The 68,358-nt window shown below is 44.4% G+C and overlaps 2 protein-coding genes and 1 long non-coding RNA gene across 6 annotated transcripts; 2 read left to right on the forward strand and 1 right to left on the reverse strand.

Annotated features, from left to right (window-relative positions):
• The first annotated feature begins 2,577 nt into the window (after nt 1–2,577).
• On the forward strand, nt 2,578–20,075 carry RNF14 (ring finger protein 14). Of its 2 annotated transcripts, none has more exons than XM_045551085.1 (9): nt 2,578–2,732; nt 5,318–5,488; nt 6,701–6,870; nt 8,274–8,425; nt 11,186–11,713; nt 12,642–12,870; nt 15,448–15,620; nt 16,571–16,701; nt 18,467–20,075. In XM_045551085.1, exons 3-9 carry the CDS (start codon nt 6,717–6,719, stop codon nt 18,522–18,524), a joined length of 1,425 nt encoding a protein of 474 aa, XP_045407041.1. In that variant the 5' UTR covers nt 2,578–2,732; nt 5,318–5,488; nt 6,701–6,716; the 3' UTR covers nt 18,525–20,075. The 2 variants fall into 2 exon arrangements, with proteins under 2 accessions (XP_045407041.1, XP_045407042.1); XM_045551086.1 differs by lacking the exon at nt 2,578–2,732 and adding an exon at nt 2,758–3,121.
• Nucleotides 20,076–25,358: 5,283 nt separating this feature from the next.
• GNPDA1 (glucosamine-6-phosphate deaminase 1) lies at nt 25,359–38,665 on the reverse strand. Of its 3 annotated transcripts, XM_045551087.1 has the most exons (8): nt 36,667–36,717; nt 35,631–35,760; nt 32,340–32,441; nt 30,555–30,737; nt 29,362–29,546; nt 28,070–28,244; nt 27,251–27,391; nt 25,359–27,149 (listed from the first exon to the last, which is right to left on the reverse strand). In XM_045551087.1, exons 2-7 carry the CDS (start codon nt 35,752–35,754, stop codon nt 27,291–27,293), a joined length of 870 nt encoding a protein of 289 aa, XP_045407043.1. In that variant the 5' UTR covers nt 35,755–35,760; nt 36,667–36,717; the 3' UTR covers nt 25,359–27,149; nt 27,251–27,290. The 3 variants fall into 3 exon arrangements, with proteins under 3 accessions (XP_045407043.1, XP_045407045.1, XP_045407044.1); XM_045551089.1 differs by lacking the exon at nt 36,667–36,717 and adding an exon at nt 38,647–38,665 and having other exon boundaries at nt 25,359–27,391; XM_045551088.1 differs by lacking the exon at nt 36,667–36,717 and adding an exon at nt 36,095–36,429 and having other exon boundaries at nt 25,359–27,391.
• A 5,275-nt stretch (nt 38,666–43,940) lies between these two features.
• Nucleotides 43,941–50,164, forward strand: LOC123638853. Its single transcript, XR_006735493.1, has 3 exons — nt 43,941–43,977; nt 49,550–49,611; nt 50,117–50,164. It is a non-coding gene; the product is annotated as an uncharacterized LOC123638853 (long non-coding RNA).
• Nucleotides 50,165–68,358: the final 18,194 nt, after the last annotated feature.

Genomic DNA, 68,358 nt, shown 5'->3' on the forward strand with positions numbered 1-68,358 from the left:
CAAGGGTAGTTAAGTTTCTGTTCTGCAACAATCAAGATTTATAGTACAGAAAATTAGGAGTGATTATTTGTATTTCAAGTTTTCTCTCTGTGACAGCCAGGTAAGCCCTTGGGTGCCCTGATTTACTCACTTGGTTTTTCCTCTCTCCTGGGTGTAGGACCAACTACATAATTTGCAGAGCTCAGGGCAAAATAAAAATGCAGCCTCTTGGCTGGGCACCACAGCTCACATCTGTAATCCCAGCCACTCGGGAGGCTGAGGCAGAAGGAATGCTTGAGGCCAGGAGTTTGGGGCCAGCCTAGGCAACATAGCAAAACTATCTAAAAAAAAGAAAAGAAAAGAAAAAAAATGCAGCCTTTTGTTTAAAAATTATTAAGAATTTCAAGTTGGTGACAGCACAGCATCAAAATCAACAGCAGGGCCCTTCTAAGCCTGAGGCCCTGCTAAGTGCAGGGCCCTGTGTGGCTGCACAGGTTGCTGTCCCATGAGCCAGTCCTGCCTGGGAGGCAGTGGTGGGTAAAGCTTTAGCATCCTGTAGGTTTGGGTTAGAATCCCAGCTCTACAAGTTGCTTTTTTGGGTGGAAGCAATATGTGATGAGGAGGACACAGGAGCTTATTAGATCATTAGGGGCACATTAGTTTGGTGGTTCCCAGGAACAGGAACCAACATTTCGATAGTCCACTTAAGTGCTTAGAACAGTGCTTTATACCTAAAAAAATTTTTTAATTGAGATATAATTCACATATGATAAAAGTAACCCTTTAAAAGTATACAATCCAGTGGTTTCTAGTACATTCATAAAGTTATGCAGTTATCACCACCCTAATTCCACAATATTTTCATCCCCCAAAGAAACCCCATACCCGTGAGTAGTCACTTCCTATTCCCTCCTGCCTCAGCTTCTGGCAACCACTAATCTACTTTCTGTCTCTATGGATTTGCCTATTCTGGACATTTCATATAAATGAAAAAATACTATGTGTGACCTTTTGTGTCTGACTTCTTTCACTGGCATAATGTTTTCAAGGTTCATCCATGTTGTAGCATGTATCAGTACTTCATTCCTTTTTATAGCTGAATAATATTCCATTGTATAAATGTACCACATTTTGTTTATCTGTTTTATTGATTGGCATTTTGGTTGTTTCCATTTTCGGAGCTGTTGTGAATATTGCTACTATAAACATTTGTGTACAAGTTTTTGTGTGAAAATATATTTTCAATTCTGTTGGATATATACCTAGGTATAGAATTGCTGAGTCTCGTTGTAACCATGTTTAACTTTTTGAGGACCTGCCAAACTGTTTTCCAAAGCAGCTGCACCCATCAGCAGTGTATGAAGGTTCCAATTTCTCCACATCCTTACTAACACTTATTATCTGTCTTATTTATTATAACCATCCTGATGGTGTAAAGTGGTTTCTCATGATGATTTCGATTTGCATTTCCCTGATAACTAATGATGTTGAGCATATTTTCATGTGCTTACTGACCATTTGCATATCTTCTTTAGAGAATTACTCATTCAGTTCCTTTGCCTATTTTTAAGTGAAATTATTTGTCTTTTTGTTGTTGAGTTGCAGTTCTTTATATATTTTAGATAATAGGCCTTTATCAGATATATACAATTTGCAAATATTTTCCTGTATTTTGTGAGTTGTTTTTTCACTTTCTTGATAGTGTCCTTTGAAGCACAAAAGTTTTTAATTGTGATGAATCCAATTTATCTATTTTTGCTTTTGTTGCTTGTGCTTTTGGTGTCATATGTAAGAAATTACTGCCCAATCCCAGTTAACAATGATTTACTCCTACATTTTCTTCTAAGGGTTTTATAATTTTAGTTCTTACATTTAGGTCTTGGATTCATTTTTAATCAGTTTTTATATATGATGTGAGGTAGGGGGCATATAATTTTAATTCCCACTCAGCCTTGTTTTAATCATGTGACCTTTGGTAAGTTCTTGAACCTCCTGTAAGTCTCAATTTCCTCACTTGTAAAGTGAGAATAACAAATGGTACCTAAATCATAAGGTTATAGTGAAGATAAAATGTACATAAAGCACTTAGCACAGCATTTGAAGCATCCTATCTGCTCAATAAATGTGGTCGTTATTACTGTTATTTTTTTTTCTTTTCTTTTTATCTTTAGGGCTAGTTGATTCGGCAGGTGAGTTGTTACACGCTCCTTAGCGGATTCCGACTTCCATGGCCACCGTCCTCGTTATTACTGTTATAATGTGAGCAATGAATGAATGCTTTCATAGTGAAGGTACCAGAAAGATGGGCTGCACTTCTAAGAAGGTGGTTGGAATAGGGGGAGGCAGCTTGCTTAGTCCACTTAGAGAAGCAGATATGGAATTGCTATGGGAGTTTCTGCCCCCGGTAGACCACTGCCTCACGATCACATGTAGGGATGGTAAGGATTCCGATTCCCCGGCCCCATCAGAACTACTGAAAGGACGCCCGGCGCTCAGGGCGCAGAGCTGCCCTTGGCCTGCGGAGGGCGCCCGAGAGCCCGGGGTGGTCACGGCGGCTGCGCAGAGCCCTCCCCACGCCGGCGACCGCGCCAGCCGGCTCCGCCCAGCTCAGCTGACAGCTCCCGAGAACGGAAGAGGCGGCGTGCAGGTTGAGCCGGGCGTTTCCAGGCCCAGTGGACGAGTGGCGGAGCGGGGACCCAGGGCAAGGGCGGAGAGCGGAACTTTCGGGCCCGGCACGGCGGGGCGGCCGGAAGGTACCGCGGGGACCGCGCTCTGGGCGCGCGTGCGAGGCGGAGAAGGGCGGCCGGGCCCCGAGTGCCCAGCGGGCCTCAGTTCCCCAACCCGGGACGGGGCGCCCCAGCTCTGCCCAGCCGGGACGCCCTTCAGGGCGCTCCGGAGGAAGGGGGAGGCCAGGCCCTGCTCCTTCGGGACGCCCCGGGCCGGCCCACGGCTCCCACGCCCGCCCGGCGTCTCGGCGTCCCCGCGTCCCCGGCGCCGGGGCGGACAGCGCGGCTCCGGCTGGGCCCGGGTGGTCGGTCGGTCGCACAGACGACCCGCGAGCCGCGTGTAGCGGTGGGGACGCCGGCGGCGTGATCCCGGACCCGGACCCCAAGGCGGGAGTCCGCACGGCGTGGCCCGGGGCGTGAGTAGGATTTTCCCAGGCGGAAGGGAAACACGGCGGAGGAGGGGCTTTCCTCACTGTTGCAGCAGTTTCCGGTTTGCCAAAACTAGTATTAAACGAATTCTCTCCTGGCTGGTGGCGCTGGGGTTTATTCTTGTTCCCGTGTCACAGATGAAGAAACAGGGCGATTCTGAATCCAGGTTTAGTTATAAGCTGTGTGACCTTGTGCCAGAAAGGGACCTGACCTGTCATTTTTCTCATTTGTGTAATAGAGATAGTTATCAGACTTGCTTCATGTGGTCATGGGAATCTGATACCGGTTAATGCATAAAGGGTTTAGCACAATGCCTAACAACGGGAAGAGCTCAGTAACTGTTACTGTTCTTAATGTTACTGTTACCACCCACCTAACCTGCTTCTAGTGGAATGTGGGTAGCGGTCACTGAACGCTATGCTCCTGGTGCCCCATTCCAGCACACTTTATTTCACCCCAGTTCAGCTATAATTTTTTTTCAGTGTCTAACGCAAGGCTGAGATGGATAAGACCCCATCTCCTCCCCCTTGAGGAACTAATACAGTCTGACAGGAGAGAAAGTGCAAGTTCATAAAGTACTGTAATGCAAAATGAGATGAGACAGTGTCATGGGAAAGTTAGTTTGCCTGGATTTTAAAGAAAGATGTGCTGTCTAGTTGGGAAATGCTGGGTGGAATTGGGGCTTTGGCAGTGGCCCTTGAAGTCTAAATGGATACAATCAGAAGGTAATGGAGGTTATGGACCTGAATTAAGGAACTGAGTTCAGGTGGCAGCTTCACAAGCTGAGGTCTGGTGGGGTAGGTCATGAAGAACTGTTGAAGGGAAACAGTAGTTGGAATAGAGGTTCTCAGCCCTAGCTGCATATTGGAATCACCTGGAGAGCATGGACAACTATTGAGGCCTGATTTACTTGTTCTAGTTGTGACCTCAGTATTGGGATTTAAAAAAAAGTTCCTCAGAAGATTCTTTTTTTTTTTTTTTTTTTTTTTTTTTTTGAGACAAAGGCTCGCTCTGTTGCCCGGGCTAGAGTGAGTACCGTGGCGTCAGCCTAGCTCACAGCAACCTCAAACTCCTGGGCTCAAGCGATCCTCCTGCCTCAGCCTCCCAAGTAGCTGGGACTACAGGCATGCACCATGCCCGGCTAATTTTTTCTATATATATTTTTAGTTGGCCAGATAATTTCTTTCTATTTTCAGTAGAGATGGGGGTCTCGCTCTTGCTTAGGCTGGTCTTGAACTCCTGACCTCGAGCAATCTACCTGCCTCGGCCTCCCAGAGTGCTAGGATTACAGGTGTGAGTCACCTCACCTGGCCCCTCAGAAGATTCTAATGTGCAGAATGGAGAACACTAACCTAAAATCACAAACTATAAATTCCTCTCTCATCCCATTTGTGAATGTTTCTTCCCAGGAAGAAACAAAAGCTTAAGCACCATACACTACCACCTGGTAAAACTGTTTAATATTAAATAAGGTAATGTGAAAGGGCCTATGACAGCACATAGAAAGTGATCAAAAATGTAAATTGATTCTGAATCCCATTCTTTGTTTATCTGGGAGTCACACATTTGAAAATCTAGTTTAAAAATTACGGCTTTGTATAATATTTTGCACATAATTGTAGGGTGTTCATAGGACTCCATAACCCATCTTGGACCACACTCCCTTTTCCCCTCATTCCAGTTAAGCCTAACTCTAATGCATTTAGAATAAAAGTTTGTGTGTGTATTCTTGTTTTGTTTTTAAATATTATTCTTCTATCAAACTTACCCTAACCTTGAGTTTCACTGGCAGGGTTAATTCATGAGCAGGAGAAAGGAAAAACTGGAGGGAGATGGGAAATGAAGGAATAGAAGAAGCAGAAGAGAAAAGGAGGAAAAAACAAAATTTAAGAGGGTGTTTGTTACGGCGGGTGTCCTGTCCTCTCACGTGACCTTGATGTTCTTCCTTAGCTCCTCCCAGGGCTGAGGGCAGTCAGATAAGAAAGAAGGCCTCTGTCATTGCTGGGGACATGCAAATGTCTCTTTAACCACATGACTCAGCCTGTCCTAGGAGAGTAATATGCAGTTATAGATTAGGATTAGTTATATGTTAGGATGTGTTTGACTTAAGCAGTGAGAGTGGAAATTCAGATTTTTAATTTGGAGAGAATCCTAACATGGTCTTTCCTATTTCTTTTCTGCAGATGGCAGGATTTCCATAATATATATAGTATGAGTTCCACATCTCAACCTCTTACCCAGCTTCAACAGTCTCAGATCTACCAGCTGGAAAGTAAATGGGATTTGCGGGAATTCCACGCTGAACTGAAATACAGACTGCAGTGTTAATATCCTTTTCTTCTGATTGTTAACAGGTACTAACTGATGTCAAACAGAACATGTCACTGTGTCTTAGATAGGCATGCAGCTTAAGCAGAGCCATTAACATCTGTTGGAAAAAAATTATTTTTTGAAAATTGAATTATTTTAAATGAATTTGTTTATATTTTGTAGTGTCACCTTTTACAATATGCAAAACCATGTCCTAACTTCTCGATTTTGTATATTTCAATTTTAAAAATATTTTAATTGAGAGGGAACATATTTGTAATTGTAGTCTAATATTATAATTGATAGAATGGTAATATTTTTGTTAAAGTAATTTTCACAAATTCTCATTACATATTTTTCCACATTTAAATTCTCTGAAATTGTGCTGCATCTTTTAGTTGTTACAATTAAAAACATTGATTCATTCTTTAATTGTAACCTATTTTCATTTTTAGTATAACCTCACATAATGGTAAATCTTAAAATTGATGACTTTTTAGAGTTGACAAAAATTGCTATTTCAAAAATTTAATATTTTGCTGTTTGCTCAGTTGTCTAACTTTCTCAGATAGTGCCTATGCCTGTAACATTCTCTAGCACAGGGTTTTCTTAACTGGAAGCAATTTTACCCCCACCTCCAGCCCCGGGACATCTGGCTCTATCTGGAGATACTTTCAACTCTTAAAACTCTTGAGGGTGGGAGGGGGGCACTATTGGCATATGGTGGGTAGAAGCCAAGAAATGCTGTCAAACATCCTACAATGCACAACACAGCTCCCCTAAAACCGAAAATGATTTGCTCCAAATGTTAATAGTGCTGAGGCTGAGATAACCTGCTCTAGAAATTCTTTTTTTAAAATTCACTTATTTTAAAGATCTATATCAAATATATTTTGACTGCTTTTATGAGCAAGGCACTTTGCTAGATTCAGTGGACAAGTCAAAGTCATTTGTGACTTGTCCTTTTTCAAAAAAATTTTTAAGTTGAATGTTTTCCCCTAAATTAATCATAAAATAACCTAACTGATAAAGTCAGCAACTAAAAGCACCACAACTATCTCTTTTGAAAAAGACTATTACTGTTGCAGAGCTAATGGAATTTTAGATATGTTTGTCATTTTTGGTTTAGCAGAAAAGTGAGAATATTGATCAATTCTTTGTAGTTGTTTGTGAAGAACTTGTTTTTTAAGTGCCATTAAACTGTTCCCAACTCTGTGCATTTTCTATTCTTTACTAATTTGAATGATTATCTTCAGTTCCTCAGAAAATTAAATGTCGTCAGAAGATCGAGAAGCTCAGGACGATGAATTGCTGGCCCTGGCGAGTATTTATGATGGAGATGAATTTAGAAAAGCAGAATCTGTCCAAGGTGGAGAAACCAGGATCTATTTGGATTTGCCACAAAATTTCAAGATATTTGTGAGCGGTTAGTTAATAATATGCTCTTAAACAGATTTTTCTTAATAAAGATGATTCCTGATTTCTTAGTGTACCTTAAACTATTTGTCGTTTTGCATTTTTAGGCATTAGTGATAGATGATAGCGTTGCAGATTTAATGACTGTTTCTGTTCTAAATGAAAATTGGAATGGGGGCTAAACAGTTTTCAATTTGATTCCACCTCTTTGACCACTGACGTGAACCATTATGTTGCATATTTCATACATCCTAGTCTTCTAAGTAGCAGTTTATCAGCCATGAGTCATTGGCTGTTTTTTTTTTTTTTTTTTTTTTTTTTCTTTTTTTTTTCTTTTTTGAGACAGAGTCTCCCTCTGTTGCCTGGGCTTGAGTGCTGTGGGGTCAGCCTAGCTCTCAGCAACCTCAAACTCCTGGACTCAAGCAATCCTGCCTCAGCCTCCCGAGTAGCAGGACTACAGGCACATGCCACCACGCCCAGCTAATTTTTTCTATTTTTAGTTGCCTAGCTAATTTTTTTTAGTAGAGCCAGGGTCTCCCTCTTGCTCAGGCTGGTCTCAAACTCCTGACCTCAAATGATCCTCCTGCCTTGGCCACCCAGAGTGCTAGGATTACAGGCGTGAGGCACTGTGCCCAGCCAATTGGCTATTAAATAGAGATAATCAAAGGGAAAGTGAAATATAATGTATGGGAAAACTCTAAAGTACCGTGGTGGTTGTTAAAACTATTTGGTTTCCAGAATCATTTCAACTGCCATAAACATGTAACACATGCTGTTACTCTGTGACCTTTTGCTTCAGAAAAAACAAAACTGCTTTTGATACATTCACGGAAGACCTTGATGTATGTACTTTTGCAAAATGTTTCTACTAGAAATGGATTGAGTAAAGAAAGTAAGTGTGATAATTTAAATGAAGCTTTGATTGTAAGAGTGTAGTGTGTTGTATCATGCCCTCAAGCCTGAGATCACTATGTTGGTACAGATTTTCCCAGCTATGATTCATGGATAGTTGGTGCATACTGGTCTAAGTAGGTCATGGCTGTATGGTAGAAATAAACATCCTTTTCTCTAGATTGTGTCTTTAATCATCTACTGTAAACCAAACCAACCACAGAACACAACATTATATTGTTACTTGGTCATTAGTGTTAGGAATTGTACTCAGAAATGTATTCAAAAATAAGTTGTGTATCTTCATTATACATTTCATGGTGCTTGGTAGATTTTTCACGGGTTTATAAGATTTTTTTTTTTAAGGTGGTGGCTATGAAGTTAAAATTAGGAAATAGTGCTTTATGGGAGGGTTTTTATCCCCTCAACTAAAGCATTAAGTCTTTCTTGAGCACTGCTCAACAGTAATAGACACTCAAGTGTTGACCAACTGATCCTTTCTAATCTTTGTTTTTGGTTCAGGCAATTCAAATGAGTGTCTCCAGAATAGTGGCTTTGAATACACCATTTGCTTTCTGCCTCCTCTTGTGCTGAACTTTGAACTGCCACCAGATTATCCATCCTCCTCCCCACCTTCATTCACACTTAGTGGCAAATGGCTGTCACCAACTCAGGTTAGACCCGAAACTTAATTTTTCCTATCCATTTTTAGAAACTTAAAAAATCATTTTTAATTGAAGGCTACCTTGATGATCTTAAATTCAGTGCATGAAGAGAACAAATGGCTTTGATTTTATAATTTTTTCCTCTTCATGAATCCTAATGTTGATGAATTGAAAATGTTTGGTGTTTTAAAAAGGAATGGCAGTGATAAAAACAATCATTATGAATTGCAATAGGAATAATTTTTAATGGAGTGTACTGTTTCCTTTCTTGTCTTAGTATTTTTAATTTAAACTGTATTGTAATGGAGACTATGAGGACTTCCTCATTGTCCTTACTTTTTTTCTTAGTTTCTTATCCATGCCTTAAATGAAAGATTTAATTGTAATTAGGACTACAGATTGAGTTAATGTAGTTATAATCAAATTTTCTGAGTAAATATGATTGCTTTTCTTTAAAAAAATCTGTATGTTAATAACAAATGTTGACTGGTGTCACATAGACATAAATGCACACAAAAAGAAATGTGTATAATTCCTATAGAGATCTCACTAAGGCCTGAGACCTTATATTAAGAGCTTTCATTTCCTCTGGGTTATCTATCCTTGTATAGTAACAACCTCAACTCTTGATTGAGACATAAATATGACTTGAAGCTAATCTAAAGTATTCTGGGATAGATAATAGATCAATAGCAGCTACTCTTCTAGAAATTTTGATGAAGATTGATAGGCTGATGTATATTAAGACAAAAGCTGTCAAGAGTTGCTGACCTCAGGGAATAGCTCATCAGTTTTTCCCTTTTGATCATACAGTTTTCATGCCTCCACCCACCAGTCCAGTCTAATCTTTTAGATGGGAGTGCTTTTGCAAAATTTAGCTTTTGGTTTAAAAACAAGATTAAACTTTAAAAAAGGATAATACATGTGGAATAAAAAGGAATATTACTTTGCATTCTGTTATCTGTACCAGAAGCAATAGATAGAAGACAGTTGATTATTTGCTCAGGAATATCAAGACTGTTTAACATTTAGTTGCTGATAGTTGACTGAATTATTTAGATATTTATAGTTCCATTTCTCCAGAGAACTCTTCATACTTTGCATCTCTGCACGTGCATGTGCACACATGCACAAAACACGGATAGATTAACTGGATGTATGGTCGCAGTTTCAGATTAAGGCCAACCGGCACATCTACCTAATGTTGGCTTTGGGGGAGGATGGGTAAGCTGGGGAGGAGGGTGGTTCATTTTTGTTTTACAGCTAAAATTATAGTAGAATTCTTTGTCAAATAAATTTTTATGCATATAATTGACATTTTAATTGGTCTCTTATGTTCCTTCTTGGTTTATTTCTTCACTGCTGCACCCTGATTCCTTGGCATTATGAATCTGACCTGTCGATAGTGAAATTGACACGTGGACTTGTCATTCTCTGAATTGGGGTGGGTAGATAGAGGGAAGTAGGTTTAGTTTTCTAGTATTTTCCATCATTCTTCCCTTGGTGTACATACACAGTTTCTCTCTTGCTCTTTTCCTCTATCTCCCCCACCCTTCACATTTACGTGCATCCGAGCTGCCTCTTTTGAGAAGGGACTGGAGTAAAAAGGATGGAGGAGAATGGCTTCTTCATTAGACTTGGTGGCTCACACAGCATTCACAGCTTCCCTTTTAGTATTTATCACATTTACGGATTTTAGCAGATTCCTAAAAAGCATGGTTGATCTTGTAATCATATTCATGCAAATATGAAAAAGCATTAGTTGTCCAGTCTTAATTCATCTGTAAGTATTTAAGGTTGTTCCTGTGCAGCACTGTACAGAGCAAGGAACAGAAAACGTAGTCCTCTTTCACTTGCTATTTAAATTTACAAAATTTATTAGCCATCTGGAAGGCTTATTTTTGGATGTTTACCTAAAAAAGAAAAGCTGCTTATAATTCCTGAGCTCTACTTACAAATATTTTATATTTCTAATGGAAAAATCCTCTTATATTTGCCTTTCAAATTGAACAGACCACTTTTTAAAGAGGAAAAGTCAAAATAATTTAACTTCTGTTGCTTAGCTTAGGAAGTGTGAGCTTTCTCTGTGGCAGCCAAACCATGTTGAGGGCTTGTGATTATGTCTAGAGTCAATATCATTCTGCCTTCCCTCCATTGGCCAGGATCTCATGTAAGCCCAGATTGCTTAGTTAAAAGCAGCTTGTAAATTTGAAAAACAAGGACTAAGGTTGAATTCTATTAGTAATTTTTTCAGATGAGTTGGCTTTTTGATAGGACTGAAAGTTAGAATTTAATTTTTAAACTGTTCTTTCTAACCATTATTCCATGATACCTAAAGGGCTAGGACTTGGAAAGGAAGAGAAATGGTTCATTTTAGAACTAGATCTGTTTCTCCTACATGAGATAATATAGCAATACTAAAACAAAGAACAGAAAAAGTAAAGAATAGAAAAAAGTCCTCCATTTCAGTGGCTCAAACGTAAATCTAGTTTTCCATCTTACGGAGTCTTGCTGTTTCTCTTTGTTTTCATGGCACTTCTGGCTTCTGACTGTATATTCTCCTCTGGCTCATGTTGCTCAATAGTTTAAAAAGTGCTTCAGTAACAATGTTGGTACTATTTTGTAGCACAGTGTATCACAGCAGTAAAAAATAGTGTTACGAAGTGTAAGGACCTAATGTACAAGTTAAAAAGATTTCTAGGGAAACCAGGAGTTGGCAAGAGCATCATCTTTCCAAATTCACCAGCATCCTTGTGTGTTTTCTCCTAGCTATCTGCCCTATGCAAGCACTTAGACAACCTATGGGAAGAACACCGTGGCAGCGTGGTCCTGTTTGCCTGGATGCAGTTTCTTAAGGAAGAGACCCTAGCGTACCTGAATATTGTCTCTCCTTTTGAGCTTAAGATGAGTTCTCAGAAAAAAGTGCAGAGAAGGATGGCTCAAGCCTCTCCCAACACAGAGCTAGATTTTGGAGGAGCTGCTGGATCTGATGTAGACCAAGAGGAAGTTGTGGACGAGAGAGCTGTGCAGGATGTGGAATCATTGTCAAGTCTGATCCAGGAAATCTTGGACTTTGATCAAGCTCAGCAGATAAAATGCTTTAATAGTAAATTGTTCCTGTGCAATATCTGTTTCTGTGAGAAGCTGGGTAGTGAATGCATGTACTTCTTGGAGTGCAGGCATGTGTACTGCAAAGCCTGTCTGAAGGACTACTTTGAAATCCAGATCAGAGATGGCCAGGTTCAGTGCCTCAACTGCCCAGAACCAAAGTGCCCTTCGGTGGCCACTCCTGGTCAGGTAAATATTTACCCCGCTGACAGTTGCCTCTTAGTTATCTTTCACAAAGGGAGGTATCTTCTCAGGAACTTCCCAGGGCTCCCGGAGCAGTTGAAGACCTTGAAGCCAACTCACAAGTTGTTTCCCTGTGTCCAGTAACAATGCTGTGGTCTTATTCTACCATTTCAGCAAATGTAAATGTTTCCTTTGCTGGCCTTGGAATGGGTGGTCCCAGGCAAGGATGAGTGTTTAAAAAGTAATCATGAAGTAATTCTGGTGATTTACTTTGTATATCTGCTAGGATCCCATCAACCATGGGGAATCACTGGCCTGTCTTTGTGTGAGGTTGGGCTCTGAAGGGGGCATCCCTTGGAATGCTTACCCCACTTGTTCACAGACTTAGCATAAACATAGCCTACTTGGCGTTTGGTGTTTTGGTTTTTTACTCAACTTTATTGAGGCATAATTTTACTTACAATAAACTGTACTCATTTAAATTGTACAGTTTGCTTAGTTTTGACAAATGTATGGCCCCGTGTAACCACCATCTCAGTCAAGATACGGCCTAGTGCCATACTTGGTTTGATACTGAAGTGAGATAGAGGGTTTTTTTTTGTTTTGTTTTGTTTTGTTTTTTTAGATAGGGTCTCCCTCTGTCACCCAGGTGGGAGTACAGTGGCCTCATCATAGCTCACTGCAGCCTCGAACTCCTGGGCTCAAGTGATCCTCCCGCCTCAGTCTCGTGAGTAGCTGGGACTGCAGGTGTGTGCCACCACACCCAGCTGCTTTTTCTATTTTTTATAGAAATGAGGCCTCGCTCTTGCTCAGGCTGAGGTGGATGTTTTAATCTGTATGTCCATCTGGTTTACACCAACATCCTAAGAATCTCCTCAGGGTCAGAACTGGTTGTGGAATCATCAAACCTATGGTGTTTTGTATTTTCCTCCAGGTCAAAGAGCTAGTAGAAGCAGAGTTATTTGCCCGTTACGACCGCCTTCTCCTCCAGTCCACCTTGGACCTGATGGCAGATGTGGTGTACTGCCCCCGCCCCTGCTGCCAGCTGCCCGTGATGCAGGAGCCTGGCTGCACCATGGGCATCTGCTCCAGCTGCAACTTTGCCTTCTGCACCCTGTGCAGATTGACCTACCATGGGGTGTCTCCGTGTAAGGTGACTGCAGGTATGTTGTTACTGTGTGAGCCCAAACTCCCACTGCCCACCCCATCCCCAAAGCCTTATGATTTCATTGCTTCAATTTGGAAGTATTCACTCAACAGATATTTCCATGTCAGTTACTGTCCTAGGCTCTGGGGTTGCCGTAGTGACCAGAATAGACAAAATCTCTGCCCTCATAGAATGTACATTATAGTGGCAGAGACAGGCAAACAAAATAACTAAGGATGTTAGGTGGTAGTAAGTGCTGAGGAGGAAAAAGAAATAAAGCAGGGAACAGGATATGAGATGTTCTGAAGAAGAGGGGACTTGGGATTTTAGTTAGGGAAACTGGGGGAGGGCTCACTGGCAAAATGGTTTAAGTAAAGACTTGAAAGAAGTAAGGAAAACCATACATATATTGGGAGAATATTCCAGGAAAAGGAACGGCAAGGTAAATTCTACCTATGAACATGGAAAAATGTCAACCCTGGGTGGCAAATGCAGGGAGTCTAAGCTGCCACTCTTATCTCCATGGCACATATGCCTGGTCAGTCATCAAGTGCTTTCTCATTGAGCCCAGGGAGGGCTCAGAATCTTCCTCAACATGGCACTCCGGAAAGCCACCCTCTGTTGAAGTAGGCACAGGAGGTGAAACCTGTTTGCCATTTCTGATCTAGTTAAAGGTAGGGATAGCAGGCCCTGAGTGTCGATTTCACTGGACTTTGGTGGCTTAGTCTTTCTCAAACTGGCAGAGATGATAATAGCTACTTTGGTTTTCTAAGGATTGAGAGAGCTAATATAGTGTTACTCAAAGTTGTTATATTTATTACACAGGTCTCTGATGAGATAAATATAGAAATAAAGAGGGTTAGAAACTTTATAGTGATTTCACAAAATTTTATGTCAGTCAAATCTAATAAAAATTTAGGCTTGCACTTTTTGTCTTTACTTTCGTTTTTCTAATAATTCATTTGATTGTATTTTATGAAAGTGTTGATCCTTGACAGATCGGGGAAAGAAAACTTGTCCTTCACCATAGTTTGAGAAACATAATACATGTAAAATGCGGAATGTTAACTGTTAATGCTATTATTAGTATAGTTACTAATTGCTAATGTCAGCAGAGTGTCATTATTTCCAAGAAAGTACCCTGTGAAGAAGGAGTAAGTAGACAATTCCAGTTGCCTAGGAGAAAGTTTCGTAGAAGGTAAGGGCAGAAGGGCTGGAGAACTTGCCAAAGTGTAACATAAGCCTTTACTTTAGACTTCTGTAACGTTATTGTTAGGAGGCTACAGTACATTTCAGGTATTTCACAGCATTCAGGGAAGAAACTGAAGATAGGTTTGGGGCTTCAGCAAAATGAGGAATCTCTCTCTCTCTCTTTTTCTCTTTATTTTTATATATATAAATGTATATCATATAAAATATAAAACTAACACTTTTATTATTTTGAGAACATTAGAGCAATAACTTTTGTCCTTAATATGTCTAGGAAGACAAAAAAGCTTGAATTATTAGAGGGATAGAAATGACAGGATTAAAAACATCCCTGCTACATCGAAGTAGAGGTGATGGAGCCTTGGGAATGCACAGCACAGAGAAAGGAGTCACAGGTGAAGGCCGAGAGCGCAGGTAGAATTCTGTCTCAGAAGATGTCCATTGCTTTACAAGGGAGACAGACCTCCAAATACGAGGAAAGTAAACCAATAAAATAACTGCACATTGTTGAGAGAAGTCTTTAATTAATTGTGTTGAAAAATTAAGGTAATAGAATTCTGAACAAAAGCCTTTTGTCTACAAGTAAAGCCTTTGGGAATGGTTGCCTGTTGCATTTGAGTTAGGTGAGAGAGCAGCAGAAGCTAGGTTGGACAGTATCAAGGGAAAACTTTTCAGCACTTGTAACAAAGCATAATACAGGGTGAGACTAGGGTGGTGGTTGTTTTTATATATATATATATATATATATATATATAGAATTGAACAGTTAGTCTTTGCCCTTAAGCCAATGGTGCCTTTGTGTAATTTTATAGGCCTTGTTCATTATCAAATGGTGAATGATGCTGACTTAGTGGAAAATCAGTGTCTGTTTCAACCCTTGTGTCTTTTAGATAAGTCAGTCTTTAACATATACTACTAGTTGCACAAACATATCAACATTAAGAAATCAAAATCAAAGGGAAAAATAACCTATTATTCTACCACCGTTAGCAAGTCCAGCTTTTCTAGTTGAGGGATTCCTTTCCGTTCTTTGTCATTTGTGCGTGTGTAATTTTTACCTAGTTATAACATAAGTATGCTTTTTTCTGAATTCTGTAATGAGTGTTTTAATTGGATTGTAGCAATCCTAATTATAGGTTCTAATAACTGAATATTATTATGTCATTAGTTGGCTCTTCCACACGTAAAATTTTTTTTTTGAAAGTTAATTTGTTTGCCGTTGTTATATGCATCTCCATGCACATGACTTGACTTTGGATTATTTCCTTGTGATAAAGTCCCAAGAATAGCGTTATTGAGTAGTCAAAGATTACGGCCATTTTCAGTGATTTTTAGTCAGCATTGCAAAGTTGTATAAAAGTTGATTTTCCATTTCAATTTCTAGAGAAATTAATAGACTTACGAAATGAGTACCTGCAAGCAGATGAAGCCAATAAAAGATTTTTGGAGCAGAGGTATGGTAAGAGGGTAATTCAGAAGGCACTGGAAGAGATGGAAAGTAAAGAGTGGCTGGAAAAGAACTCAAAGAGCTGCCCGTGTTGTGGGACCCCCATAGAGGTAAATGTTCTGGTACAGACTTGGAGGCAAAAGCCTTGCAAGCCTGTTATTATTGCCTCAGGGAGTCTGTTAGTCAATTTTATGACTCATTAAGAAAACCCATGTTGGTATTTATTAAGCCATCTTACTTAGAAGATTCAAATTTACTACTGAATATCATTGACCCTAAATGTATGTAGATTTTGCCTTTCAAAGTACTGTCTTACAATGTCAGTTGTTCTCACATTGTCTCTACCTCAAAATTGAATGGGTTATGAGGAAGGTATACTAAAGCTACAGTCAACTCTTACCTATGTGATTAAAGAAAAAATCTGACCTCTCAGAACTATTTATACTGGAATGCAGCACACCTGTTTAACTACTATACACTCAGGAAATGGAAACATTTTTCTATTAATCTGAGCTAAAATAATTAAATCTATTGCTTCTTGACAAAATCTGAATAGCTTTTAAAATCAAAATGTATCTTTGCGTTTGATTCTGCTGTTCCAATCCATTATATCTGAACTGAACCTAATGTTGAGTCCCCAATTACTCCCTTAAGAAACTGGCATTACATTTAGCCACTTTTGACATGCCTTAGCCCTATGATAGAGTGGAGGAGTTGATACCAAATGTTTACTTAGATTTATGTAAAAATTTAAAACTCGAAAACATTAAAATATTAATCTAACTACATGTTCCAGTTATATGTTTGATTTGTATGTGTTATCAGAAGTGATTGTCCCAAGTAGCTAGTTGTAAGAACACCTGCCAGATAGTTTCTGTATTTTACTTATAATACAAAATAGTAAGCACTAAATAGTTATCAATGTGTTACATGTATATCTCAACCCTGCATGAGAAAAAGGAGGAGACTAGGAGAATGTTGTACTGAATCTTTTTGGCGTGTACATTTCCCCTTTGCTTTTACAGCCTTGATATTTTTCTCTTTCTATCCTTCCTGCCAGAAATTAGACGGATGTAACAAGATGACATGTACTGGCTGTATGCAGTATTTCTGCTGGATTTGCATGGGTTCTCTCTCTAGAGCAAATCCTTACAAACATTTCACTGATCCTGATTCCCCGTGTTTTAACCGGTACGTATACACAGAATTCCTTAGGCTCAGCCGCAATTTTTAGTACTTGAATTGCCGACCACAAACCCAGTGTTTTACTTAAGTACTTGGACTTATTTAGAGAACTCTCTTGCATGTTTTCCCACATACAGGAATTTCTATATTATTTTCTTGAAAATGAGTTTTATAATGAAAATATACACTATTTAGAAATTTTTATTTTTTTATCCTTTTAACTTTGTATAGTGAAAATTTTCAAACATACAGAAAATTTGAAAGGGTAGGATTATGAATAGTAGGATACCTTCCACCTAAATTAACAATTGATAATGCTTTTGTTCTTTTGATTTAACTTTTTTGCCAAACTCCGTGAAGCTAAGTTGGAGTTATGATAATGCTTCAACTCTAAATACTTCGACGTGTATCTCCTAAGATAAGAAAATGCTTCTATAATACAAAACAATATTTTAAAACATTTAACGATAATGGCATATTATCATCTAGTGAATACAACATGTTTAAAACTTCCCAACTATCCCTAAAAATACCTTTTAAGGCTATTTTACTGAACCAGGGTCTAATCAAGTTCATTCATTGTATTTGGTTCTGCCTCTGTAGTCTCTTAATACAGAACAGTTTTGGCCCTCCTTTTCTCTGTGTGCATGCGTTGAGGGAAACATTCACTTTTTGAAGAGTCCAGGCCAGTTGTCCTATATAATGTCCTGCCTTCTAGAGTTTTGTTTTTCCATAGTGTCTTTTAGCTTGTTCCTCTATCCTCTCTATATCCTATAAACTGGAAGTTAGATCTGGACTGAATTTTGATGAGATTTAGAGTAACATTTTTGAGAATACTTCATGAGGAGTGATGTGTCACATCAGGAGGCCCATGATGTCAGGTTGTCCCTCTGTTAGTGTGAGGTCCAGTTCTATCATTTGCTTCATTGTAAAGGTAAGTTTTCCTTGTTATGGCTGGGTGCAGTGGCTCACACCTGTTATCCTAGCACTCTGGGAGGCCGAGGTGGGACGCTTACTTGAGGTCAGGAGTTTGAGACCAGCCTGAGCAAGAGCAAGACCCCATCTCTACTAAAAATAGAAAAATTAGCCGGGTGTGATGGCACGCAACTGTAATCCCAACTATTCTGGAGGCTGAGGCAGGAGAATTGCTTGAGCCCAGGAGTTTGAGGTTGCTGTGAGCTAGGCTCATGCCATTGCACTGTAGCCCAGGTGAGACCCCATCTCAAAAAAAAAAAAAAAAAGTGTTCCTTGTTGTTATTAGTAATCTGTTGAGGGATTCCTTGGCATAACATGAATATCCTGTTGTCCAACAGCTCTCCGATTTCAGCATCAGTTGATCTTTGTTAATAGATGTCTGTAGAATACCTACTTTGGTGTTATGAAACTATAAGAGAAATTGAAGCAATAGCTGTGCCCATGAACTATTGGACATCTAGTGTTTTGAAAGAGTTCAGCTGCTTCTAGATTGCTTCACTCTCTCAATGTTGGTTTATTCCACATATTGTACGCGTTGAGTATCTGTTTTGTCTTACCCATCCCCTCTTATTGTTTATTCTTGGCCTTAGAGGATTTGTCTGGGTTCTAAACTATAAAGCAGTTTGTTCAGAAGGACTCAGATTTTAGCCCTCCTTAGTGGAATGATTAAAGGAGAATGAAAGATATACAAAGATGTTATCAGAAGAGTGCAGAAAATACATTTGAGAGAAGGAAAGGCAAATTATATTCAGTTTGGTCAAAGCACATAAAAACATACCTTATTTTATGTTTCTAGGTTGTTTCATGCTGTGGATGTTAATGGAGATATTTGGGAAGATGAGATTGAAGACTAGTTAACTCCTGCTCAAGATATGGAAGTAGAATGGTTTGCCCTAATCTTTTGTCACGAACACAGAGTAACCCTGAAGAATATTTAGGGTACCATTCATGCACTCTTCCTGTGTAGACGCTATGAAAGAACAAGGTTTATATTTTCATGTGGTACTACTGATTAAGGCACATTCATACATATTTAAGTGTAACATAAATTGAGAAAAATTATAAGCCAAAGGTTCAGAAAATGAAAGCTACAGAATATTAAATATAATGTGCCCAAAGCTCTGAATAGTTAAAAATTAAATATTTATTTTCTTCCCCAGGCTTTAAGGAGAAGAAGGTCAAGAGTTAAATTGAAAGATCCTTTTTGTCTCTGAGAATGAGCCCTCTGGTTTTATCTCTGAGAAGCATCCCTCTAAGATACCCTGTTGGTGCCCCCTCAGTACTACTCCTTACAACTGGGGTTGGTGAGAAGCCTTATTACTGACAGGCTGATCTCATTTACTCCATGTTACTCACGTTCCTTCCAACCTAAACTTCTAAGTTAGTTCTCTTTGGAGGGAGCCCTTTATTCTATAACTGACCGGATGGTGCAGTGTCATTTTAGTCTGCTTTTCAGAATAGAAATTTATAATAATTTAAAAAGTATTTTTTAAAACCACAAACACTATTGGTCACTTGATATTTATTAGTGGTGTATATAGTCCACTTGTTTTAGGCCAAACATAGAATTAGTCATACTGGCTCAGAACAGTTTCAGCTCTATTCGCCTCTCGTGGGCAGTAGAGCCTAGATTCAAAACGACTTTTCTTTGCTACCTTTTGTTCTACATTCTCTCCCTTTACCTTCTGTTAGGAAGAACAATTTTAATATTCCAGCAACACATGTTTTTATTTCACCTGTTGGAATAGGAGAAAGCCTAATATATTCTCAAGCTGAATGTTCTTTAATTATCTGCATTTTGAATCTGTCTACACCGCTGTAGTTCAGTCCTAACTTTGTGAATTCTTTTTAAAGGTCTTCTCTAATGAGCTATGGGAATTTGGTTTCCTACCCTTTTTTGCAACAGCAGTGTTGTGAGTGATAATTTTGGATTGATAGCTACCTAGATTCCTGTTTCTAGGTTTTGTTGGCTTTTTGAAAAAATTGTCTTTTCCTTAAGGTTTGGTGAGCAGCTTGGTAGCAATGTAAGATTTTTTTGGACAAGACAGAAGAATTGAACTGTAGCTTATAAACATGTTCTTTTTTTCTACTTTGTCATTGAAAATTGAGGAATCACTTTTAACTTTTAGGTGTGTGTATCCAAAGAATCAGCAAGGACTATGATTCTGGAATTTCAGTAAGGATGTTTAATCTTAAAAATAAAATTAATTTTAAAAATCATCTTATAATTAGAACAGAGTTGCTGCTGTTTTTTCTGTTGCCAGTGCAACTGGTCACATATTTTTATGTAAAAGACTTATGTCTAGAGCCTGATACATGTAAACTACCAAATAACTTTTCTTTGAAGTTGAAGTAGAAGCTCTGTGACATTTTAAGCTTGCGATTAAACTAACTTATGGGCCTTCCCTTGTCAATTGAGGGGCATCTTGTTCTATTTTTTTTTTTTTTTTTTGCGAAAGTTTTATAGTAGTTTTTGATTTACAGAAAAATAGCAGATTACGGAATTCCCATATACCCCACACCTAGTTTCCCCGATTATTAACATCTTACATTAGTATAGTACATTTATCATATTAATGAACCAATATTGATATGTTAGTATTAAGTAGAGTCCATATCCATACTTTATTCATATCTCCTTTGTTTTTACCTAATGTCCTTTTTTCTGTCCCAGGATCCCTTCCAGAATAGCACATTGTTACATTTAGTCATCGTGTCTCCTTAGACCCCTCTTGGCCATCACCGTCGTCTCATCCGTGTTCATTCTAGTGTTGTATAAACATCCTTTGTATCTTGATGCACCTGGATTGGTCAGGAGCTGAAAAACTTTTGATTGAGGTCTTTGTGTAGCTTTAAATCAGTTGTTTCTCAGGATGCTTCGCTGGCTGTGTGTACGATTTTAGGCTGTTCACCTATTGTGGGAAGCATTTTCCTGCTCACCTTCATGAAAGAGTCATGAATCACTAGACAAGTTGATGAGACTGTTCTGTGAGGCAGCTGCCCCCGCGAGGCTCTGCGCTGATGGAGAGGGGTGTCCTGCATCTGTGTCAGGTTCCCCACCCTTCCTCGGAGGAACTGAGCACAGGAAAGGCTCAGAAGCCATGTTCCCAGACCTGTCGCATTGCCAGCAAGGTCATTTTTTTTTAGTAGTGGAGGGTTCTAATTTACATTAGAAATTTCTTAATATACTTAACATTTATATTTCTGTCAAGAGTAATGAGAGTCAGATAAGAGAATCAGAAAGTTACTTATATGGCTGCCTGCTTTGAAATGGGAATTTCAAAATTTTGACTGGAATTTGGGTCTCCTGCCAAGTAGTAACTTTGTCATAAGCATCACCAGCAGGTGGCAGCAGTTCTGTGTTATAAAAATGCAGTAAATTGTTAGGCGTGGTATGTTGTTTTGTTACAGAAGTAGACTTAATTTCTGGGATTTAAATTTTCCTCATTGTGTTTCCTTACAGTTTGTTTTATACCTTGGTAGACAGAATGATACCAGCAAGGTAGGAACAGCAGTATTCCTAGAAACTAATAGTACTTGATAGCACTTTAAACAGTACTTGAACCACAGTTGACATCCTATGCAATTGTTACATAGTAAAGTGTCACTCCCTCACTTAACCTTCAGACACAGAAGAAAGGAAATTAAGTTATATATGGAGCTCCTAAGTAGAACCAAGGAATTGTAACACCATGGAACTTAAAATCTGGAGACAGACACTAAGTAAATTATCTGGTTTGTCAAAAGATAAGTGCTAGGGAGAGAAGTTGGGGGGAAGGAATAGGGAGATATGGGAGGCAGGGCAGCGTTGGGATTTTAAAGGGTGGAGAAGACTTCATCAAGATAGCACTTGAACAAAGGCTTGGCAGTGTGGGAGTGAACCCGTGAACCCCTGGGAGGAGAGGAGTTCAGGCAAAGAGGACAGTAGCATGTGAGAGGCCGCCAGGGACAGCATGGCAGCCAGTGAGGGCGGAGGCAGATGGAGAAAGAGGTGAGAGTGAGACAGGAAGTGGGTGGGTGGTGCTGCAGACTGTGTAGAGCCTTGTGTGAACTGTGCCTTCTATCCTGACATGGGGGAGGCTTTGGAGGGCTTTGAGTAGAGGAGTGATAGGATCTGACTTATGTTCTGGGGACGGGGTGAGCAAGAGTGGAAATAGACCAGTTGGGAGGCCATTTGCAGTAGCTCAGGTCAGAAGTCCAGGTGGCTTGTACAGTGTGCCAGCAGCTGAAATCTTGAGAACTGGCTTACCTTGAAGGTAAAACTAATAAGGTTTGCTGATGGATTGGATATATAGTGTGAGAAAGTGAGGCATCAGGGTTAATTTCTAGGTATTTTTGTTGAGCTGTTGAGATGGAGAAACTTGTAGGTAGCTCAAGTTTGTGACGAAGAGCAGTTTTGTTGTGGAAAGACAACTGGGATGCCTGGTAGTTACCCCAGTGAAGATGTTAGAGAGGCAGCTGGATATTCAATCTGGAGTTCGGGGAAGCCGCTCAGGCTAGAAATGGTAATATGGGAATCAACACATAGATGATATGTAAAGCCCTGAGACTAGATGAGATTACCAAGGGAGTGAGTTGTATATAGAGAAAGGTCCAGGGACTGAGTCACTTAGTGTTTGGGTCACTCCATACACTAAGAGGCCAAGGAGATGAAGAGGAACCAACAAAGGAGGCAAGAGAGTGGCCAGTAAGACAAGAAAACCAGCAGATGTCTTAGAAGCCAAGTTTGAAGGAAGCAGTAAGCAACTGTGTCAGATGCTGCAAATAGATCAAGTAATATGAGCTTTAACAATTGACTTAGGCAATCAATACTGAGGTCACTGGGGACTTAGACAAATGTTTCAGTGGAGGGAGTAGAAGATCTGGAGTGTGTTTGAGAAAGAATGAGGTGCCCTCGTAACAAGAAAAATGCTGAGGCCAGGCACAATGGCTCATGCCTATAATCCTAGCACTATGGGAGGCCGAGGCTGGTGGATCGCTCGAGGTCAAGAGTTCGAGACCAGCCTGAGCAAGAGCGAGACCCCGTCTCTACTAAAAATACAAAGAAGTTATATGGACATCTAAAAATATATATAGAAAAAAATTAGCTGGGCATGGTGGCACATGCCTGTAGTCCCAGCTACTCGGGAGGCTGAGGCAGAAGGATTTCTTGAGCCCAGGAGTTTGAGGTTGCTGTGAGCTAGGCTGACGCCACGGCACTCTAGCCAGGGTGACAGAGCGAGACTCTGTCTCAAAAAAAAAAAAGAAAGAAAAACGCTGAGCAAGCTGCATGTCAACTTTTCTTAGGCCTGCCTGAGAATCGAAGTCATAGGGTAAACCTCCACCATGAAAACTAGAGACGAGATAATACTGATCAGCTCACCTAAAGCAGAAGCTGCTGGAGCCAGTAATTGGGATTTAAACAAATTGCTGGGGACTGAGTGTGGACTAGCTTGAAAAAGGAATGAGAAAAATGTGCTGAACAGACTATCCGGGAACTGTGGGACGATGACAAAAGGTGTAACTATGCGTAGCAGGAATAAAGTAGTTCCCCTTATCTGCGTTTCCCTTTCCTTGGTTTCAGTTACCTGCAGTCAGCTGCTGTCCAAAAATAGTGCAGTACCTTTTGAGAGTACATTCACATAATTTTTATTATAGTATATTATAATTCCATGTGATTATTGTTCATCTCTTCCTGTGCCTAATTTATAAATTAAACTTTATCATAGGTCTGCATGTAGAGGGGAAACATAATACGTATATACAGAGTTCAGGACTATCCACGGTTTCAGCCATCCACTGAGGGTCTTGGAACACATCCCCTGTGGAGAAGGGGGAGCCACCGCACCAGGACAAGAGAGAGAGTGGAAGGGTAGTCAGAGTACAGGGAACTCCAGAAATTTTGCTGTGAAGAGGAGCAGAGAAATGAGGCTATAAGGAGGGGGCGAATGTGGTAAAGAGTTTTGTTTTAAATCTTGTTTTGCATGCTGATAGGAGTGGACAGCTGGATGCTGCAAGTGAGAGGGGAGCAGTGTCCCAAGGAGGCGAGAGAGGATGGGATCTAGTGCACGCAGGGCTCTGCCCAGGAGCAGGTAACAGGAGGGTGAGAGCGGGGCTGGCGCATGGGCGGGTGTGACGGGGGACTCGTGGATGTTCTTTTCTGATTGCTTCTGTTTTCGAGGTCATCAACTGAGAAAAGCTGGGATAGGTAGAGGGGTTAGAGGTTTGAGACCTTATTAATTAGTCTTTGAGGGGACCAAGTGGACTCTAGGTATGATTATTTAATAACATAGCATGATTGTCAGCTGGTCTTAAGGGCTCCCTTGAGGTCCAAATCACTATGTTGTTTTACTTGCCCATTATGCTATAACTCAGTCCTGCCACAGTCTGTCTTACTGGAAACTTGTGCATGCTTCACAGTAAGGATTTTGGTTCCGGGGAAGAAGCATCAAATTTGTAAAGTTAGATCTCCTCAGTGGGCTAATCCATTATCATATGATGTGCTATTATTTCCCCTGGTTATTGTGCATGACCACTCTTCTTGGGGAGAATTATCAGGCTTATAGTTCAACAAATAACAGTGCCTTCTACATATCAAGGCACTATTATATAGGCAGACTAGAGCAGTATTTAACAACATCTGCCTTTGTGGAGCTTACAGTTAGTGGGAAACAAAATACATGTCCCATGTTAAATAAATGGTTCTGAGAAAATAGAGCAGGACAAGGAGGCTGCTTTATGTTGGAGGGTCAGGGAAGATCTGATAACTGACATTGGAGTAGAGGCTGAAGGAAGGAAGAGAGCAGGCCGTGGTGGGAACAGTGGGCCAGGCTCTTGTATCCATCTCTATAGTATAAACAGACATTCTTGGAAGGAAGGTGATAATTGGTGTCTACACTCCTGCCACTTTTCACTAAATGTAATAAAACTTTAAACACATTCTGTCTACTCTTCCTGAGATGCAACTGTGTGTACACTTAATATCACCTTTTCCCTTTTTGATTACCAAACTTGTTTTATAAATTCAGCTTGTTCCAATCAGCTGTTTGTTTGTTTTTTTTTTTAAGACAGGATCTTGCTTTGTTGCTCAGGCTAAAGTGCTGTGGTGTCAATATAGCTCAGTGCAACCTCAGACTCATGGCTCAAGCAATCCTTTGCCTCAGCCTTCCAAACTACTGGGATTGCAGGTGTGATCCACCATGCCCAGCTCAATCAGCTGTATGTAATACTTTCTTTTTGATAAAATTGTCACAACCGGGCAAGTGGGAACCCCATTTAACTATTTTGTCCTCTCAACACTGCCTCAGCCATTTTGGAAAGCACCCTTTATTTTTATTAACAAGATATTCCAGACCTACTATGATCCCTGACCCTAAACACAATTAGCACCTCCCCAAGGAGCCCTGAGTAGTATTAGAGGCCCAAGTTAGCCCAGGGGTGTACATCCCACTTGATCTGCATGGGCACTGGTTATAGCCGGACACTGCCCTCGGGCCCCCAGGCAAACAGACCTGGAAGAGATCAGATCTTTTCAAGGTTCCAGGCTCACCAAGTCATGCCTTATGATTCCATTTATATGAAATGTCCAAAAAGGTAAATCTACAGACACAAAGCAGATCAGTGGTCGCCTGGGGCTAGAGTTTGAAGTAGGGAGCTTTTGAGAATGACAGAAACGGCAAGGAATTGTGGTAAGGAATTGCACAACTCCATAAACTTGATAAAAATCCCTGGACTTTATTTAAAAATACATTTTATCAGCAGGTAAATTATATCCCAAAATTATTTTAAAAATTAAACCCTTCTTCCAACTTCTACTTGTAACTCCTTAGTTAGTTATATTGACCCAAGATAGTCCATTACATTGACTTTAACAAAAACAAAACCTAGATGTATTTTTCTATACCTTGCAGTTTTTATGTCCCTCATCACAAATCTTATTCTTTTTAACAGCTATATCCTTGTTTGGATCTCAAGAATAGCCAGAGCATGACAATTTATTGCTCATCTGTTCACTCCTGCCCTTTTTCACATAGGTGCTTCATTTTCATAAAATCTTTATTTTTTATTTTTTTTAAGCCAGTCAAATTTAGCAGTGGGGGGTTGAATACCAACTTCAGTGACACTGATATTAGTAAGTTCTGATAACCTACTACCATCAGACCAGCCCACAAAATCTTTTGATTATCTTTCACCCTGACAATTGTAGAAGAGATTAACAGGCAGTTGCTGTGCTTTGTGACCTTCCCTGCAATTCATGCCGAGGCTTTGCGCTGACCAACTAGTTCTATAGAATTATCCAGCCCAGAAAACCTGAAATTTAGGGGTTGAAAGCCACAAATGACCCATTTTATTTGAAAATATTGGATTTAATAGAAAATATCACATTGTAAACAAGTCCACTGATCCATTAGCTTAAAACAGATTGCCAGCATAATTACATATAAAAGCTAAAGATGAAACACTGGTACCAAACACAACACTTAAAGAGAGACCTAAGCCAGGCTCTGGAAGATCTTTCCCAGAATTGGAGGCAGCAGTAGCTTCAAACAGGCACCAAAACAGGGAGGAGGCAGCAGCATCTACTCCACCAAGGCTTAAGAATAAAAAGAAGGCCAAGCAATAGACCATCATGGGCGCCAGGGGTGAAGGAGAAATGGTAACCACACCACATGAACCCAAGAGGGCTAGAAGAGCAGAGTGTTTTAAGTGGGGAAACAGTATTAGAAGCATTTGGTATGTTGTCCTGGCACTCAGCTCTTAGGGAGGCAGGAGAGCATGACACTCATGTGTTGCAACTAAACTCACATCACTCTGGCTGAACACAACACTGAAGTCGTGGCAGTGTCTACTGCCCCAGTGGGCCTCCTACTTAACTAATGAGTATGTCAGAGAGGAGCCACAGCGAGACCTCTGACAAAAACACAGGGCTCTGGTGGGAAAAGGGCTTCCGCCTTATTCCTCTTGGTGCCGGAGGGTCCCCAAAGGAGGGAAGTTTGACGTGACTGGGACCCTTGAGACTCTTATCAGCAAAAGCCACCTCTTTGGCCCTACCCACCCAAATCGCTCCCCAAGGAGTCCTCCCAGTTCATGGAAGGGCAGCTGCAAGGACAGCTGTCTTCCACGGCACTTGTCACTGACCAGAGAGACTGCTTCCTTGTGCTTAGATACCCAGTTTGTGCCTTAATCTGAAACAATGATTCTCAAATAGGGGCAGGTCTGGAAAAAAGGAGCTGCTGAGACTTTCTCCAAAGAGGTTGTGTTCAATACACACAAACCCCTAATTCCCTCCCACTTGAGAATCAGTGCAGGTAAGGATAGGAAGTTCTGACGGGAGTGTGTTGTACACGTGAACAATAACTGAGGCAGAAGAAAAAGTTAAAACTAACCTGGGTCTGGCAGACATCAAAATGATGCCATACATTTTTCAGGGATTTTTTTTTTCTTCTGATTAAGTTATAATCATTCTTCCTGTAGCTAAACTTCATGACTAGGCTCCTAGCCTGAAAGCCAAAAACAATAGGTTCATCCACTTATCTGACATAACCACACTGGATTAAAGAAATACAATTCTGTTCTAAAAACAATTTCCAGAAAGACCTGCCTGTCCTTATGAGGTACTTGATACTAGGTCCCGGCACAGGCTAATCGCTGTATGGTTTCTTAGAAGACTGGCTTTTCTCAATTTCTTTCTCTTTGATACTGTACAAGGGGTCCACCAACTTGTTATGAACAAGCATTAAACCTACAAAAAATTAAAAACAAAAAGTTAATGCAAGTAGAGGCAAGAGTTCCACCGTTATCAACAATAGCATCCAGGAGCTCTCAAATTTTATCCTAGAACCAACACTTCTCTCTTTCCGGTGTGATCCTCAAATGATAAACACCCTAAGGGTAAGGAAAAGAATGTTATTCTGAGTGCTAGAGTTCATGGAACTTTTGTAAATTCAATCACTATGGGAGTTGGCTATTTAAAGGTTAATCTTTTCAGCAGAGAACAAATTCCTAATTTACCTGCTTAGTAAAGGAGGATCTTCACCTAAGTCTGCTTAAAGCAGTAAGTATCCTTTTAAAGTGGAAGAAAAGATCCTCATGATAACTAGTTCAGCGCTTCGCCCAGGGGGCAAAGGCCTGATTGAGACTGGAAAGAGAAAACCTGAAGCTCAGGATCACTGCAAGGACATCACCACGTAGCCCTGGACTACAACTTTGCATTTTTCTTTCCTCCTCAGAGCAAACAGATCTCCAAAAACGGACCCTTGCAGTTATAGGTGGAAGAGAAATGGCTGTGTACTGTGATTTTTTATTCAGATCATTTTTTATTGTCAATAAAAATGGCCAGAGGATGAAAGCTAGATCCTCTCCTCACTCCTGGCACACCCCGAGATTGAGCAACCTCCTCCCAGAGCCACCCCTCCCTCACCTTTGAAATACTTGACAGTCTTCACTTTCAGCTCCAAGGTGGCATCCTCGTCGCACACAAACACGGTGCGGGGATGCTGCTGGAAGGCAGACACGGTCCACATGTGGTTCACTCCCTCCTCGATAGCCTTGTACAGAGCAAACGCCTTGTGAGCACCCGTGATGAGGATCATCACCTGGGGATGGGAAAACAAGCCCGTGATGGAGGGGAGAAGCCCAGCGCCCCAGCGGCTGTAAGTGGTTGCTATGCAACGTACTCCAGGCTCAGTGCTGCTTGTGCTTCATCCACCCAAATAACCTGAGGCAGGCAGTGTCGTCATCCCGGGTCACATAAGGAAATGGGGCTCCAGGGGCTTCAGTAACTTGCCCAGGGTTATTTGTGACCCCACAGTCCATGCTCCTGACCACATGACAGGGCTTCCAGGCATCTCTGATGATGACTGCGAAGGTACCCTGTGATCAGATGTGCCATGCAAAGGCCCATGCCTCTCATCCCAACAGCTGGGTGACTTTTCAGTCTGTGAAAGAGGGGTCCCAATCTGTACCACCCACAGTGGGGCTTTGAAAGCAATGGTGGGAATTATCTGTGGGGCCCCTAAGGCTCAATGCCAGAAGGGCTGCCCCTTAACCTGGTCACTTTCAGTTCAGGGTGAACCTACTAGCTTGACTTGGGGGCTGATGCTTTTTGTTTATAGAGAAGGCACAGACTTCACTTAACAGTTAAAAAATATCAAGAACATAAGGGATCCTGAAGAACTCAGCTCTAGGCTGGGTTCAAATGATAGCAAATTTTTTAAGGGAAAAACCTCACTAAATTCAGTTTGAGACACTTTATATTTTAATCACACTTCACTGTATTAATTAATCTCTGAGCATAGTGTTGTAACCACAAACATCCTTGGCATCCTCCAAACAATGACCTCCACCAACAAGGAACAAGTCCCTCTCTCAGTACCCGGACAGGCACAAACTCATACTGCGACATTAGCGGTACTGGGCGGCTCTCGGCCGGGAGCAGCACACAGGGGCACACGAGCAGAGAGCAGGGAGCTGCAGCCCCGGCCATTGGTCAAAGGCATCGGAAAAGTGCTCAAAGGATTCACCTCACACTGGGAACAATGGTTACCTCTGGAGAGGAAAGATGAACGGTGACAGGGTCAGCTGGGATTTTAGCTTTATTTATAATGTCTTCATCTTAATAAGAATGTATTCAGGTGGTACCTTTATAGTTAAAATTAACAACAAAAAGACAAGTCCACCTACCCCAAGGCTGGTGGGCCCCTTGCGCCTTACCTCTCTAGCGTCCATGACGGTGCCCACGCCCACCGTCAGGGCCATGGTGGGCACGTTGGCGAGCTTTCCATCGAAGAACCTAGCGTTGGCCAGGATGGTGTCCATGGCCAGGGTCTTCACACGGGTCCGGGACACCAGACTGGAGCCCGGCTCGTTGAAGGCTATGTGTCCATCGGGGCCGATCCCTACGGGGAGAGAGCCAGGGCAGTGCGGTGAGGGCTGGGGATCCAAGATTTCAAGGATGTGCAATCTCTCCTTCCCTAACTAGGGTCTGAAAAAAAAAAATCCTTGAGAACTGTATCTCTTTTCCCATTGCATCCCTGGGCAGGTATGCCTTAAGGAAGCATGTGACCTGCCCCACTCCCAGCCACTTCTGAGTCACACATAGACACTGTTGCCTTGCTATCACCCTCAGAAAGCTAAGTAAGGAGCACTCCAAATAGTTCCTGTCTCCCCAGATTGTCAGGAAAGTGTAACTGCTGTCTCTCCTGCCTGTAGTCTGGGGGTCCTACTGCTGGGATAGAGTTGCAGCAAATAAAACACACACAGGACCCAGACAGGGGCTGCCAAGTTTATAAAATCTCAGAACATGAGAGCTCCTGCTCTCTTCTTCCCCACTTTGAGGTACAGAGTTAAATCTAGAGCAGTACAAGGCAGCCCAGCTTTCCACCCCTGTGTGTGACTCCAGAGGTGGCCAGAGATGGACACATAAAAGGGCAGCCCGGAGTAGGAACCAGCACAGATCTGGGAGGCAGACACCTGAGGTTCGCGCTTTCTCACCACTGCTCCCAGCCAGCTGACTTTGAGTGAATCACATATCTTCTCTGGGGTTTAACTGGCTATCTGTATAGCATGCAGAGGTTGTGTGGAACCTTCTGGAACTACATGCATCTGTGACTTTAAATGTTTGGTAAGTTCCATGACTGACGCATAAAATCTTAAGACTGGGGAGTACAGATATTCTCAGAGTCCAAAACCAAACCTCTCAGTTTACAAAGCATCAGATGTAGGAACAGGCAATCTCCAAGATAACCCAGCTCCTGAGTAGCAGAGCCAGGGCAGGGACCTCGGGCTCCCACTCTCTCCATGCCTTCCCTATCTCCACATAGCGGTAAGTGGCCCTACTGTCACTAGCCGACAGAGGAAGCTGTTTGGAGACAGGAATGGCGTCTTGTCCTCCTTCCCAAACTCACCTCCAACAAACAGCTCGATCCCGCCTGCAGCCTTGATCTTCTCTTCAAAGGCGTCGCATTCAGCCTGTAGGTCAGCCGCGTTCCCATCCAGAATGTGGGTGTTTTCTGGGTGGATGTCAATGTGCTTGAAGAAGTTGTTCCACATGAAGGAGTGGTAACTCTCTGGGTGTTCTCGAGGAAGGCCTGTGGGGACATGGGACACTCAGTCACACCCAGGCTGAGCCAGAGCCCTCCTCCAAAGGAGGACGCGGGGACACCACCCTGACCTCCAGAGACTTCAGGGACTGCATAGCCCATCAGGGAGCCTTGGACACCAGCCCTCTGACCTGCAGCCACTCGGACAGGCTGAGCTGGTGTCCGTAAGTGTCTACCCACCCACCGCCACCATCTGTGACCACAGGGCTGGGCTGGAGGAGTTACACACCAGAGGTCTGGGAAATTCTCTCATTCTCATCTCCTTTTCATAAGGGAATGACCAGAGGCTGGGGATACTCTGGGCCACTGGGGCAGGACTGGCCCATCTGGGAAAGCGCAAGCACACCCGTCCCCCGCCACCACCTCCCCCAGCTATACCCTGGTCAGCCTGAATCCCAACTTGAGCACCAGGTGGTTGGAGAGAATTACCTCAGGGCTTCCCAAAATGTTTTTCTTTTTCTTTTTTTTTTTTTTTAGCCAGGAAGGAAAAGAATGTTTAAAGAAAATATATGTTTAATGTTAAACGTTAAGAATATTTAAAGTTGAGGAATGAAAAGTTACCAACGGGTACAATGGATACTAGCGTGATGGGTGCACCAGAAGCCCAGACGCCACCACTACACAATATATACATGTCACGGAATTCAACTCGTACCCCAAATCCTATGAGAATAAAAATTTTTAAAAAGATATAGCTCAAAAAAAAAAAAAAAAAAGAACATTAGAATATGTAACATCAGGCTTAAAAAGGAGGGAGATTCTAACACATGCTACAACATGGGTGAACCCTGAGAACATTTTGCCAAGTGAAAGAAGCCAGTCACAAAAGACGACAACTTTATGATTCTACTTATATGAGTCGTCAAACTCATAGAAACAGAAAGCGAAATGGTGGTTTCCGGGGCTGGGGAACGGGGCAAACAGGAAGTTGTTGTTTAGTGGGTAGAGAGTCTCAGTTTTACAATATGAAAAGTGTTCTGGAAATTGGTTGCACAACAACATGAAGGCACTAAACACTACTGAACTCTACATATAGAAGTGGTTAAGATGGTAAATTTCACATTATGTGTATTTTATACCACAATTTTTTTAAAAAAGTGCTTAAAGGGAAGCCATTACAAAATGACTGTGGGGAGGGGAGGTGACAGCTTTTCAGCACCAGAAAGAACACCAGTCTCAGCTCCCCTCCGAGTGCCGAAACGGGAACTGGAGGACACACCCTGGAGAGAGAGTCCAGACACAGATCCTGGGGACACACCCCAGCCAGGATCCCCTCTGCAATCATTTGTTCCAGGAAGAAATGGCATGGAGTTGGGGAGCTGGCAGAGGGGAAAAATATACTCTAATATTTATTAAGTGTTATGCATAAGAAATTTCCATATGTATTATGATATCATTTAATGCTTACAACCTATGAGGGCAGCTTTACTTGCCCCATTTTACAGCTGAGTGAACTGAGGCCCGAGAGAGACGGGTACTGATAACTGAGCCCATCGCCAGGCGTTACTGGCTCCTCTAGATATCACCATTCCTCTCCAGGCCTGGGCCAGTGAGAGAAGCATGACTCCCCTGCAGTCAGGTAAGACTCACCCACATACTCGTCCATGTTGAAGGTCTTCACATATTTAAAGGACAGGTCCCCATTCGTATAGTATTCAATCAGCTTCTTATAGCAGCCAAGTGGGGTGCTCCCTGCAAGAGAGGCCACAGCCATGAACGCCGCGTCAGCCCCTAGGCCCCCGCACGCCCCGGTGGCACTGAATCAGGGCTGCTCTGCAAGACCTGTCAGATCTGCAGGAAACAAGGCAGATCTGAAGTCCTACCCAACGCTCCAATCCTAACTGCCATCCATCCCTTAGCTGCTTGTTTAATGCTTCTTCCCCCCTAGATTGCAAGCTGCAGGAGGGCAGGGCTGTGTCTGTCTTACTGACTGCTGACTCCCCAGTGCCTAGCACACTGGTGATTGAAATCACTCCGGTTAGCACCTGAGTGAACATCAGACTTAATTATTGACGTGATACTCCCTGAACAACTACCACGTGCGAGGCACAGGGCCATGAGATAAGGATGCAGAGGAGCAAGACACGGCAGCTACCCTAGAGCTCACTGTCCAGGAGTAGGGACACAAAGCAGGAATGTCAGCTGTGATGGGGAACCACAGGCAAGACTTCCTCGAGGAGCAGTGAACTCCTGAGTCTCATTAAAAAATCCATGTCATAAAACACACACATAATAAAAGGCAGGAGGACACTGTATATTAAAAGAGTAAAGATGCATGAACCCTGACTGGACACTGATTAATTAAAAAAAACTATAAAAGATAAATACGCAGCCAAGTGAAGTGGCTCACACCTGTAATCCTAACGCTCTGGAAGGCTGAGGTGGTGGAAAGAATGCTTGTGGTCAGGAGTTCGAGACCAGCCTGAGCAAGACCAAGACCCCTGTTCTCTACTAAAAATAGAAAAATTAGCCAGGCATCCTGGTGTGCACTTGTAGTCCCAGCTACTAGGGAAGCTGAGGCAGAATTGCTTGAGCCCATAGTTTCAGATTGCAGTGAGCTATGACGATGCCACTACACTCTAGCCTGGGTGACAGAGCAAGACTCAAAAAAAAAAAAAAAAGAAAAGAAAAGAAAACCAGATAAATGTGGACAATTAGGAAAAAATTTTGAACGTAATTTGTATATTAGATGATATAGGATGATTTTTCATTTTCTTAGGCATGATAATGGTATCATAACTATGTAAGAGAATATTCTTAATCTCAGGAGATACATGCTGAAGGATTTAGAGGTACAGTGTCAGGATATACAGAACTTAATTTCATGTGGGTCAGAAAAAGACATGTGTTGACGGAGAACATGAAACATAAGCCAGAGAAAGATAAATGCAAATATGGCAAAATGTTGAGTTGGGGAATTTAGGTGACTGATACTGCACTGTTTTTTCAACTTTTCTGAATATTTGCTATTTTCAAAACAAAAAGATGGAAGGAGAAAACTTCCATCCAAATCAGATTGCGTTACTCCTTTTTTAAAAAACCCATCAATGGCATCTCATTTCACCCTCAGTAATAACCAGTCCTTACTAAGGCTCCACATAACCTGGCCCCTGGCTACCTCTCCCCGATCTTTACCCTGCTCCAGGCACTTCTACCTCAGGGCCTTTGCACATGCTTTTCCCTCAGATGCTCTTCAAGTATCTGCATGGCTAACTGTCACCCCTTCAGGCCTCTCCTCAAATTCTACTTTCTCAAAGAACCCTTCCCTGCCACCATATCCAACACTGCAATCCCACCCCTGCACCTAGACATTCCCTAGCCTAGTCTTCCTTCCTGCTTCACTTTTCTCCTTCCTTATCACCATCTGACATACTCTGTATTTTGCTAATTAACTTGTTTATCCTTTTTGTTCATTACTGTATCCCCAGAGCCTAGAATAGCTTTGCATACAGAGGAGAGTCAATAAATATCTGCTGAATGAGTGACAGTGGCAGCTCCCCTCACCCCACCCAAAATAATCAGTCCCTGTGACAAGGCCTTAGCCATGCCTGAGCCACACAGCTTCCCCACTCCTGGCATTTCCCAGACCCCTAGCCTTCCCATCCACTCTGTGAGCTCCCCCAATATCTAGCCAATAAACTCCTTTTCTGCTTAATTTACCTGGAGTTGGTTTGTGTGGTTTCCACCCAGAAGCCTGACTGGTGCTGCATCTAACAGAAGGAATGTTCCAAGGAACCCATATGGAAAGGCTATGCTGGTTCAAGCGAGACAGGCAGGGAGAGGCCAGGTCTTGGAGAGCCTTGAACGCTACTCTGAAGAGCTTGGATCTGATTCTGCAGTGATAGGAACTAGGGAGGGTTTTCAGCAAAGCCCAGAGTCTGACCCATGCAGAGGCTGGGGTGGTGCCACAGTTAGGATGTGAGCACAGCACCCAAGGGCCTGAGACTGGTTTCACAGGTACGGGTAGATGACACTGCTATAAACCTCCAGTGCAAACTTCAGCCCACAGGCCAAATCTAACCTGCTGCCTGTTTTTGCACAGTTCATGAGTTAAGAATTGTTTTTACATTTTTAAATCATTTTTCAAAGTCAAAGAAGAATATTTTGTAACACGTGAAAATTATATAAATGCAAATTCAGTGTCTATAAACAGTTTGATTGGCATATGGCCACACTCATTCATTTATATATTGTCTGAGCTGCTTTCACACTACAACGGCAGAGTTAAGTCGTTGCAATGGAGATCATATGGCCAGTGAAGCCTAAAATATTTACTATTTGGTCATTTAAAGAAAAAATTTGATGACCCCCCCCCCACTCTAGTGGATGGGTCAGGTATGGCCATTTGGGCAAATGCACCCATTTCTGAAAGAAATAAGACATTTGCCTTGAGGAACTGGAGTCAAAATATCTTCCTGAAAAGGCAACATTTTGACCTTTTCCAAAGAAACTGAAACTTTCTCACTTCGGGCCGGTATTTAATTAAGCCTTACAGAAAATTATTTGAGCAACTATCTTCTCAATTCTCCCAAGGATAGCACTTAGCTAGTACCTTATAGATGCACAGAAGGGGAATTAATTCATCATGTAAAATGGATGCCTTGAGGCATCAGGACTTAATTCTGTTAAGGAGCCCTGGTTGGCAGGGCTGACTTAGGATGTAACCTGAAAATCAAGTTCTTCCTCCCTAACCAAGATCCCTCCTGCTCCAGGATTCAGCAGGAGCAGGCAGCAACTAAACCAACCGACAGAGGAAGCTGAGTTCTGTTTTGTGCAAGAAAGGGGCAGTGGAGGTGTGTTCTCTCGTAGCAGCAGGACCTCAGAGCCCTCTGGCTGAGTGAGTCCCGGTACCTGGCCCCTTAAAAACCTCCAACAACGCACCAGTGGGGAGCCCCAGGGTGAAGTACTTGTCTGGCCCCGGGTTAAACTGGATGATGCGGTTCCTGATGTATTTGGCCGCCCACTCGCTGGCCTGAGAATAGTGGTCCAGGATGATGAGCTTCATCTTGTCCTGCAATGGGGGAGAGGGCATGACAAAAGGAATCAATTGCAAGGGGCAGAGATGGGGATGGAAGTGGCTGAGGGGGTGGGGGACGCCCTTCTCATCCAGCAACAATCCCCTTCGTTCCCAAGCTGTTGGAGCCAGGAAAAGGCCCTTTCAGTGCACAGAGCAACAGGCCAGGCCGGCCGCCTCCACCACGCACCGGCCAGCAGGAGGCGCTACTGCGAGATGCACCTGGGTTCTAATCTGCGCTCCTCTAACCAGCAACTGCAGGACCCGGCCAGGGGACCCAAGTTCCCCAACCCCTTTCCGCCTACGTAAAAATGAGGACAATAGTACCTACCTCACAGATTTCACGATGGGGGTATTAAATGAGAGCATGCATGTAAACCACATAGTTAACAGTCAACACGTTGGCTGTCACCGTATCATCATCAGCTGTCCCACACCCCTTCCTGCCCCCGGGCTGGACGCTCTACCCCCGAGACTCTTCCCCAAGTAGCGGGGTCACGGGATCGTCCTGGGCCACTGGAACAGGCGGGGCGATACAGGCTTCGGCCGGGAGGTGTGCGCCCCGTCAGTTCTAGGGGCGGAGTGCACCCACCAGCCTGCCTTGCCTTAGGGTCCTCAGTTTCCCCGAAAGCACATCGGGGTCAAGGCAACCGCTCCGGAAGGAGGACGTTTGCTCCCCCAGCACTGCGGTCAGCCGGAGCGGGAAGGCCCAGGCGGAGGGGCCCGCGCGGCCGTCGGTGGGGTACCGTGTCCCCCCACCCCGATTGCGGTCCCTCGCCCCTCCCGGCCCGCCCCGGAGAGGGGCGAGAGCGGCTCGCCCAGGGCCCGGCCCCGGGGTGCCGGAGGACTCGGGCGGCGCCGCCCCGCCCGCGAGGAGGGTCCCCCGGCCCGCTCCCCACTTACGCGACGCCTCCCGCGGCTGCTGCGGCAGCGACGGCGCTGGCGGCCCGGCCCCGCGCGGGTCACGTGCGCGCGGGTCACGCGGTGGCGCGCGCCGCCCGCCGGGCTGACTCAGCAGGGCCGCGGTGGCCGGGACCCGCTCCGCCGGGCGCCGGGTCTCGGGCCGCCCACCGCCTCATCTCGGCCTGGGGGGTGCAGGCCTGCCAGAGACCCCGGAAAACGCTCCCCCGCGGCCGGCGGGGTGGGTCTCGCGCAGGAGGGAGGCCGGGCCGCCGGCTCAGTCCCAGGAGTGCAGCCCTGGGCCGGGCGGGGCGGGATTCCAGGGCGAGGGTCCCAGAGTTGCACCCGGCTCTGCCTTCGCCTTCTTCATTTATTTGTTTAGATGGTATTTATTTACCTCTATATTACAACTTGTTGTTTTAAATATAGTTGCATTTTTAATGTCCTTTTTTTAAAGATCAAACTTTGCAGCAGAAACTTTGCTAGGGAAAAAGGCAGGTCCCTGTTTTCCCCAACTGCTACACCAAGATATTGCTTACAGTTTAGAGAATATTCTAAATTGTTTCCTATGAATATGCATATACTATTGTTTTACAGAAATGGGAACACATTATACATCCAATATATCTACACCAAGAGTCAGGTATCTGACCCGTATTATTTCACGTAATCCTTATGAAACCCCCTGAGGTAAGTTTGCCATTATTTCTTTACAGGTGGGAAAGCTGAGGCTTGGAGAGAGCAATTAACTTAGCCAGAGCACAGGTGGCTTTCATTAAAACTTCAATTCAGAGAGATCTGTCCAAGTCCAAAAGTCACGCTTTTTACCACTAGCCTAGTTGCCTCTCAACTGGTATTGTTAGGTAGACATTGAGGGATTCCAGGTCTCCTAGGGATGAAGGTGGGTGCTATGGCCCCCACCTTGGTCTTGCCGCACCCTCCCCAGCCACAGCCATATCTGGGGAGGAGGGAATACCCTAGGAATCTGCCAATCAGAACTTAGCACTCTAGCTGCAAAAGAATGCAGAGGACTCGCTAGCCCCCAGGACAAGCAGCACCCTAGAGTCCCAAAATTGATCTAGAGCAAACCACATGCATAGCAATGCCACTCCGAACTGTCTAACCAAAGCGGTTCCATGGGCATGTCTGAGCCACTAGGGAGATCCCAATCTGGGCACTATAAAACAAGACCCAGACCATAACCCTCTTTGCACCCTCCCTATGGCTCTCCCTTTGCAGCAACAATGGGCCTAGTCATCACCTGTGGTGTATGTGTCATGCTCTGGAACCTATACCTTGCTCCTGCCCCATAATCCCATCTTTCCTCAATAAACTTCTTTTTTGTGCTCGCCTAACTTTGGTGAGTCTGGTCATCCTTCGGCCATGAGCATGCCAAGAACCTACATTTCAGACTAAAACCTGACAGTATGACTGCAGATTTTGGATGCCTTATATGTAAGGAAAGAGGTTCATCTTCTTCTTTTGAGTCAACATTCAAGCATACCAGACTTCTGGGAACATTTGGGAATTTTCCATGCTGAGGCTGGGAGGAAGGACTTGACTGGTTATCAGTAACACCTTCCACTGCACAGGCCTTTGCCAAGAGCCTTGATGCCCTTGGTTTCTCTCTAAATAGGCAGCTATGATTATTGCCGTTTTATAGATGCAGAAACTGTAAGGCTGGTGGCAGGCACCCCTCCCTTCCCTAATGAGAAAAAGAAGCCCACGAGACCTGCAGGGCCCAGCTAAGTTAAAGAATAGCCACACCTGGATGGTTACCCTGATAAGGGTCTCGGTTCCTGAAATCCATACATACCACCAGCCCCTCCTAGTTCTCAATACCCACCCTAAAACTCTCATCCCCCAGCCCTAAAAACATATATAAGCCCATTCAAAACTTCTGGGTGGCGTGACTTCTCGGGCCCCTCTCTCAGGACCCGTGAACCTCGCCCGGGAGTGCCCCAATGAAGGCTCGTTGCTTACCCCTTTCAACTCTGCTCGTCTTTCTTTCTTTCTCTGGTGCCGACCATCCAAAAACCTTGCAGAAACTGGGGCTCAAAGAAGGACAGAGACTCCTCTTTTTGAGAAAGACACGGCTAGAACAGTTTGGGATAAGTAAAAGAAAAAGAAAAAAAAAAGATAGAGAAAGACACGGTTGCAGGTACAGCGGGGCCCTGTCCTGCCCGCTTCTGCTCCTGACTCGCCACTACTCACTCTTAGAGAGGAAGGAGTCGGTCAGGAAGCTGTGCCACAGCTGTGGCTTTTAAAGATACTGGGGGGAAAAAAAAAAAAAAAAAAAAAAAAAAAAAACCCGTGGAGCCACAGGTGGTGATTCGCCAAATTAGAATTACCCTAACCAGCTGCCAGGTGAAGTCCCTGGAGAAGGTGTGTGCTGACTTGATCAGAGGCATAAAGGAAAAGAACCTCAAAGGGAAAGGACCCGTTCAGATGCCTGTCAAGACTTTGAGAATCACTACAAGAAAAAGTCCTGTACTGAAGGTTCTAAAACTTGGGACCGCTTCCAGATGAGAATCCGCAAGCGACTCATTGACTTGCACAGTCCTTCTGAGATTGTTAAGCAGATTTACTTCCATCAGTACTGAGCCAGGAGTTGAGGTTGAAGTCACCACTGCAAATGCTTAAGTCAACTGTTTCAATAAATTGATTAGCAGTTGTTAAAACAAGTACAGAGACTTGTAGTGTATGACCTCACAGTCTGGGACATTCTGGACTATGGTCAGCTCTAGGAGCAGGGGAGAGACCCGAATCAGCTGAGGTCTCCTCTACCAGCAAAAGGCCAAAGGATCCCTGGCTTCATGCCAGGGTGACAGGGCCTTCCTCAATTAGCTGGGAGGTCACATTCTGCAGTTCTCGTGACTCTGCTCACTGGGGACAGCCCCGGGGGCTCACCCCGCCCCTTGGGCCCAGCAGCAGCTCCAGACTCGCTTGATAGGGGGGGCTTCAGCTGTGGAAACCCTGATGCAATCAGAGTGGTAGAGCTGATACCTTTAAAGTTTGGGGGACTTGTTGTTTGGCCTCAGTGTTGGTAATAGTTTTTGTTTGTTTGTTTTTAAATTCAGTCAGAAATCTCATCTCAGCATGAGGATTACATGTTTCACAAGGAAGTTCCCACCCTAATCTCAGGCTCATCAGATAACGCTGGGCCTGGTCCACAGCATCTGCATCCAGATCTTCCCAGGAGGAGAGTGACTTCATGTGACTTTAATTAAGCCGGTTTCCCCTGAGTCACCCCTTCTGCAGGGAACCATTGCAGGGTCTCTGTAAAACCTGCAGGCTCTGCAGTCAGACAGCCTGGGAACAAATCAGAAGGATCTGGTTTGAACTCTGGTCTGGCTAATCTCTGGTCCTTTTTTTTTTTTTTTTCTTTTGAGACAGAGTCTTACTGTGTCGCCTGGGCTAGAGTGTCGTGGCGTCAGCCTAGCTCACCTCAAACACCTGGGCTCAAGCAATCCTCCTGCCTCGGCCTCCTGAGTAGCTGGGACTACAGGCATGCACCACCATGCCCAGCTAATTTTTTCTATATATATTTTTAGTTGTTCAGCTAATTTCTTTCTATTTTTAGTAGAGACGGGGTCTCGCTGTTGCTCAGGCTGGTCTCAAACTCCTGACCTCGAGCGATCCTCCCGGCTCGGCCTCCCAGAGTGCTAGGGTTAGAGGCGTGAGCCACCGCACCCGGCCTCTCTGGTTCTTGAGTGAGTAACTCAAACCAAATGACTTATCTCCAGGTCTCAGTTTTCTTATCTGGAATATGGGAATTGAGGAGAAATTAAGTAATATGGACCTCACGTGGCTATTGTGAGTATTAAAGGAAATATTAGCATGGCTTGGCATTCATGGCCAGCCATGATTACCCATTATTTCCTCCTATCCTCCTCACAGCCTATTCTCCAACCACACTGAAATGCTCCCTAGCCCTAACCTCCTCTCTCCTGGTCATCCTTCTGCTCCACACCTGTGTTTAAACTGCTACCCACACCAATCCTCCTATCCTCTTGTCTTGGAATTAAAGTTGGCGAGTTAAAAGAATTGTGAGTTCATTCACACAATGGAACGCTCTGCAACTCTTGTTTGGTTGGATATTTTCATAGCCTGTAATATGCCCTTGCTTTGGGCAAACACCCTGCCCCCATGCCAAAAAATCCTGTCCGTAAGGTTTGTGTGGAGCTGGCCCTAGGAGCTAACCAATTGAGACTCCATGGCCCTGGCCATGGCTGGATTGAGGGTGGGCAGGCATGGAAGACACTAACCAACAACCATTCTGTGAGGGGGTGGGCGGCCCGAGACCATTCACAGCCTCCTTTTTAATGCAAATACCTCAATTGCAAATAATGCAATTTCTCAATTGTCTCTCTTTCATTTCAAAATCCCAGATTGGGCCCAGTTTGGCAGCAGATGCCTGTAATCCCAGCACTTTGGGAGGTGAAGGTGGGAGGATCCCCTGAGCCATGAGTTCAAGACCAGCCTGGGTAACATAGTAAGACCCTCATCTCTATAAAAAATAAAAAGAAATTAGCTGGGTGTGGTGGTACACGCCTGTAGTCCCAGCTACTCAGGAGGCTGAGGTGGGAGGATCACTTGAGCCCAGGAGTTTGAGGGTGCAGTGAGCTATGATCCCACCACTGCACTCCAGCATGGGTGACAAATTGAGATTCCATCTCAAAAACAAAAACAAAAGCCAGATTTGAAACTACCAAAAATTGGCTTCTTAGGGGTTATAAAAGGGAGAAGGTGAGAAGGCAAAGACAGAATTACTTATTCCTTGTTTCTTTTTCTTTTTAATTGTGGTTAAAAAATAAATAAAAGGAAAAGAAAAACACTCATATAACGTAAAGTTACCATCTTAATCATAAGTCTATAGTTCAGTAGTGTTACGTATATTCACATTGTTGTTTGACCAATCTCCAGAACTCTTTCATCTTGCAAAACTGCAACTCTGTATCCATTAAACAACTTCTCATTTTCTTCTTGCCCTACCCTCTGGAAAACCACCATACTACTTTCTTTCTCTCCACGAGTTTGATTACTCTAGGTACATCATATAAGTGGAATCATAGAATGGTTATCTTTTTGTGACTGGATTATTTTACTTAACATAATGCCCTCAAGGTTCGTCCATGTTGTAGAGTGTGACAGTATTTCCTTCCTTGTCAAGGCTAAATAATATTCCATTGTATGGATATACCACATTTCCTCCCACCATCTGCCATCTGTTTACTTCATTGTTCAGTTTCAGTGCGCATGGATAGCAGTATCAGAATTGTTAACCTGCACCCCCATGTGAAACAACTTTATCAAGTAGGGTACAGTGCTTATGTACAATTTCTTTTGCCTTTAGTCTTACAGACTCCACTCATTTCCAAAATTACTTAAGTCAATGCCTTTTCTCCCCTACACCCTTCAGTGAAGTTGTTTCATAGATTTTAATGCAGTTATATTGTTTTGTCACATTCTGCATTTATTTCATCTTGGGCTCCGTCAAGCTACTAAATGATTTTTTTTTTTTTTTTTTTTTGAGACAGAGTCTCACTTTGTCGCCCGGGCTAGAGTGAGTGCCATGGTGTCAGCCTAGCTCACAGCAACCTCAAACTCCTGGACTTAGGCTATCCTACTGCCTCAGCCTCCCGAGTAGCTGGGACTACAGGCATGTGCCACCGTGCCCGGCTAATTTTTTCTATGTATATTTTAGTTGGCCAGATAATTTCTTTCTATTTTTTAGTAGAGACGGGGTCTCGCTCTTACTCAGGCTGGTCTCGAACTCCTGACCTCGAGCGATCTACCTGCCTCGGCCTCCCAGAGTGCTAGGATTACAGGCGTGAGCCACCGCGCCCGGCCCTAAATGATTTTTTAAAAATTTATTTACATAAAGATTCATTCCTTGTGCTGCAAAATTCTATGGGTTTTAACAAAAGCATAGCATTATGTATCCACAATTACAGGATCATATAAAATAGTTTCACTGCCCCAAAAAATCCCCTGTGCTTTCCCTTTTCGACCCTCTGAACTCTTTGGCAGTCACTGAACTTTTTATTGTCACTATAGTTATGCCTTTCCTAACACATTTTAATTAATTAATTTATTTATTTGAGACAGGGTCTCACTCTATTGCCCAGGCTGGAGTGCAGTGGCTCAATCATAGCTCACTATAACCTCAAACTCCTGGGCTCAAGCTGTCCTCCTGCCTCAGACTCCAAAGTAGTTGTGACAATAGGTGTGTACCACCACACCCATCTAATTTGTTTATTTTTTCTGGAGATGGAGTCTCACTATGTTGTTCAGGCTGGTCTCAAACTCCTGGGCTCAAGTGATCCTGCTGCTTCAGCCTCCCACAGTGCTGAGATTACAAGTGTGAGCCCCTGCACCTGGCCCTATGCATACATTTTAAGAAAACAAAAATTAATTACATATTTTCACAGTCTGCACCTCAATAAAACATTACTGAGGGGTAAGAAGAATTACTGATCAATAAGTGTTATTATGATAACCGATTAGCCATTAGGGGGAAAAAATGATACCAAAAAAAAAAAAAAACCCTTGGATTCCTACTTCACATTTTACACCAAAAATTTCAGTTAGTTTAAACATTTAAGTGTTCAAAAGTACTGGAAGAAAATTCATATAAAGAAAGTTGAAGTAGAAAAGGATATTGTGCTCTTCTGGGAAGAACGGCTATTGAAAAACAAAGAAAAGAAAAAAGAAAAGGATATTGAATCATGACACCAAAGCTTAGGCAACACCAAAGAGAAGATTGACAGATATGATCACATATGCAAATTAGACACTTCAGAAGCAAAAAACAAGTCGAAGGACAAATGAAAGCTGAAGAGAAATATTTGCAACCTATAAGACAGACAAGAACTAAGCCCTTACATAAAGAGCTCTTACATTTTATGGAAAAAAAAAATCACCACACACACACAAAAGAATTAAAAAAAAGAACTCCAAAACACGTCCCAGCAGAATGTCTCCTTTCCTGGGTAACTAGATTATAAATGCGCAAGAGAGGATTGTGTCTGAAATGTCTTTGTGCTGCCCACAGAACGTTACACATTGTCAGTACTCATGAGTCCATTGATTTCAGTTCTTTATCCCACTTCCAAAAATGTCTACTTCTCTTTCTGTTCCTGCCCTCAAGTGCTCTCCTCTTCTCCCTCTCCGAGCAATGTCATTAAGATGCTTCCTGTGCTGCCTGTGACTCACAGCTAGATTATGGCACAGGCGGTGCTGATTTCAGCAAGAAACCCTCCCAAGGCGTAGATTGCGTCCCTGCCATGCCCAAAGAGAAAATTAAAACGGGTAAGTCTTTGCATTCATTCAGCATCTCATTTTTGTGCCCTTACTAGGTATCCGGAGCTGTATTTTTTATCTGAGTTTGTGCTCCAGAGGAAGAGTGCAGACGAGAAGAGGCCTGGTCAGGGAGGACGGGGGCTGGGCTGGGAGGGCCAGATTTAGATCTGCAGGGCCAGGCAGGTCCTCAGTTTCTTGTTCTGTAAAACAAGTTCGGGAACTGGTGGTCTCCATGCGCTCCTCCAGCTCTGACAACCGAGGATTCAGTTCATTTCCTCTTTTTAGCATGCACGCTGGCTCTAATATCTGGTTTAACCTTATTTGAGAAGTGTTTTGAAGCCCCTTAAGAGTCCTTCTGAAACTGTGGAACCCACTGAGAGTAAAGAAACTATTTCAATTACTGAAGTTATTTCTTCATTTTCTAAAAAAGACTCTGCTCCACTAGCTTGGCAAAGGTAAAATTGCACGCAGAATGAAATGACTCAGGCGGTGGTGAGGTTAAGTGGCAGGTCTGGCCTGGGCCAGGTTGCTGTGGTGGTGCGTGTTGCCCTAGAGTTTGGAAAGTGCCCGCTGGGTCTCCAGGGCTAGGTATCCTCTGCTATCCCAGGAGACTGTCCAGAGCAGGGCTGGCTCCAGACCCAGACAGAGTGAGCTGTGGGGTCGATTGAAGGTCCCTCCTGTCCCAAAATATCCTTCTACCTGTCTACCACGGTGCCTGATGTTTCTAACACTGGAGCTTCTCCTTTGAATTAAGGTCTTTGGCAGCCATTAATTCTGGTTGCCCAGCATGTGCATCCCACCACCTACCCCTGTACATCTGTCCCCCTTCTTCTGATCTGGCCACAGATGTGGGCATGGGACTCACGGGCCAAACATTAGACTTCAATTTCCTGGACACATGATTGATTCAGGATGGGCATGACATAGCCGATGCCGAAGAGAAAGAGTCCCTGCCCCTGGGTTGCTAAGCTGGGAGGGTGTAAGCATAAGGCTTCTGCCAGAAATAATTCTTTTTTTTTTTTTTTTTTGAGATGAGTCTCACTCTGTCACCTGGGCTAGAGTGCCACAGCATCAGCCTAGCTCACAGCAACCTCAAACTCCTGGGCTCAAGCAATCCTCCTGCCTCAGCCTCCCGAGTAGCTGAGACTACAGGCATGCACCATGAGGCCTGGCTAATTTTCTATTTTTAGTAGAAATAGGGTCTTGCTTTTGTTCTGGCTGGTCTTGAACTCCTGACCTCAAGCAATCTTCCCTCTTCGGCCTCCCAGAGTGCTAGGATTACAGGCGTGAGCCACTGTGCCTGGCCCGCCTTTCTTATATCATACCATCCAGAGTACATTTTGTGTTTTGATTCTGATTCCCCCTCGGACATCCCTCCTCCAGCCCCCAGCCCACCCTGAGTCTTCCAAAATACTTAAGAGTCCCTAGGACGCTGCCTGGTATGAATAGGATCTGGGGCTGATTTCCCTTTCAAAGAAGCTAGACCATTTTCTTTTTCTTTTTTTCTTTCTTTTTTTTTTTTTGCTCAGTTATTTTACTAGGGTAAAGAACCAGGCTTATCAACTCAAAGGGGACTGGCAGCAGTGGACTGAAACAAATTCACAATTTTGTTTAAATTTACTTGTCAAAAGCAGAAATATTCAATTTCATGGGTACTCCCTATTCCCTGCGCTGGGAGCAGACTTCCAGGAAGCAATTATGTAGAACAAAATATAATGGGTAACAGGGGGTGCCTGGTGAATTATTCATAATCTGATAATGATTTTAACCCATTTTTAACATGACCTGCTATTGGTGTTAGCTTCTGGAAACTTCCCAAAGTAAGCAATAGGGAGGTTTTCTGTAGTCATGCTTATATAACCATAAACCTCCTACCTTTCCCCAAAACTACCCACATAACTAAAATCAAAAGAGGTCTGGGATCCCTTTCCCTCTCCAAGTCTACCGGGCTGATTTACGGACTTTGTCTAGCTCAGCCACTCCTCACCACCGTCTTCTCGGGGAGGTTGGTGTGGCGTAACACCCGGCATAGTGCCTGGCAATCGGGAAGGCACGCGATACTTACTTGGTTTTGAGTGTTGAGTGAATAAATGAATGAATGATGGAAAGAATGAGATTTGTAGTAAGGAACAGCTGGGCTAAGTAGTTTTGCTATTTATCAGTTTATCAGCTGGGTGACTTGGGCAAGTGTCTTGCCCTCAGCTTCTTTATCCGTAAAATGAAGACAATACTACCTGCTTGCTGGCTTATTGGGAGAATTTGAGAGGATAGTACATGCTCCGTAGGCAGTAGCTGTTTTTATGGTCTTTCTTCCCAGTAGCAGCCATATAACTTCCGCAGGTCTGGTTACCTGTGTGTCAGCCAAGCTTTCATAGGAGCCAAAGCCTCTCAAACCTGCCTGTGTATCAGAATCACCTGGGGAGGTTTTTAAAATATAATTTTGCAGGTTTTTCTTCTAGGGATTCTGATTCAGCAGGAATTCAGTAGGTGGGGGCAGAGAATGTATTTTTTAGTTTGTTTTTTAAATTGAGATGAAATTATGTACAGTGAAATACACAGATCTTCAGAGTCTAACTGGGTAAGTTTTGGAAGATGTATGTACTTGTATATCCAACACCCCAGTCAAGATAGAGAACACTTTCATGGTTCCAGAACATTTCCCCTTCCTGCCAACCCCCATCCTGCATAGACAACCACTATTCTGATTTCTGTCACCATAGATTAGTTTGGCCTGTTCTTAACTGTGGTATCAATGGAATCAAACAATATGTATTTTTTGTGTGTCTAGTTTCTTTTGCTTCTCATATGTTTTGGGGACTCACCACGTTGTTGCATACATCATGTCAATAGCACATTCCTTGTCACTGCTGAGTAGCATTCCACTCTGGCTATGCCTCAATTTCTCTCTTCCCCTATATGGGCCTTTGAGGGATGTTTTTGGTGATTATGAATAAGCTGCTGTAAATATGTTTTCATTTCTGATGAGTACATACCAAGGAGTGTAATTGCTGAGCACTAGCATAGGGGTACATTTAATTTTATTTTTAAAAATGCTTCAAATGATGCATTTGATCCTGATGACCAGCCAGATTTGGGAATCCCTGAGGCAGCAAAAGATCAATCTTAATGATTCGACTGGTGATTTGTTCAGTTTCTATTTTGTTGTGCAGGTATCAGAGACAACTTTCACCAGGGAAATACCTTCTGTTCTCCCTCTCCCTGCTGAGGAGCCCAATTCTCCTCTCTCACTTGCCAATTTCTTCCCAGGGAAGAGCGTTTTCGGCCAAGGATCCCCATGGGTCTTTTGGATAGTGTCATCCAAATAGTTCCAGGAAGCAGTGGGGGGTGAAGGGAACCAGATGAGGCCACCACCCACTAAAGGCTTGCTCTAACCTCACCATTGCCATTGCCAGCTCAGGATGCAAGGGCTCGACCCTTGGCCACTGGGGTGGGGGTAGGGGATCAACCCTTTCCCACTGGGCCGCAGCATGCAGGCCTGGGCTGGTTTGGGACTTGTGCCCTGGGTTGGCAGTAGGCCATGTGTAACTCTGTGGTGCTTCCAAGGAAAGATCAGTGAGCAGGGCCCAGTAGACTCTACAGACTCAGAAAACGGAAGTCAGAGCTAGGTCCTATAACTTTCATTCTAAGAGAGAGAAAGCTGTCAAAACACAACCATTTTGTTCCAAGCGTCATGCTAGTTGTTGGCTCAGGAATTTTACATGTTTTTTCTTTTGGAAATTGTTTTTCCTTTTTGGGATTATTACAGTTTCGCAGTAGAGGGAAAGACATTTGGGAGCCAAAGTGATCCTCTACTCCAGTGTTTCCCAAAGGGTGATACCTATGTGTATATGCTACTCAGGATGGTTTCAGGGGTTATGCAGATGAATATGGTTAAAAATAAGTTTTTGTCTTAGTGCATAGTAGTAGAAATACAACTAGCACAATAAATGTGTGATTTCTTGGATATATTGCTTAGCATGAAGCCAAGTTGAAAAGTTAATTCAGGGCCGGGGGTGGTGGCTCAGGCCTAGAATCCTAGCACTTTGGGAGGCTGAGGTGGGAGGATTTCTTGAGGTCAGGAGTTCAAGACCAGCCTGAGCAACATAATGAGACTCTGTCTCTACAAAAAAAAAAGGAAAGAAAAGAAAGAAAACTTAGCTGGGTGTGGCGGTGCATGTCTGTAGTTCAGCTACCCAGGAGGCTGAGGCTAGGAGTTTGAGGTTGCTGTGAGCTATCATGACCCCACTGCACTCTAGCCCGGGCAACAGAGTAAGACCCTGTCTCAAAAATGATAAATAAAAATAAAAAAGCTAATTCAATTCTCACAACAATGTTAAGTATATAATAGTACGGATGACACACAGGTGTGACAAAAGGTATAAGGGTGGATATGAGTGACTGAGATCTTAGAAAACTGCCCCAGGCAAACCTTGCATTTAACAGATGAGGAATCTGAGGCCCTATGATGCAGGCGACCGGCTGCAGGTCAGACCTCATGGGAGTTAAGACCAGAGCCCCAGAGTTACCTGGTTCCTGGCCCAGTGCTTACTCCATTGTACCTGTTACCTCCCTCTTGTAAGAAGGGGAAGAGATCTCACTAGCCTCGCCCTAGATTCAAAGCTAAATGCGTTTTCAGACACAGCCACAGTTTGCTCAGGCTAAACCACAGAGTCAGAAGGAGTCCATTAGTAGGTCTGGGCTCCAGGAAACCTGAATTAATAAGGAGAAAGCAGATTTCTAAGATCTTGGCAATTCTCTTCATATGAAATCTCCGGCAGAGACGAGGACGGGAGCGGAGTGGGCAGCTGGTTTCCCCACCCCGCCTCTCATCCCCTCAGGAAGACCCCAGCTGGGCTCCCGGACCCCTGCACGTGTGCTCCGTGGGCCCCGTCCACCCTGCACAGGCTGTTCCCGGCCACGAGGACGGCCCAGGTGGATTGTTCACAGAAATCGCTTTAGGCGGCTGGAAACGTGTGAGAGCACAGCTTCTCAGACGACTGTCATCTCCAGATCTTTACAGATCCAATAGGGACATTTAGAGGAGGCAACTCTGTTAGAATCTTAGCGTTTGTGGATCCCCACAGCACTGAGTACAAAGGGCCGGCAGTGGAAATGCAGGCCTGGACTTGAACTTCTTCCGCTGGAAAATACAGCCAACACGTTCCATGACTCTTTCTCGTCTACGAACGGGATCTGTGTCTCTTGCCGAGGTGTCCTGTCCTCTACAGTCCGGGAGCTGTTCATTCTTCCTCTGTGTGACTGTCAGGGTGTTGGGCTACTGTGTCACTTTTTGAACCCCTCTCTCAAAGGAAGGCTAAGGGGTCTGAGCAGGCAGCCCCCGTCTAGCCCCAAAGGCTACACAGTGAGCTATACCACGGATAAGTTCCCAATCAACCTTACAAGAGCTCAGCACCGAGGGGAGCAGCACTTTATCCTGGGGCCAAACTGGAGTTTATGTGTGAACCCCTCCACCTGGTGCCCCCCACCTCCCGTCCTTGCTATGGTTGTTGGAAATAGGACCCTTAAGAATTTGTATTTAAACAAATAACTATAGTTCCAAACCTTCTCCTGTCCTTTTCAGGTTCAGAATGAAGATTCTTTTGTTTAGCAAAACGCCTGAATGAATTTTTAGAATATGCCAAGGTAGGCTCAGGAGCTTGGTTTGGTGGAGGCTGAAAGCTGCATTAGAAAGTACCCAGGAATTTGGGGGACATGCTGGGAGTTCTGGAGGGAGGTCAAGGAGGAACCAATGCAACAGCCTTAGTCTGAGTACTGAAGGACAGGGGACAGTGAGAAATGACTCTATGGGTGGAGCAGAAGTTGGTCTTGTGAGCTATGGGGTGTTCCCCATCTGTCACCCCTGGACCTTCAGTAAGACCTGCTGTACACAACAGCCCGTGTTGGTGGCGACCTGGGGTCACACATGGAGTGGGTGGGACTCCACATGAGGGCAACACAAGGGAGGTGAGCAGAGAAGCCCCCAGAGCAGAGCATGACCTTGAGAGCTGGGACTGAGCTGGGACACAGGCCACAAGGTTGCCTCTCAGGAGCAGAAGTGAGATGATAAAAGTGAGAAAGCAGGAGCGGGGCGGGTGGGATGAGGTGAGGGTGTGGAGGACACACATCCAGAGGGCTCTCTCTTCATCAGGGTGTTCTGCCTGCTGGGATCGCCAGCCTTCCCCAACCACAGGGTGCTGACCAGGAACTAGGGACCCTCCTTGCCTGTACTCTGCGATCCCAGCCCTGGCCTTGGCTGATTAGTCCAGGGATGGAGACCTCTGACCTGCGCCACTGAGTGTCTTCCCCTGAGGATTCCATCTTAGACTTGGAGAATGCTGGAGGCCGGGCTGTCTCCCAAGACTGGGAAAAGTAAAATTCACAGGATCTGTCAGCAGCCACGCCTTCCATCTTGTGGGGAAAGCCACTGCAAGGAGAGAGGGAAGCAGAGAGAAGGGACAGTGACCCAGCCCTGGCGACTTTTGGGCCTCAGAGCCCCAGCTGCAGCCCTGCCTAGAGCCCCCTTTTCCCTAAGCGGGCTGAAGTTTGGTCTCTGCCATTTGTACCCGAAGTGCCCAATACGCCAAGTGCCTCCTCCTCGCCCTGTCATCTCTTGTGCCCTGCTGGCTGGAAGTGAGGAGCTTTCAAGGACAGACGCAAGGGTCCATCCTAGGAATGGGGCTCCCCGCTTTTTTCTTCTTAACCACACTTAACATGATCCAAAGGTATATTTATGTATTTGTTTGTTTACCTGTTTACTTTTATCGCCCCTTCACTCCCAGGAAAATGTCAAGTTCCGTTTTGTCTCATTTAACATGGTACATCTCGTGCCTGCAACATAATGGGTGCCAATAAGTTACTGAATGCATAAATGAATGCACAAAGAAGCCGGCTTGAAATCGGGCCACTGTGGACCCCCGACAAGGTCACAACTGCAGAAGAAACATCTCAGTGCCAGATACTGAGTCCGAGCTGTGTGTGCACTGGGGTGTGTGGATATGCTGGGTGCAGGCTGGATACACAATCAGTGCTTCATAAACCACAGATAAAGGGCCAGGGGCCCGGGTGTGACAAACGGCTGTTGGGAGAAGTTCAGTGCAGATTACAAAGATTTCAGAAAGGCCCAGGAGATTGAAAGGCGCTGTAATTAGAAAGCGGAGGCATTCAAAGCTGCCTGGAGGTCACAGGGGCTGGGCTGGCGGCTGGGGAGATGGGGCAGGAAATGGGCACGGAAGCCCTGCAGTTCAGGGCTGACGTAATTGGACAGAGCGTTGCCGTGGTAACAGCCAATCCAGGGGCCGCTTATGTGGCGAGGAGTCAAGGTTTCTGAAGCAGGGACTAAAAATGCTGCCTTTGTTCCCACTTGGAGCGAGTTGCCATCGGGTCCCTGTAGGGGGGATGCAGCTAAGGGACAAAGCCAACAACTGCTGGCCACCGTGGCGGGAGGGGGCCACGTGAGGACCCAGGGGGCTGGCGGGGGCTGGGGCTGCAAAACATGTCATTGCGTGTAGCTGTCTGCTTCTCCATGTAGAGCAGTAACCGATGGCTCGGTTTCCGAGACTGGGAGTCCGTGGTTCTGATCACAGACTGGCCTTTTAGCAGCTGTGTGACCTGAGGGACAATGGAGCCTCAGTTTCCTGACATGCAAAGAAGGACCACTGATACCTTTTTTGCAGGGTGGTTGTAGGGATTGAGAGAAGTGACACATCACACATTTGCTTAGTGAATGGTAGATCCTGTTGTCACCATTTTGGCAAACGACAGCAGCTTCCCCAAAAGGCTCTTAGCTTCGGGGGAGTAAATGCCAGGTTTCCCTTAGGGATACCCAAGAGGCAGCCAGTGAGACTCAACATCTCCAGGAGGTGACCAGTCAGACCAACAAAGTGATATTTAAAAAGAAAACATTCTTAAGGCAGTCTTGAGAGCTGTGAGTGATCGAGAATCCCTCTCCTTTGTTCTTCTGACCAATTTGTGGGCCTGGATGGGCCACAAAGGTGAGGCCGTCCCTCCCATCTCCCCCCACAGTGGGGAGAGAAAGCAGAGGTGGAGTGAGCACCTCCCCAGATTTCCCAGTGAGGAAGTGGGGCGAGGGGGGCCAAGGAGGATGCTTTGCTTAGTGACCAGGGCAGGCCAGAGGCAGACAGGACAAGGACACAGCTGTGGACTGGCCACCCCTTCCCTCCCCAGCCAGAAGTACGGGGAGATGCAGTGATCCCTATTTGGACTCTGGCACAGACTTTGTTGCTATGGCAACGCGGTGGGCTCTCCGGTGGGTGGAAGAAGGCAGCAGCTGCGTGGAAATCCGCATTGGAGGCAGCAGCTTTGCCCTTTTGCTGCAGTAGTCAAGGCAGTTCTGATGGAGGTTGAGGGGACGTTCCTTTGCCATCTCAGGAGGCCACAGAGGAGGCCCTTGGGACTTCAGGGCTGTCACTCCTGGCTCAGATCACAGTAAGGAACCAGGCTCCTGTATGGAGAAGTAGTTCCCTGGGGACCCCTTCCTTGGAGCATCTCCTTAGACCACATGTTCGCCTGGGGATTTGCTCTTTATCTTCCTCATTGATTCATTCATTCATATGTTTGTTCATTCATTCAACAGGTATATTCCATGCAAGGTGCTGGTCCAGAGCAGTGAACAAGACAGACAAGGCTCCTGCCCTCATGGAGCTGCTGGTTTAGTGGGGTAAACACAGTAAACAAATAAATAAGTAGGAAGAGAGACGCTGAACATAATAAACAGGCAGTACGATCCGGAGAGGCTGGAAGGGGTGGGCCCATTTAGAACACGTGGTCAGGAAAGGGCTCTCTGAAGGCAGGAGGGGGAAGTGACCTGACTGCTGCTTTTAAATGATCCCTCTGCTAGCCTAGTGGGCAATGGACTTCCTGCAGGAAGGCAAGAATTGAAGCAGGGGACCGGTAAGGAGCCTTGCCATGGCCCAGGTGAGAGCTGGCAGGCTCGGCCTGGGGTGATGGAGGTGGAGATGGAGGATTTGCAGGTACACAAGGCAGGCCTTGCTGGGGTGCCGAGGGTAGAGGATGAGGGAAAGGGGACTCAAGGATGACTCACTCCCAAAAGTCTGATGTGAACTTTTGGTGGGTGGAAGTGCCATCTGTGAAGGGAATGGGGACAGCAGAGGGCAGGGCAAGGAATTACGCTGCGTCTCAGCTCTGGGGCCTGGATGAAACACACTCAAGTTGTCCAAGAGCCTCTTTTTCATGTTCTCCACCAAACCCCTGAGAACTGGAGCATTTCATAAGCAACATTTCCAAGGAGTTTACCTGAAAGGAAGCATGCTTACACCACACTAATGGCGAAGAAAACAATTATTTTAAAAGCTAACTGCTCCATGTCCTAGGGTAGTGGCACAACTCACTTAGGGCAATAACTCTTTTTTTGCAAAGTAAACACCTAGATGAGTCACTTTCCAGTGTGAAAGGTGAGGTCTTCTTGGGCGTGATGTGAACTGACTTGTTACCTGCCAGGCACTGCGCAAACTGCTTAAAATACTCTCTAATTTAACCCCTGTTATATATTAAGAAACTAGAGATGAGATAGGTGAAGTAACTTGCCGAAAGTCACATAGGCAGCAGGTGACAAAGCCTGGATTTAAACAGATGGAGCCTTTTAACTACTCTGTGATATCAGGAGAGTTAAATTGCTGGACCAAATAAAGCAATCGGAATTTAGAGACTGTGTCCTGGAGAGTCGAATGGGAAGCGAGCTGGGGAGATGGCAGAGGGCTCTTAGGAGAGAGGAGGTAACCAGCAAGTTGTCACGAGGCCAGGACTTGAGGAGTTTCAGCCAGTGGTTCTTCCCCAGGGTGCAGTGGCCGGGGAGTCTTTCAGAAGAGTGATGCCTGGCATTCACTGTCATATTGTTTCCTGTTTGGCACTGTGTCTTACCCCCTCTGCTTTACCCACAGACCTCAGTAAAATGGTTGGTGTTTGGGAGACTAAAGAAGGATGGTGGCGCTGGTGAGCATGCGGAGAGAGGTGAGAACAGAGAGGCCAATGGCAGATCCAAGAGCAGGAGGGAGGGGCGGGAGGTGACCAGGGACACACAAGCAACCCGGGAATCCACAGAAGTTCTGGGGAGGCCACTGGCCTCAAAGGGTCTGGTGATGGCAGCCCCCTGAAGTCTGTTAGAGCAAACATCCACGTCTGCGCGGCATCGCTGCACCCCAAACCGCCCCCATGTTTCCAGATTGCCTTACTAACATGGGGACTGGGAGGGAAGAGGAGCAGGGCCCGAGGACGCCAGAACAGGGAGGGGCCTGCTCTCCTGACAAGTCCTCTGCACTCTCCATTCCCTGCCCTCGTCCTTGTGGACAGTACAAATGGTGCTTTAGGGATTTTTTAGGGTTTGCATTACCTTATGGATTTGCATGCTGCTTTTTTGCTTGTGAATACTGACATCAGTTTAGATCACAATCTCCAAGGGAATCACAGTCCTATATAACTCACCATGCTTCTGCCTAGTGGATACCCCCTGAACTTGCTTTATGAAAGGCATTTGGGGCACATCACTTAAAAATTTAAATGTGCATACCTTTTTCTTGAGAAATTCTTCTTCTTTATTTTACAGGAATTATTTTACCTATGTGTAGTTTTCACAGACAACATTGTGTGTAATAAAAAATTAGAAACAACCTAAATGTCCATCGTGAGGAAAATCCTTAAATAAATTATAGTATGACCATACAACAAAATATTAATAATAATGTAGCTGTAAAGAATAAAGCTGATCTGCATACACTGAATGGAAATAAGGACTAGACAAAATGCTGATTAAAAAAAGCAAGTTGTAGAGTACCTAGAACATGGTCCCACGTAGGAAACAGAACAAAAACAACCTCCCCCAGAACAAAAGGCTGAAAACACACCAAATTCCAAATGGCCACGGTGAATGCTTCTGGGTAGGAAATGGACTGGGGTTTGGGGACTCAAATGGGCTTTTACTTCAGCTGTGTTGTTTGGATCTTTTTTTCTAGCAGGAGCATATTGGTGTAGTTCCTGTGTAATTAAAAATTATTAAACAGCTCTGAAAATAAGCACATGTCCCTGAGTGACACGCAGAAGGCCGATGCTGATGACCCTAGACCTGCCCTTCTGGCAGATGAGACACTCAGGTCAGCCTGGACCATGGGCCGAACCCCCGGCCCCAAGTCAGACAGTTCCAGCTTCGTGGGAACCAAATCCCTCACGTCCTTTAAGAACTCGAGCACAGAGGCCCGTCACAGCCCAGAACCGTCACGTGTGGTGACGCTGGGCTCAGGATAAGCCGTGGAATGAGACGGCACGGGGGGGTGGGGGAAGCACAGGGCATTGGGAACGGCATTTCACTACTGGAATGAAAACAAAAGCCACAAACATACAGGCGTATGTATGCATAGGCTGTTTCTAGAAACTAGTGACAGTGACTGCTCTGGAGAGGGCCACGCGGGGGCTGAAAGACAGAGGTGGAAAGGAGCCTTTGTTATAGGCACTCTTGAACCTTTGGGATTTTGAAATGTTTTGTGTTACCTGATTTAAAAGAAGTAACTTCAAAAAAAGTTTTTGAAAAATGGTCCACCAAGGAGATACTATCAGAAAGGGCCCTTTTCTAAACTATGAGAGACATGCTTGGGGACGGGTCCCCTTGACGGGGGCCCAGGGACCACCGCTAGGATGGCATTGCCACGCAAGGCTACTGTCTTAGGTAATGACACAGCTTTTCCTAATGCTCACTGGAATGCCTGGCAGTGACCTAGAAATCATCTTTACGCTGTGCTAGAGCACCTCTGCGGGCATCTCATCCCTCAGTTTCCTTTCAGAATCTTCAAGATAATGGAACGCTAATTTATTATTACTTTACACTGTAGTTGCTTCATACCACAGGACTGAAGTTTCCAAAATGTAGCTGAGAAAGCTTCCTGTTGTTGCCTGCCCAGGAAACATAATATTCTATACCCAGCCACTCCGATTCCTCTGTGGATGAGCCAGAACCTAAATAAATATACATGAATAAATAAATATACCCAGCTCTGTGTCAAATGGAGCCCATACTAAAGTCATTTTCCAGTTTAAATAAGATAAACCGCCCTCCTTGGAGAGAGTATACGTGCGCACATGCACAATTTTTCACATGCAAAAAGCTCTTCCAACCGGGTACCAAGGACAATGGGAAGCTCTTGAAGGGTTTTAAGCAAGGGAGTGGCCTGATCAGACTTCCATTATGAAAAGGTCTCCTTGCCTGCAGTGTGGGAAATGGAAGGGATCTTAGTGAGGCCAGAGTGGATGACGAGAGGAGACAGGAGGCTGCCACGGTGGTCCAGGCTGGACGCGATGGTGGTGCGGATGCGCCGGGTGGGTTTGGGGGAATAAAGAAAGTGCTTTGTAATTTGTATAAAGCCCTCCCTTGGACTCACTGTGACCAGCCTCTGCCCCTGTGGTGGCCCTTTGCAGCTCCACCGTCTGCTCCAGTCCCCGCAGAGACAGTCTGTCCTTAGAAAAAGCCGAGGGAACCAGAGGAGGCTGGTGCTCAGGCGGCCACAGCTCCAGCCAGTCTCATGAAGCGAGGCGGGAACTTGAGCCTGCGCTGGAGCCCTGAGCCGCTGGGGATCGCACACCTCTGATGTGTCAAGGACATAGGAGCTTTTGGAAATGATATGAGGTTGAAGGCAGAGGGAAGCAGCATTTCAGACAGCAGGGTAGGACTCTCCCCTTTTCTTTGCATTTATTTCAACCCAAACTCAGCTGTCTTCTGCAGAAGCCCCCGGTGCTCAGCCCCACGGCAAGTGCCAGTGGAGCTGCGGAGCTGGAGAGCAGTGGCTCCCCAGCCCACGCAGGAGGGAGACCTGGCTTCTGGCTCTCGCCTTCATCACTCGCCATCTGTCAGGAGCCTAGGGCTTATCGCTTAACCTCTTTGGATCTCAGTTTCTGCATCTGTAAAATGGTGATTATCATCCCTGTTGTAGAATTTAATACGAACAAATTATCACATACTTTTCTTCTTGTCACATGAAAAGCAACAATCTTATAAAGCAGCGATTTTTCAGGCAGTGCCCTGGGTGCCCTATGGTGGATGAAAAGCGGGGTGAGTGGGTGAGATTGTAGACCCCTCAGTTCCCTGCTTCAGTGAGGACAGCTTTACTCTTTAATAGATTGCAATTCTGAGTAAGATTTCATTTCAGCAAAGGATTCTGCTGCTCAAAAAGTTTGAAAACTACTAAGCTTTCTATAATGGGTCAATTCCGATGTATGACCTTAATTCAGGGATGACAAACAGATCAACCACCACATCCAGTGCCTGTTCCAGACATCACTAATCAATCACAGACCCTTTTCTGCTGAACTTTAATAAAGCCTCAAAATTATTTGCAACATGATGGACACTCATTCTTTGTAACTCTCACACAGTAAGCACGTTAAATAAATTTGTTTGCCTTTTCTCCAGTTAATCAGCCTTTTGTGGGTTGATTTTTCAGCAACCGTCAGAGGGCAAAGAGAGAACTTTGACTACTCTACAATAACTATTCTGTTATAGCAGCACAAAGGGGACTAAGACACCCTATTTGCCTAAAAGCAGGACATAAATTTGTAAAAGTGTCCCCCCTCCCTTCTCTACAAGGAAGGACAGAAGTTAATCACCAGAGACAACTCTAAACCCTTGTCAGCCCAGAGAAGTCACCAGAGGAATCTACATAGCAGACCTTACTCACGAGCCCTTACCTGCCATTAGTTCTGCCAAATATTCGCCTTGCCACAATTTGCTGCCCTAGAAATGCTAAGTCCTTTTCCTTTGTCTTGTCACTTCTTTAAATTTATTGTTCTTTTATCAAGAATTCTAACTACCCCTTTGAATTACTCATCATTGAGTTCTGACATGTGTATGTGTGATGCCTATGTTAATAAACTTCTGCTTATTTTTCTCTTGTTAATCTTTTATCAATTTGAATTAGGGGATACCAGCCATTGAACCTAGAAGGCTCCATTTCCCTTGAGATGGTGAGCTCTGGGAAAGCATGACACCCATCTTCATCCACATTTGAATTGCTGCAAAGTAGCCCAGTAGTTACTCAGTAAACATCTGTGGAAAGAATGAATCAACCTAAGCAAATCTGAATACTAGCCCCAAAAGCTATTTCATTTTGTTAAGCTACCAACTGAAGTGTACTCAGTTCTATTGGTTCTGTTGGCAAATTGAAAGTAGTTGCTAAAATGCAAATTCTAGGAGAACAGGTAATCTGTTTTGTTCACACTTCACTAATGCCTAGAACAGTGCCTGGCATATAGTAGGCCTCCAGTTTGTTTTTGCAGAAGGAATAGAAGAATGAATGCATAGGGCCAGGCTCGGTGGCTCACACTTGTAATCCTAGCACTCCAGGAGGCCAAGGTGGGTGGATCATTTGAGCTCAGGAGTTTGAGAACAACCTGAGCAAGAGTGAGACCCCCGTCTCTACTAAAAATAGAAAAATTAGCCAGGCGTTGTAGTGTGCGCCTGTAGTCCCAACTACTCGGGAGGCTGAGGCAGGAGGATGGCTTGAGCCCAGGAGTTGGAGGTTGCTGTGAGCTAGGCTGATACCATGGCACTCTACTCAGGGCAACAGAGTGAGACTGTCTCAAAAAAAAAAAAGAAGAAGAAGAATGAATGCATAAATTAGGTTTGCGAAAATATTATACTATAGCCTGGCAATGACTTCCGTTATGTTTACCTCACATGAGGTTAAGGCATTAAATGATTAACAAGGTCTAGCCAGTTTTGAAATTTGCTGAACAATTGACTGGTTATTTCTGTTGAAACCTACACATTTCACATTTTTCTAATAGTTAACAGTTGAGGGGGTGGTACGTGATTGAGATATAACTTTCACCTCTGAGTGGGAATTTACTTACTCTTGCCTTATGGAAATATGAATAGATGTGGTCCTTTAAAGGTGAAAATATTCTATTCTGCATACCTTTTCTATTTATATTTATTATCAAAATAACTCCTGAAATTCTGCTATTTACCCTGTATTTGGCAAATGAAGGCCAAATGGGGACATCCTGCTAAGAAAGCAATTGTCAGAGTTTCAGTTTCTCTGTGAGCAATTGTTTGACAGTTTGCTACCAAGCAGTATGTTTGATAATGTGGTAGTTTTCTTTACTGCTGCTTGTGCACTGGCTGTTGGAGAAATCCACATTCAGAGAGTGTGACAACATTCCCAATCTCCAGGCAAAATATTCACATCAGAGAGGTGGCTTTTAAAGTCTGATGTTTGTAATCCACTATCTGGCACATAGTAGGTGCTTGAGTAAACGTCAAATTCTTGCATTTAGTCATTCAACAAATATTTATTTAATGCCTGCCCTCCAGCTGAGGTTACCAAGACTAAATTCAGGTTCTAAGAACATGCCTGGCATTGTCTCTCAGAGGCAAGTGGCTAATTAACGTGGGCATGCTATTATTTTCTTGTCTGGCCTAGTACTGCCAAATGGCTCAATTAAAGCAATAAAACTCAAGAGGGTTTAATCTTCCCTTAACATTTATAACCAACAGAGGCTCAGTTCTGTGCTAAAAAGGGCTGAATAGAGATTTTATTGGACCCTTTGCCTGTTCAAACTAGTCTATAACGATTAACTAGTTAATCCAAATAGGTCCTCAGGGAGGCCTGGGGGAGCTGTTATCTCTATATTACTCAAGGCCAGGTGGCTTGCTCAAGGCAGCTGAGTGAGGTCAGAGCTGGTTTGCAATGGCTGCCAACTGGAGTCCAGCCCTTCTTTGCCAGGATTGGTCAACTTCCTCCCTCCCCAGGCATTTGTACATATGTCTTGATTTTTCAAACATAAGAGGAGACCCATTTTGCTGCCTTTTAGCCCTGCCCACTGGTGACATTCCCACTAACCTTTCTTCTCAGACACCTTGTCCCAAGAAGTCCTCTGGTCGAAGTGCTGGCCCTTTGAATCGAGGTCTGAAGGCCTTGTATTTCAGAAATTATCCCAATTTGCAAGCAGACCTCAGCAATTAAGGCTTTGCAGTCAGCTAACTTGGGTTCAAATCTTGATTTTGTTGCTTGATTTTGTTGCTGTGTGACCTTGGGCAAATCACTCTCTCTTGAACCTCCGTTTCCTTCTCTGTAATATGGGGCTATTAATAGTACTTACCTATGGTATTGTTTGCAAGAATTAAATGAGATAATGTCTGTAATCACTTGTCACGATGCTGGCACATAAGTGCTCAATGTATACTAAGTATCAAATTAATAGGAAACCTTTACAAATTGCCTCCAGAAGAAAAAAAATGAGACTTCTAAACCAGCTACATCTGATCTTTTCAACAAAATTCACCTGAAAAATCTATAGACAGAAAAGAAAATCTAAAGACAGAAATGTATAAATAGAAAAGATTCCCAGAGCAAGATGGAGCAGGACTGACCCGTGTTTATCTGTGTTGTCAAGCTTGGGGCGGGGGGTGGAAATATATATATATGTATATATATATAAAATATATGAGAAATATGTATAATATTATATAATGAGAAAGGCATATGCCTTATGGAATTTATTTACCTGGATACAGCAAATTCAAGAGAAAGTAGACACACTTTGGAGAAGTGCATTTATTACCTTCGTGAGGCTAAGCTGAAGTACAGCTCAGCAACCAGTGTTTTGACATTTATCTGTTTTCCGGATGCTTTACGGCCTCCATATAAAACCAGTCTAATGACCTTCCCACCAATCCTGAACAATGTGCTGATGGAGCTTCAGGTTTCTGCTGGGTGAGTGTGTGCGTGTGTGTGTGTGTGTGTGTGTGTGTGTGTGTGTGGCTTTAATTTCGTTTCTGGAATAAAGGAAGTACAAAGACATTAACTCTGAGTCCATCAGAGAAAGAGCTCTGTAATTGCAATTTGGCAGCGAATGTGCTTCTGCTGCACGCACCGTGAAAGCCAATGATGATTAATCCTGCACATTTATCTGCACCCGAGAGCAGAAGCATAATAATGACAACTGCATCAGGCAAGAGAATTGCTGTGTTTGATCACTACAGACTCAGGCCTGCTGTGATGTACACGAGTAGGAGCATCAACCAGATCTCAGCCGGGAAATCCAGCCCTGCATGTCCACTGTGGTAGCCACCTGCTATGTGTGGCAATGGAGCACTTGAAATGTGGCTAGTCCAACTTGAGATATACTGTAAGCATAAAACACACACTGGATTTTGAAGACAGTTATGTAAAAAAGACTGTGAAATATCTCATTTTTGTATTTAGTACATGTTAAGGTATTAATATTTTGGATATGTTGGCCAAAATAAAATATATTATTAAAATTGATCTCACCTGTTTCTTTGTACTTTCTTATGTGTCTACTAGAAAATTTAAAATGACATACGTGGCTCACATTTGTGGCTTGCACTGCATTTCTTTTGGGCAGAGCTGATCCACAGTCAGAGGCTGTCAGGGGAGGCAGACACCTCTAGGATTTGCTCTTTGGAGCACAATGATTCCTCTCTCTCAGTTGACTGCCTTTGTCCTTATCCCAGGGTTGAGTGGCCTCCTAGTTGCTATGGTGCTGTTTTTTGGCCCAGAGGTAGACATGTGACTCCAGCCTGTCGATTCAAGTGTGTCCCTGGAAATTTGGACTCGGAACTGGTGGCTGCAGCTGTAACATGTAAACTGGAGTGCTCTAGGTGGTCCCTAGTTAGAAAAGCAGGTGGAGCTGATCTGCAAAGGAAAAAGAAAAGTAAGAACAAGCCCCATGTGTGGGGTTAGAGAGGTAGAGAAGAAAGATGAGTCCAGCTGGTGTTTGTCTCTGGTTGCAATCTTTATTTGGCCCACCTAAATTCTCATCCTTGGGTCCTGTGAGTTACCCTGGATCCTTATTACAAATGTCAACTTTTTTAACTCAGTCTGACTCAAATGGGTTTCTGAATAATTCATACTTCAAATCTACGTTTCTTTATCAGCTCAGGTCTAAACAGGAGTAGATTCTCCATGAAGTTCATAAGCTTAAGCTTCAGGGCCACTCATTTACAAAGACCCCTTCCAAAGTCCCATTTTGTATTTGTAATTCTGTATTTTTTTCTTAAAGAGGGTCACCCAAATTGTATAAGTGTCAGGTCAAATGTGGATTTTCCCTGCCCACACATTCCTCTCTGCGGCTGCAAATGCAAACCTTTGGTAATTTCAGGACGACTATTCCTCCAAAACACCAAACTCATGACTTCGTTAGGGACTTTGATGAGCCTCCCTCTGCCTGCGGTGCTCCTCTCCCAGATCCTCATGGAGTTAGCTCCTTCTTTATGAATCTGTCTTCAAGGCGTGAAAAAGAAACACAGCCAGACCCTAGTTAAAGATGATAAGATAGGGGGGTGGGAGAATTAAAAAAAAAAAAAGGTGGTAAGATAGATCTTATTCACTACTACTGCAGCAGGGGAGAGAGACTTCAGTGCAAACTGAGCTCAACTCTACTAAAACAAAAGGCGAGAGGCCTTTTAAATGCTAGGGTACATTAACAGAAAGGTACCCGAGGAAGTTAAGGGGCTTGGTTTACACTATTAGGCTATATGTGTTTGTGGGGTTTTTTCCTTTTTGTTTTTTTTTTTTTTATGAAGCGGTGGGGGTTTGTGATGGGGGTGCTGAGTTGCCTTTTTGTTGTTGTTGAGACAGAGTCTCACTGTGTCCCTGCGTAGAGTAGTAATGTCATTATAGCTCACTGCAAGCTCCAACCCCTGGGCTATATGTAAGCCATCCTTCTGCCTGAGCCTCCCAGGTAGCTGGGACCACAGGCATGCACCGCAACACCCGGCTGGGTTTTGTGTACTTTTTTTTGGTCTTTTTGTTTTTCTTTTTTCTCTTTGGTAGAGACAGGGTCTCACTGTTGCTCAGCCTGGTGTCCAACCCCTGAGCTCAAGCTATCCTCCAGCCTCGCCTCGGCCTCCCAGAGAGCTAGGATTATAGGCATGAGCCACTGTACCCACCCTGTATGGGTTTGTTAATTGGAAGATTGTTATGTGGAGGAGAAACAAACTTCTCCTATCTTAAGGATAGAAAGTAGTTTTGGAGATTGGAGCCAGGCACCCACAAAGGTTAGGCAGGAACTGAAAGATAGGAGAGCTATCTCCCTGGATGTTTGCATTTCAGAGAGATGACTCCTAAGTCCTTGAGGAGATATTGCTTTTTTCTTTTTCTTTTTTCTTTTTTTTGAGACATAGTCTCACTCCATTGCCTGGGCTAGAGTGTCGTAGCGTTAGCCTAGCTCACAGCAACCTCAAACTCCTGGGCTCAAGCAATCCTTCTGCCTCAGCTTCCCGAGTAGCTGGGACTACAGCCATGCACCACCATATAATTTTTTCTATATATATTTTTAGTTGTCCAGCTAATTTCTTTCTATTTTTAGTAGAGACAGGTCTCGGTCTTGCTTAGGCTGGTCTCGAATTCCTGACCTCGAGCGATCCTTCCGCCTCAGCCTCCCAGAGTGCTAGGATTACAAGCGTGAGCCACCATGCCTGGCCCTCTGTAATTCTTCATGCTTAAACAACAATAAAATTTATTTATTTATTTAGAGACAGAGTCTCACTTTGTCACCCAGTCTAGAATGTAGTGTTGAGATCATAGCTCACTCTAACCTCAAACTCCTGGGCTCAAGCGACCTTTCTGCCTCAATCTTCCGAGTAGCTAGGACTACAGGTACACACCACCATGCCTAGCTAATTTTTAAATTTTTGTAGAGATGGGGTCTCACTATGTTGCCCAGCCTGGTCTCGAACTCCTGGGGGCTCAAGCAATCCTCCCATGTTGGCTCCCAAAGTGCTGGGATTACAGGCATGAGCCACCATGCCCAGCCTAAAATTTATGTTTAAATGCTTTTAGAGAAATTTTCTTTCTCCTTGAAAGAACAAGCGGCCCTCTCACCCTCTAGACTTTTGCTGTTAGGAGAAATTCCCAAAACAGCACTCTGTGTGCAGGGCTCCAAGTGATACAATGGATCAGAGCAATAGTGTAACCAAATCCAATTTGGAGGACAGATCTATCTTTTCTTTTTCAATTATTATAATAAGTCAGGCAGGACTGCCAAATAGTGCCAATTCAGTTCAATTGGTGGTGGCTGCCCGGAGCACAGGGTTGAGAAGAACCAAGAGGCTACTTCGGGCTCGGCTGTGATTGGCGACCGTCGTGAGAGTCCATTTCCCCATCTGGAGAGCAAGCTCAGTGTGGGCGGGGCCGCCAAAGGAGGAGCTCTCCAAATCAGCTGTGGCCTCCCCACCCCAGCATGCCAACGCATCACAGTGTGCTCCCCACAGTGTCCCAGCATCCCAGAGGGGGAAGCCAGAGGGAACACGGAACCTAATGGTGCATGAAATTAGCCATGAGCGCTGGGAAACATAAGCCATGGTTTTGTTTGTTCTGGGACAGGGTGGAAATGGCAATCATTCCATCAGTATAGCAGCTCAAAACAGAAAAACTGAATGCCAGCTAAGCAAAAGGACCACCACCCCCCTTTCAGATGGCGGCCCTACCAGTCACCACCACCTGTCACCTATAGCGTGCTTCTGCGGCTGAGCAGGGGACAGCATTGTGTCAGCCTGGGTTGGGCATTTAGGTGGCAGGGTTGCACGGTCTTTCTCATGGTTTTTGAGGTGCCGGGGAAGGCTCCTCTGAGGAGGTAACATCTGAACTGACAGCAAGTGACACAAAGGAGACGGCTCAGGCAGATCCAAAAATGCTGCTTCCAGTCAGAGTGAGTGTATCAGAGCTCCGTGGGATTTTTCAGGCACCTACAGGCAGAATCCCTGGCCTAGCGAGTCTGCCAAGGCTTAACTAGCGAGGGGCAAAGAGGCCTTTTGCCACAGGGGGCTTTTGGACTTCCCTCCAGCTCGTCCGCCCTGGGCCTGACAGAGTACGTGGCTGTCTGGTCCATAAAGGTGCTCCTCGCACCAAGCCCAGGGTCTGCCGCCCACATCAACTACCCAGACTGTGTGCCTGAAATAGCAGCATCGAGCCATCTGCTTACTCTGTTTCTCCCGGAGCTGCAATCATTAGATGACACTCAGGGGTCAAGGAGCCTTGGGAAGAGGGTTAGAGAACTCCACAGCTGCCTTTGGGACCTAGAAAATAATTTCGATTCAGTATTGAAATGCATTTTGGGTTCTTTTTTTCTTCTCAGTACAAACTCCAAAGTATAAAGGAATTATTCTCCTTAGGCCGGGTGCGGTGGCTCATGCCTGTAATCCTAGCACTCTGGGAGGCCGAGGCAGGTGGATCGCTCGAGGTCAGGATCAGTCTGAGCGAGACCCCGTCTCTACTAAAAATAGAAATAAATTATCTAGACAACTAAAAATATACATAGAAAAAATTAGCTGGGCATGGTGGCGCATGCCTGTAGTCTCAGCTACTGGGGAGGCTGAGGCAGTAGGATCGCTTAAGCCCAGGAGTTTGAGGTTGCTGTGAGCTAAGCTGACGCCACGGCACTCACTCTAGCCCGGGCAACAAAGTGAGACTCTGTCTCAAAAAAAAAAAAAAAAAAGAAATTATTCTCCTTCTCAAATTGGCAGATGAGGTGGACTGGACCGAACATGATCATTTGGTTTTCTACTGTTGATGCTAACCTCCCCTTCTCTACAAGGTTAAATGCAATCTTCCAACCACACCTGCCTTAGATGAAGAATAACTGGAGAATCTGCTTAGCTTGCCCCTCAGAATTGGGTTGAGCTGGGGTCTAGGGGCACAGTAAACAATAGGGTGGGGTGGGTGGATAGGGCAAAAGCCAGAAAATCTGATTCTGGACACATTTTTTTTTCATTCTTGTTTTGCTTTGTTTTGTTAGAGATGGGGTCTCGCTCTGTCACCCAGGCTAGCGTGCGGTGACTCAATCATAGCTCACTGCAGCCTCGAACTCCCAAGCTCAAGCAATGCTCCCAAGTCAGCCTCCCAAAGTGCTAGGGTTACAGGTGTGAGCCACCAGGCCCAGCCTCATTCTTTTATGTAACAAATATTTATGGTGTGCCTACCACCCTACCACAAACAATACACAATCTTTGTTTTCAAGAACTTAGAGTCTAATGGAGGAATGGGTCCATTAAACCCATGTCTTTCCAGTGTTTTGTTTCTTTGATTTCACTGAACCTTGTCTGGTAGGAATCCTGTTAATGACAGGATTCACAGGTAAAACCTATTAGATGTTAGTGTTTAATAATTGAATCTTGGGCCTGAGCAAGGTGGCTCACGCCTGTTATCCTAGCACTCTGGGAGGCCGAGGCAGGCAAATTGTTCGAGCTCAGGAGTTAGAGACCAGTCTGAGCAACAGCAAGACCCCATCTCTACTAAAAGTAGAAAGAAATTAGCTGGACAACTAAAAATATACACAAAAAATTAGCTGGGCGTGGTGGTGCATGCCTGTAGTCCCAGCTACTTGGGAGGCTGAGGCAGTAGGATTGCTTGAGCCCAGGAGTTTGAGGTTGCTGTGAGCTAGGCTGATGCCACAGCACTCTAGCCAGGGCAAAAGAGTGAGACTCTGTCTCCAAAAAAAACAAAAAGAAAGAAAGAAAATGAGAGTAAAAGTTACACGGCCTTTTAAAGCAACTACTCTGATGGGGCCACTCTCCTTCCAAGACCACTGACAGGCCATGGCAGGCCGCTGAGCTCACTCTATCTCCTTCCTCTTCTCTGTTTACCCACCCTTTCCAGGTGTGATCAGTCCTTCAGGATCCAGCTAAAACTGCCCTCCCTGGGAGCATCTTTCCCAGGTACTTCAGCACATTAGGGCCACCTCTTCCTTTCCTAAGCCTCTCTCTATTGAATGTGGTCTACAATACGTAGCTGGAAAGAGGAGGAGCCTGGGTTGGTTGTAATCTACCTGCCAACTCCGGACAGCTGGCAGTGACTACTCAGCGCACTGCCTTGAGGAGTCCCAGCTGCACCTGAGTCCAGGTGGAGTGTTGGGATTGATTATTCACGTATGCCGTGGGCAGGGCAAGCGGGCTAGGGAACACGAGGCGCGTGCACAATAGTATTTTCCAGGAGCACAGTAGTTCCTAGGAACAGAAAAATATGCCAAAGGGACCCCTAGTTTATGGTTGGGGGCAAGGAGGGTGGCAGGGAGTGGATATAATGGAAGTAGGCACATCTTTACTTTTCGTATTTAAACAAAACCTTTCTGCTTTCAAACTATACTCACTGTATGTGGGCAGAAAGTAGTTTGTTTGTTTTTTAAATATAGAAAGCTACCTATGGGGTAAGAATTAAATATCTAATTTATTAAGTGTGTGAATGCCTGAGTCAAATAGAACTGACAACACCTCTAACAGGACAAAGTGTTCGCTGGAGCTCAAGCGTGGCGTGGTCCCGGTAGGAAGCTGGCAAGTGTGTCTTTGTATCGAGACCAACTCCAGGTTAATGAGGCTACAGAATCAACTGGGGAAGTCCTCTCACGGCTGAGCAAGGCTCTTTCCCTGTCTCCCAATTCTATTGGCTTGTTTGAAAATCCGTTTCAGCTAGCGTGAGCCCCGTCTCAGGCCTGCTGTCTGCGGTGGTTCTAATCTCATCTCAGCACATCAGGAGTTACCCACGGAAAGCCCAGGCCGGGAAAACTCCCCGGGTTTCTGTGGCTGGAAAATCTGTGTCACCGGAAGCATCACTAGAGAAGTCTTCCTTCCACTCCCTGCGATTTTGAAGATGTAGGGAACACATGCAGAGGCTTGTGATAGTTCCTGGTATTTGCAGTTTACAAAGTATTTTTACATACATTGTCCCACGTAGCTGATCTTTAGGAGGTAAAAGACTAGGCCAAGACCCACACCCTTTTCCTTGAAGTCATTCTGCTTTAGAGAAAGCAATTTTTGCCAGAGTTAATACAAAAGGTCTTTCCTGCCTGGCAGGAGACACGTTTGTTTCTTCCTCAAGAAGGAAGTCTAGCTTCCATCTGGGGGGAAGGAACATTCTTAGGTCGCCGCTGGGTTGGGAAGGAAGGGGCAGTGAAGTCTGTTTTGGAAAGGAGAAGGGAGTGACACATTCAGGTTACAAACCTCTTCTGGGAGAGCTGGGGACAGATCTATTTTTAGATGTGTTTTCTGACACCCACGAAGGACTCAAAAGGTAACGAGCACTTGGCAGATTTTCTGAGGGGAAAGTTGCTAAGGGCCAGACAGTTCCTCCCTGTTCTGAGTCACAAAGTTTGACTTTATTAATCTGATGTGGAGGGAGTATGGTGCCCTTGTGTTTTCTTTTTCGTTTTTTTTTTTTTTGCTTCTCAATGCTGCTGGACCTTGTTTTTTCTTTTTCTTTTTTTTTTTGAATTGTAGTTTGGTTGCACGATGACAGCATACCTGGGGACGGCACAAACCCTCAAATCATGAAAGGCCAGGCCACAGGCTCCCACAGAACTGGAGGCCAGGGTGACGCGTGTTAACCAGAGCCACTTCCTGGCTGTGTGATCATG

This window comes from Lemur catta, chromosome 5, assembly GCF_020740605.2.
Source record: "Lemur catta isolate mLemCat1 chromosome 5, mLemCat1.pri, whole genome shotgun sequence".
Classification (NCBI taxonomy): Eukaryota; Metazoa; Chordata; class Mammalia; order Primates; family Lemuridae; genus Lemur; species Lemur catta.

Coding starts and splice junctions, on each gene's coding strand:
- RNF14 (XM_045551085.1), top strand. CDS start 6,717: ATGTCGTCAGAAGATCGAGAAGCTCAGGACGATGAATTGCTGGCCCTG. Junction 11,714..12,641: donor CGGTGGCCACTCCTGGTCAG/GTAAATATTTAC, acceptor ATTTTCCTCCAG/GTCAAAGAGCTAGTAGAAGC. Junction 16,702..18,466: donor GATTCCCCGTGTTTTAACCG/GTACGTATACAC, acceptor TTATGTTTCTAG/GTTGTTTCATGCTGTGGATG.
- GNPDA1 (XM_045551089.1), bottom strand. CDS start 35,754: ATGAAGCTCATCATCCTGGACCACTATTCTCAGGCCAGCGAGTGGGCG. Junction 32,442..35,630: donor CACCCTGGGGCTCCCCACTG/GTGCGTTGTTGG, acceptor CCTCTCTTGCAG/GGAGCACCCCACTTGGCTGC. Junction 27,392..28,069: donor GACTGTCAAGTATTTCAAAG/GTGAGGGAGGGG, acceptor AATTTTTTGTAG/GTTTAATGCTTGTTCATAAC.